This window comes from Misgurnus anguillicaudatus, chromosome 5 (genome assembly GCF_027580225.2).
Source record: "Misgurnus anguillicaudatus chromosome 5, ASM2758022v2, whole genome shotgun sequence".
In the NCBI taxonomy this organism is placed as follows: domain Eukaryota; kingdom Metazoa; phylum Chordata; class Actinopteri; order Cypriniformes; family Cobitidae; genus Misgurnus; species Misgurnus anguillicaudatus.
In genome coordinates, this window is record NC_073341.2 from 25,305,303 (window position 1) to 25,375,255 (window position 69,953).

Genomic DNA, 69,953 nt, shown 5'->3' on the forward strand with positions numbered 1-69,953 from the left:
AAAATTGCATTCTGAACACATTTTGGCTAATTTGTGAGACAGGGCCAGCAGCACAAACTTAAACCAAAAACACCTTAATATTTAATAAAGTCTGAAGGTGTTTAAAGGAAAATGCATTGAATCTGATACTGGGTTTAGTCTTTAGACAGATGTTCTATAAATTAGATCTTCAAGTACCAGTTTAAAACATTATGTAACGTATACTTTTTGAGCATAACAAGTTTAAGATTAACCTGCATAAATATGACATTTTTTTAGTATGCATAGCAATAGCCTTTATGTTTACAGTATAACTGTTTACTGTACGGTATACGCAGCCTCCATGACATTAATTATCTGGGAGCTGATGCCATTTAGATTAAGCTATTTTGTGCAAGCCTGAGATCAGGAACATGTGGCAAACATTACTGTAGGTTTATTTATGTTTACGTCACTTTGATTTGAATCCGTACTCTGAGTGCAGGGACATTTTGTTAAAACTCATTAGGAGTGTTTATTGGACTAAAAAGTCTGCAGTGGTACAAAGGACTTGAACTTTAATGTATGTGGAGAACTGTGGGACGGTTTGAAGAAAAATCTGAGATGTGTAACACTCAAATCTGGGATAGCAACTAAAGCCTATGACTTGGACACAGGAGGGGGGAGGATCAATAAAGAGCAAGACTGCTCAATTCCCAGAGTATGCACTTATTAAATAAAAACTGATGCACAGAGACACTCTCCGGACATATCCAACCTGCCGGCTATATCAAAATTAAAAGACACTTTTGTCATGTAGCCAAAAATATCTAGTGCTGGATAAACAAAATTTTCTGGGAGAGGCAATCAGAAAGAAAATTAAACATTCTTATCTTCCTATACTCTTGCAAAATCCTACAATTTTGTTCTATAGACGTGTAATGACATTCTATGCTATTCTATTCTATTCTAAAGACGTTTCAGCAGTAACAACATAAACAAGCGGCTTCCATGGAAAACACGTAGCTTCTGGTAAACTCTGCTAAGAATAAATAACAACTATATTTTTGAGAGGTTTATTTATATAACAACCAAAATAAACAACACGTAGATTACCTAGGAAACCAGAACATTTGTTATTTTTAACGAGGCATTTGTTTAAGAGTTCAGTCAAGCAACTAGTCAGACCATTAAACAAGTTTTTTACAGTATATTGATTGATTGATTTTTTGATTGATTTTATTTTATTTAAGTGTCATGCACTCATAGGTGCCCAGCCCACATGGGCTTATATGACACTATCCAGTTATTAGGGAAGATGACCGTCAAACAAGAAAAAAAACAGACAATATAAAACAACACAACATCCTGACATACTCACAACTAAATCATCTTATCCCAGGATACAAAGTTTTTTGTCTCAATGTCCATGCCTTCTCAACAAAGGTTGCCACACAAAAAATTTCATTTTCAAATAACCAAAACATAATTTCACCTTCAAGCATCCAAAACAAATCCGGGTTTTTCTGTTGCATCATAGTATACAACTCAATTCTTAAATTATTATACATTGGGCAAAAAAACATAAATGAAATTCATCCTCCACCAAACATAAATCACATACGGAACATAACCGATCCTCCTCTGGGACTCCTTTAAAACGCCCCACTTCCACCTCTAGGGGCAACACTCCCGCTCTGAGCTGAGCACATAAAGACCTCTGTCTTCTTTTCAAATTATATTTTACATAAAGTTCAGTAGAAAATTTTTCTTTAAACTGTACATAACTTCTTAATTTTGGCTTCCGTAGCATCTCTAGTTTCCACTGTTCTTTATAAATCTCAAATAATAATTGTCTGATGTCGGGGATCTTGTATATTAATGCAATCATGACATGGCTGCTCCACACCTCCACGAGCTTCAGAAATTGGCATTATGGTCTTAAGAGTAATTGTGAAACACGCTGCGCCTTTCTTCTCAAATGTGTTTTTATAAATCTTATGCCTGCACGCTGTAGCGCAGTCGTCTAAAGTTACGAAATTTACCAGGATGCGCATTCTTGCCTTCATGCAGCAGCTGATCCAGGCGCGTGATGTGTGTGCGGGCACGCGAGCGGACCAACAAGATGATTTATATAGTTCTGATACTGTTGGCATTTTCTAGTTTGTTTCACTAAACCGCATCTCCCCTATTTTAAGGAGTACTCCACATGTACTCAAGGATTTTTTTTAAACTCCTAAAAATTAGAGTAATGGTGACAGCCCTAAATTTAATGTAGAGTTATATGCAGAATAGTCCTAACACGCATTTAAAGTTTTATGAAAAAAATGTAACTGTGTATTTTAGCAGGTAGATCTTGACAGCTTTAACATTTTAAAAATAGATCACCACACAAAAAAGTCTGGACACCCCTAATTTATATATTAGTGCAGGTTTCTATACACTCTCCAAAAATGGTACAAAAGCTGTCACTGTGGCAGTAGGACGTGGTACCCTTTCAAAAAAGTACACATTTCAATTAAATTCATTATATTCTATTCTATATTCTTTATTATATTCATGCTATTCTATTCTATTCATTCTGCAAGTCATTTTAACTTACTATTATTTATGAAGTCAACTTTATTTTATGAGTTGTAGCAACTCGACAAGATACATACGAGTAAGTTGAAATGACTTGCAAATCTGAATTTTTACAGTGTATTAATGCAATAATGACAACACAAAAAAACATTACTATTTATATATTAGTGCAGGTTATACACTCTCCGAACATGGTACAAAAACTGTCACTGTGGCAGTAGTACGTGGTACTCTTTCAAAAAGTACACCTTTGTATTAGTACCTCAAAGGTGCATACCTGCATATAAATGGTCCATAGGACCTTTTCAAAGATTACCATACCAGTGATAGCTTTTGTACCTTTTGTTCTGATAGTGTAGACCGGGATAAAACGCATGGAGGAACAGAAGTTAATGTATTATTAGGAGAGTCATCAAGGAACTGTGTGTGCAAGTATACAGTACAGTACAATAGTATTACACAGATTCAAACAATTAAAGGGACACTCCACTTTTTTTGAAAATATGTTCATTTTCCAGCTCAAAAATAACTAGAGAGTTTCAATATTTGTCCTATTTAAAGGAGCAGTATGTAAGAAATGTATATCAATTAATCATAAAATGGCCCTGATATAAGAAATCATTTTCATTTCAAATACTTATATCACTAACAACAGTGGTCCGGCCAGGATATTGTCATTTAAAAAGTGGAGTTGCAGCCCTCAACTGATGTTTATGTTGTCATGTTGTGTATTGACCACCAGTTGTGTGATTGCAGTACCAGCTTTAGCCACAAGTTTTGTGATTGCAATACCAGTTTTGGCCACAATCCTACATACTGTTCCTTTAAAACTTGACTTGTCTGTAGTTACATTGTGTACTAAGACCGATGGAAAATTAAAAGTATCGATTTTCTAGGCAGATATGGCTAGGACTATACTCTCATTCTGGCGTAACAATCAAGGACTTTGCTGCCGTAACATGGCTGCAGCAGGCATAGTGATATTACGCACTGCCTAAAAAAAGTCCCCTTGGTTACTTTCACTGCAACTATGCATTTGCACATTTGATGCTTATTTGCAAAAACTATGTATTGCACTCACAACAAAACAGAGATTTGTGAATTTGCTTATTTAGTTCTGCATAGGATTTCATATAAAGTTCTGCCTTTGTTTCTTTTTGTTCACTGGTGACTGACAAATTGGCAAATTTCTGTATTTGTTATTTCTTACACAAGACACTGCTTCAGCACCCCGCCTCACTGTAAGACCCAGCCATAATACTTAAATGCTGACAGGAAATGTCAGTTCTTTATAAGTGACCACATATTCTGGCTCATTCACTCCCAAGAAACGACAGAATTACATGGCAAAACAGCAGGAGGGGATGAGAAAATCTGAGCGTTTGAGGGATGGAAAAGAAGAGAGACCCTAGGAGGGTGTTAAGCATGTTTCATTAAGTAAAGTGGTGGTGCCATTACCTTAAGTTGTTTGGTGACAGTTTTGCACTTTTACCCGCGGTTTAACTCTCTGACCGATTACCTCCCCTGCCCCGGGCATCTAATGGACTCATCTATTACAGTGACAACTAAGCAAAGTGCTGCGGACCAGTCCATGAACGCAAGCTTGGGGGAGGAGACGTGAGATGAATTAATGGATTTCAGCAGCATGCTAATTACTTCAAATTCAATTACACTTCAGCCCCCTAAACACACAAACACGCAGCCATCCATCCTATGAGAAGATAACTGATGCACAAATGACCCAAAGCACTGCATGGCCCTCCCAATACCAAAATCTAAATCACACACAGGTGGAAATGTTCGTAATGTTTATTCTCTCATATGCTTTAATCTCATCCAGAACATTCTTTCCAACAAACTGATTACCACACACAAGCACCCATGGACTTGTATTTTTTAATGACTGGTCAGATCTGTGGCTTCTCATTTACTTGAATCACAATCTTTAAAACAATCTCTCCACTGATCACTGTCGCATTTTTTTACTTTTGCTTTTCACCCCTTTCCTAGTATTTCACACTGAGGGTCTCAACCGCAGGAAATTCACTCACTGTGACCTTAAGCCTACTTGAAGTTTCATTTTCTCTCTAATTTCATCATCCCTTTAATCTGCATTTCACCCCCTGGCAGTGATTTTCTGCCTTTTTGGTGTTCGCTTATTTTCTCAAATAGCATCTAGGCTGAGGATAAGGGGGTGAGGGGTGGGATTGTATTTCGCATGTAAATGTATCCCTGTTGTATCCACATTTTTTGTCTCTTTTTTTTAGTTAGCTCTGCATTATGCTTCGTTATTTGTGCAATGTGCAAGCTTTGGCGATAAATTCTGAATATTAAGCGAATAAAGCATTATGTTATTTGCTTAATGCTATACCTTGATGCTATTTTTTGATGCCAGCATACAAAAACTAAACCTGATCTACAGATGAACGCACACCATGGCAGTGGTTTCAGGTGACCTGATGTGTTTTACTCTTTCTGTGAGTCATTAACATTGCAATCATAGCTCTAACAGGGTATAGCGCAATCTGTCCCACGGGACTGTCAGTATATTGAAAATCCATATGTTACAAATGGCCATAAAACACTCTTACGTTAAAGTTGGCTCATGATCAACAGGCTGCGAACTAGACAAATCAAGACATTTAGTAATATAACAAGCATTTATAATTCTTGACAGAGTTCATGACATAACCAGAAGACTTAAATAAACCTGTCAAAGGTAATTTTGAGTTTAGGTCTTCGTAGGACCAAAATGTTACGAAACTATGAAAAATAAAGACATCTATGACAGAAGGGACTTTCCTTAGAGATTTTACAAAGATCTAAACTTACAGGTTCCAGCATGCTATTGTTTGTATTAAATCGTGTTTGTGTTTATAAACAATTTGGTCTGAAACTCATTTTGGTCTGAAACTTTGGAATGTTAAATATCTCTACAGATAAATTTTAGCAACTCTTAATTTTATTTACTTTTAATTTTAAATGTTTAAGTATTATTTGATCTATAAACAATATTTATTTTTTATTTTAAAGCCTGAAATAGAATTGATCTAAAAACACTGTCCATTAAAAATAGTAAGCACTAAGAAAAGTTTAAAATGACTCTTAACAATACGCCAACTTAGATTTCTAAATATAATGATTCCAGCCTTTGGCATCTGATCCCTAATTTTGTGGAGTATTTAACATTGACTGGTCTGCCACCTAGTGGTCAGTAACTATTAAATATTGTGTCACTTGACATTAACATTTACAGACATTTTAGTTTGGCAACACAGTGGGTGCAGACAGAAACATTTGTTTTCACTATTTTGATATGAGCGTCCAAGAAATGCTGTTGTGTAGTCAGTTTAAATGTTCTCTGAACCATAAAATGATGTTGAAGAAGCAGTCAGACTGAGTGTTGACTTTTGACAGCGAGTGACCCTCATCACTGTACCACAATAACCTGAGAGACAGACAGACAAAGAAAGAGACATGAACAAAAAGGCTGTTTTAGAGAACAGATGGAAAAGTCCAGAATATTGACTAGTGGTCAACCGATACGAGACAACTGATGTTTCCTGATGTTTAGAGATCACTGTAACCAATGATTGATTCTTTCTTTCTTTATGCCATTCCAACATCTATGGCTATATTCATGGCGAGAACTGTACCCGGAGTAAACCCAATGGTTGATTTATACACTAATTACAGCTTTAAAATGCATAACAAAAGGTGTCTGTAGAAGTCATAAAAATGCTGTTTTTATTTTATTTCATTTCATTATTACTGTTCGTTCATATCACTAAACATAAGCCTGTCATTGGCCTAGGCATGGGCTTTTATAAGATTTTGACTGTATGATAACCTTAAGCAAAAACACCACGGTTTCACGGTGTTGCGGTATCTCCATTCCATACTAAAATGTGTTATTTTTAAATGCCAGATAAAAAAATCAAGCCTGTAAAATTATAATATGCTTTCAAAAAAAAATATATTATTTATTATTAAATATATATTATTTAATATATTATTTATTAAAAATATATATTAATTACATGACTTAATGATTTAATCAATTTTGTATAAACCCAGTTCATACCTTGGAAATGATATCACAGAACATTTTTGTGGTTTTGAAACCTTGACTGTTTAAAACCTCGGTATACCTTAAAACCAGTAACCGGCACATGCCTACATTGGCCTACAGTCCACAGCGATCCACTACAATTTCAAGTTAGTCAAACTTATGTCCTTTTTAAAAGCACCAAGAAGTGAACCAAATAAAAAGACTTCTTTTTAAGTTTACACGGTCCGTGTCCTTAAATGAGGATTCATTTTGTCCATTTAAACTGGGGTCTGACCTTTTTATGCTTATACTGTTCAAATAAGCTGTTCATAATCACACAAATAATACAATTTTCATGTATTTTTGGCCTATTTCAAAAACATTACATTGGTAAGACAACAGAAGACTTTTGGTTGAGCTTAATTTGTATTGAACATAGATTACTGTATTCCTATACTATTACTGTATCCCAATTCTTGCCCTATGACACCGTTTAACACTGTATACAGTAGTTTATCTATAGTATAAAACTACTTTCATTTCTTTTCAAATATTGTGAAGCAACTTTACATTAATAATCAGGAAAAAGAATGACTAATGATGCAAACATCTTCAAATATGAGACAAAATGTACATTCTGCTGTAAAGACAACAGTGTCATTATTCAGTTGAAGTCAGTTTGATGTTGAAAATTATGAAAGTAAAAGGCGATTCTGCTATGTTTCCTTATCTGTAAATACACATCTCTTCCAGCAGCATTCATGCTATATAGTTTTGATTTGTATGAGGCATGTTATGACCAAAAATAAAAAAAAATCACAAACATAAAAAACAAGTAAGCCTGGAAGGGTGTGAGATTGTTTGGAGTGTTTGCATATGGGCCAAGAATCCATCACACTGCTAAAAAGTGTAAACCACCCTTTAGCTTGCATTTTTTTCTAAAATCTTATTGTTGGACTATTTACACATAGATGTTTTAATCATGCTTTGTGTCTTTCTGTTTTTAACAAATCTTAAAGGGATAGTTCACCCAAAAATATAAATGATGTCATCATTTACTCACTCTTATGTTGTTACAAACCCCCATAGATGTCTTTGTTCTGACGAACACAGGAAGATATTTTAAGAAATGTCTTCAACCAAACAGTTTGTGGACCCCATTCGCTTCCATAGTAGGAAAAAAGTTTGGTTACAAACATTTCTCAAAACATCCTCCCTTGTGTTCATCAGAACAAAGACAATCATACATGTAAATAACGACAGAATTTTCATCCTAGGGTAAACTATCCCTTCAAGACCCTTGCACTGTTGTGTTCCAATTTTTATATTCAGTGCTGGTGTGTGTGTGTGTACCTGACAGGTATATTCCTGCTCTTTAGTGCTCGGTAGAGCTCCAGACCCTGGTGAGGCGATACTCTCCTGTCTCTGCCACCCAACATTAACAACACAGGAGCACGAATCTAAATGCACACACATAGAGGAAGCCAAATAAAGGTTATAGGTACAGCCCACAACATCGGCAATCATTAATTAGTATGACATTAAAACATGCTACCCAAGAAATACTAATCACTTTCTTTGTGTGTATGTATACCTGTGCAGCATGTATTATAGGGGATTTTTCAAGCATAGTAGTGAGGGACTGTGGTGTGGGCAGCCGGTCAAATGTATACTTAATCCCGACAGAGGAATATCTCCTGGAGTGGGGGGTACAATACAATTAGGCTTAACATACGCCACTGCAAACTCTCAGTAATATACAGAATAGTCAGACGTATGCTATAGATGATCATTTGCTACAGCAATATTAGAGTATATTATGTAAATGGTTCATCTGACCCTCAGTTAAACCCAAAAAGAGCGTGCTAAACTAAATCGCACTCTTTACCTCTCAAAATATTGATTAGTTAGAGAATCACCTACAATACTAAACCCAAAGCAACTGGACGTATGCTATAAATAGCATGGTTAGTATGAAATATATAGTAAGCTACATAAGGTGTTTTAACAATGCACAATGATTTAAAGCAGCTTTACAGATATGCAAGTTACCAGTCTACAATGTCACTGGTTCCGAGAAGTGTGGCAGCATTGATGACAGGGTTCCTTGCCGCACACGCTCGATAGAAATCTGGATATTGACCAATCATGTGGCAGGCCAAAAAGCCTCCATGAGAGCCGCCCATCACAACCACCCTATCAGGATCAAGGGTGGCCTCGTTCTGCAAAGCGCACAGCACGGCTCTCTAGACAGGACATAAATATTTAATATGAACATTAGCAATATTTGAACAAGTGCTCTTTATGGTTTGTGTGTACAAACCTGAACATCTTTGACATCCTGACTGCCGACATTTCCAAGAAGAGACTCTATACTGTCCTGGCCAAATCCAGTGGAACCTCTGTAGTTAACTGTAATGCAGACACACAAACACACTAAATCACAGGGCCTCTGGCTCTTTAAAGGGATAGTTCACCCAAAAATTAAAATCCTCTGAATCCAATGAATAACCCGCCTCTCATCTAAAATTGGTACAGAACTTCAGTCCTACTCTGAATGGCTCATTCCGTGCCTGGGATTTTTTTGTGGGGGGTGAACTATTCCTTTTTGGTAGGACTTTCTCTCCAACAGCCAACATATTCAGTGCTGGTCTTTTAACTCTATGGCAGGACTATAACCACCATATTTCACTTTGTCTTTGCACTCACCCATTAGAACGGCAAAGCCCAGTTTGGTTAAAGCAGCTGCTGTGGCGTTCCACTCCGCAGCGAAATGACTGTGAGGACCACCTGCATAGACAAACACACACTGATCACTGATTTGGGAAAAACAATTAAAGTTGCACAAATAAAATTTCTTGGTCTTACCATGTATATTCACCACCAGAGGAGATTTCCTTCTCTCAGGGGTGCTATAGGGCTTCAATAAAATTGCTCCAAAATTCAAACCAGCTATAAAGGGAAAAGGATAGAGAGAAGGGTCAAGATGGTCCTCACTGCAGAACACAACATCCAGGGGGCGAGGCTGGATCTAGATCCAACTCCTCCCACTTTATATACCCTACTTTGTTCCGCCAAATGAACCAGTATATTTGCATTGTTGCAGCCCGCAATAGGTTGCAACCTGTGGTCGCCAACGTTTGCTGTTATCATTTTAAGTCTACGTTTGATTAATAATATAGTCCAGAAAGATTCATAATTTAGAAATTGTCACAGTTAGGTGTAAGGGGAGGTAAGGGACACATTCCCGACAGCGTGATATCACTGAAGGGATTTATTTGCGACCCACTTGGCTGTACATTATCCCACTTATTACACGGCTATTCCTATACAAGTAAATATAAAAACACAAATTTATTTGATATCTTTCATTAGCACATTTTTTTAAAAAGCAAATAATCTACGAGGAAAACCTGTTTCCTAATGGCTGTAAGCAAAGATGCGTTAAAACAAGTTCAAAGTCCGTACAAGATAAACATTCAATTTATTAATTTCTAAATAACATGCCATATATGTTAAAGGATTAATCAATTTTCTTAAAAAATCCAGAACATTTACTCACCACTATGTCATCCAAAATGTTGATGTCTGTCTTTGATCAGTCAAGAAGAAATTTAATTTTTTTGAGGAAAACATTCCAGGATTTTTCTCATTTTAATGGACTTTAATGGACCCCAACACTTAACAGTTTTTTTTTCAACAGAGTTTCATAAGACTCTAAACGATCCCAAACGAGGCATAAGGGTCTTATCTAGCAAAACGGTTGTCATTTTTGACAAGAAAAATAAAAAATATGCACTTTTAAACCACAACTTCTCGTCTATCTCTGGTCCTGTGATGCGCCAGCGCAATTGTGATGACGTATTGCGTGAGGTCGCACTGGCGCATTACAGGACCGGAGATAGATGAGAAGTTGAGGTTTAAAAGTGCATATTTTTTATTTTTCTTGTCAAAAATGACAATCGTTTCGCTAGATAAGACCCTTATGCCTTGTTTGGGATCGTTTAGAGTCTTTAAAACTTAAGTTTAGTGTTGAGTTAAGTGTTAAGTGTTGGGGTCCATTAAAGTCCATTAAAATGAAAAAAATCCTGGAATGTTTTCCTCAAAAAACATAATTTCTTCTTGACTGTACAAAGACATCAACATTTTGGATGACATGGTGGTGAGTAAATTATCTGGATTTTTTTTTTAAAGAAAATTGACTAATCCTTTAATAATTATGCATATTTATACTGTATCCATTCATATGTATTAAACTGCATGTGGTAAGATTACTCATAGTACCAGAAATGTTTTACTCCAAAACATTATAGCAAAAAAACTTACATTTCACCTTAAAGGCACTGTTTTTATTGTAGTCATAAGTAAAGTTCGTTTTTTTGCAAAAAAAAAAAATCAGTTTTTATAATAAATCTGTGAAAATCTAATTATGGATTTGAATTTTTTATGTTATTATAAACTAAAGATGCTATGTGAAAGTTTGTAACAGAAAACAGTGGTTTTCATCTTGTCACTTTCTTGGTATAGAAAACAAAGTTTTACCGAAATTAGTCAAAATGGATTTATTGCGTTTTGTAACAAAACTCTTTATATCTACATACTAAATAAATGTAAACCAACTTGTGAATTGATCAGTTCATAATGACTAACAACGCAGCTATTTAGTGACCCCAGCAATAAAATGCTATAGTTGTGAATAATATATCTGTGAATAGTGCATTTGTGTTACTCAGAAAACTGATGATTCTCCTCCTGGGAAGGGGGTGTGATCAACATAGGCTGCCAATCAAATCCTTCATACACATCTGCTCCACCCAAATTGGAAAAGTGCATGTCCTGATCTACCGGTGAAAGAAAGCCGACTTTCTGCAGAAGACAACACACATACACGTTATGTACTCATTTCTACAATTCCCATCATATAAATGTGTATAGGTGTTTATATGTACCAGGCAAGGAGGCTGATTCGGAGACGAACATCTCATAACCATCACATCTTTCTGTATGGTCAACAGCTCCACACTTCCAAAATCATCTAACAAATGTACAACTGTTATTACTGTCTGTCATCACGGGTAAAAAAATAACAATGTGTAAAAATGACTAGGGCTGCAACTAACGACTATTTTCATAATCAATTAATAGGACGATTATTTTTCCGGATAAAATATTAATATTTATCAATTAAATGTTTTCACATATTATAGCTAAATAAAGAACTAAATTAAGGTATTCACGTATAGAAGTGTACTTTTAAAATAGCAAAAGCCACACACTACTACTGAGTTTTACTTATATAATATTTTTGATAGGGCTGAAACGATTCATCGAGTTCTTGATTAACTCGATTCAAAAAATTCCTCGAGGCAAAAATTCTGCCTCGAAGCCTTGTTAAATTCCTATGACGTGCACTACACGCACAGAGATCTGATCCACACAGACCGTTGTTTAATGTTGAGAAAGCACATCATAGCACGTGATACATTTTGAATTTTGTTGGCGCGATGGCGGAGAGTAAAGATGTCCATTAAGGGCAGAGAGAGAATGTCTAAAGTTTGGGATCATTACATTCTTATCATTACATTACATTCAGCATCTGAACCGAAAACATCCACTGCTGTTTCACCAAGTGTCGATGAAACAAGGTAACATAGCTTTCGCTGATTTTAATCCCATACTGTATTTGTAGCGATGTCGTTATGCGGTTTGACTAGATATGATGTTTAGCTTTGATGTTTCTAAGTAAATGTATTCATGTTCAATTGCAAGAGAGTACAGCTTAAAAAATAACCCCTTCACACACGCATGCATCCTCATCTCTCTCACGCGAGTCAGACCGATCGTGCAATGTATCACATATGCTTAAACTTATTAGTTGTTGCAGCTCTAAAAATGACACACTCATGTATACACACACACACACACACACACACACTACCCAGTCTAAGAGAATCCAGTCCGCACACTTGCGCGATTCTTCCTGTGCTTCTGTCCACTGAAAACACAGCCTAGAAAAACAGACACATAATAAAACCAAGAGACAGCATACACTATAGAAACAATCAGTGGCGGCTTGTGAGGGGCCCAAATTTAAAATAAGTGTACGGAGTGTCATGTGTGTTGCTTATGTTTTCAACATGTGTGTTTGTTGCGTCATGTGTTTTGTCAAAATAAGTGCCTGCTGCACACGCGTCAAAACCGTTTATGATAAAAGAGACGCTAACATTCACAACATACAAGACACTCCCTTAAAAGTAAACTCTGATTACGCATGAGATTATGCAAGTATGTTGCAGTGAGTATTTGTTTCTTTACCTTATTGTTTTCACAGGCACTGTTGAAGTAGATCCTCTCACTGTCTGCAGACCAGCACTGAGGCGGCAACGATTCATATATACCAGCAAACTGACCTGTGAGATGATATGACATCACTCACTTCATTCAATAATGTGTGTAGGTGTGTTTGTATGTCGGTGTTCATCTAGGTACCTTTTTCGGCTCTCCTGACCACATCAACCAAAACTGATGTGGTTCTGTTCTTCACATCATACTAAAAGAGAAAATTGGTCTTCAAATAAATACAGACACTGCATAGCTTTCCATTACAGTTAGACAAACTTTTGTAACAATGTTTCTGTAGCACAAATGGTAGAGCAATTGTTTTGGCAGTGGTCAAATTCCTAAAATACACAGATACCAATACAAATGTACCTTGCAAGTCACTTTGGATATTAGTGTCTGTAACATTCAGACATGTAATGCAAAGCGGATGTCATTTTGTTTGTGGCAATTATTCATTATGTTCTCACCAGCATCATGCTCAGGCACTGACGATGTGGTCCAAATATTTGGCCCTGTAAGTAGACGATCCAGTGCAAGTCTGGACTCATTCGAGGCCTTGACACAGAAACGCCTTCAGATGACAAACACTCTATCAAGGTTGTAAAGGACAGAGAGGTTAAAGGACACAGATTTGTTGCTACACAAAACAAAAAATAGCTGAGAAAAAAGCCATTCTCTAATGACTAAGCGGTAAAAAAGTACAAATAAAAGAAGATGCACACAGTATCGGTTATTGAAAATCTTACCACAGTTCCCCTTCATATCCATGTAGTAAAGAGCAGATCTAGAACAAAAGAAAAAACAATAAAAATGTGTTAAGATTTTTGGGTGAATTATTGTTTTAAATGGAGGAATCAACGCAGACAAAATGAAGATTTTACTTAAAGGGATACTTCACCGATTTAGCATTCAGCTTTGTATCTGTAGAAACCCGGCAGTATTACTGAATGACCATGTTTCCCTCCCTCATTTCCCCCTGAGAGGAGAGATATCTGCATTTTGGTTCTGCAAAAAAGTCCTCCGATGATGTAATATGACGATTTTTGCATCATCGGAGGACTTTTTTGCAGAACCAAAATGCAGATATCTCTCCTCTCAGGGGGAAATGATGGAGGGAAACATGGTCATTCAGTAATACTGCCGGGTTTCTACAGATACAAAGCTGAATGCTAAATCGGTGAAGTATCCCTTTAATATGAGCACTTTAAAGTTGACCATTATTACTATTGAATCAAAAGATGGCTAAATAATGTGACAGCACTTCTCAAAATGAAGAGGTGAGGGTGGCTGTTAGCATCTTTGCTTTTGTAATCAGTGTGTTCTATAAAGTGTTTTTAAAGGGACACTCCACTTATTTTGAAAATAGGCTCATTTTTAGCATACCTTAGCATAATCCATTGAATCTGATTAGACCATTAGCATCAAGTACGAGTACTTGCATTTCAGTACTTGCCGATACAGAGTACTTAATTTAAAAAAAACATGATTTAAATTTACAGGTAACAGCTTTAGTCATATAATTTAACAAAAAAAAAAACAAAGGACTAGTTTTCCAGTTTGTTGTAAACTCTGCCTCTTTGGACAACACAAGAGGCATTAACCCCTTACACGCCGCTCAAACATAGACATTTCTCAGACCGGGGTATCGATCCCCGGTATCGGGGGACTTTTAACGAGTACTTTAGAAAATGTGGTACTGAGGCCGATACCCGCATCCCTAATAATACTAGCCCATTGTGGGAATCAAAATTTTCTTTAACCCCGCCTCTCACCTACGATTGGAACAGAACTTCAGTCCCAGTCTGAACGGCTCATTCCATTGGCCCACAAAAACAATGCCCCTTCCATTAGGTGCCCACAGAGCCTGGGATCAAGAACAATTATGATAAAATTTTTATTACATAGTTATTATTATCTACCAAACCTACATTTTTAATTGCTGCTATAACGTCAATGTACAGCACAAAATGATAAATTAAGATAATAAGTAGTATAGATAGATATAAAGACATCTGACTCACCTGTCCTGGAGATATATGAGGAGGGACACCAGCATATACAATGACAGCCCCTTTATTGAGATCAGCTACACACAACACTGGACAGCTTTTACCCACAAGTCCCTCTCCCCAGTCTTCAACATAAACGTTTTTATCCTAAAACACACAGACACGACATCACTGGCTACATCATTGGTGACATTTTCTGAATTAAACACAAGATTTGACAGACATCTCACCTGTTCCTCAAGCAACACTACTCCTCCATCTTCATTGGCCGATGCAAACGATGATTGCGCTGATGGCTCCACCCTCTTCTTCTCAGCCACATAGAGCAACTTTTTTTCACAAGGTGACCAGGCTAGACATGCAAACTGTTCTAAATACACACAAAGCACAAACACAATCAGACAAAGCCTTTCATAATACATCAATAGTTTAATAAGTATATAACATAAACATCATAAAGTGTCTTACCATCTTCATAAACTTTTCCATGTTTATTCTGAGCCGTGAGGTCCAAGATTTTCTCCAGACCATTTTGGCCCCATACCTACCAGCAGAAAACAGTATTATTTTCCTGTGTAATATTGTGTTAGAAGTGCAAAATATAGTGAATTTGATTCCCAGGAAATACACATACTGATAAAATGTATGGCTTGAATGCACTGCAAGCCGCTTTGGATAATGTAAACATCAAAAGTATCAACCATCACCTCCAAGTGCTGATGCCCCGCCTCCTCCCTGATGACAGCTCTAGACGTTCCCAAAGGTGATTGACAGCTAAGCAACCTAAAAGTGAAAAGTGAACTATGAGGCTTCTCGTACTCATTCACATGTGTATGTTTGTATGTGAATGTGAGTCTCTTACTCTCCATGTATGTGTGTGCTGGTCCCAGATGGTAACACATGCTCTATTCTGTCACGTTTACACAGTAGGGTCCATCTCTGGGCGAAACCCAGCTTCCGACCCCTCTCCAAATCACACTGACTCCAGCCTATAAGAGAGAGTTTGATATAAGCATTGTGGCATATTTGCATACAGTGTTCATAAAACTCTTGACTAAAATTTCAGTATTGTTGAAAGCAGTGGCAGTAGACCCACGGGTTAATATGGTAATACATCGCTTTTCGCTGGCACTGTCTAGCAGGTCATCAGTGACCAGAGAGGCAGAAATAGGTACAGGAAACTTGATACAGTCTCCGAACACATCTCTGATCTCACTCTCCATTGCAATCTGCAATCACAAACACATCAAATACGAGTCAACACAAAATAAAAACATTCAGCAAACAAAAGTAACATTGTATGTTTCTGTAAGTTACTGTGATAGACTGGTACGCAGGAAAACACTGATCTAAGTTAGTATGCGCTCAGTGGTAGAGCATTGCGTTAATAGCGCGAAAGGTTATGGGTTCAAACCCAGGAAACACAAGTGCTGATAAAAATGGTAGATGCTACCTGCTTTGGATAAATGTTTAAATAAAATGAAAACACGCATAACGTTACTGATAAAAAATGTAAATACTGAATGCACTGTTGGATAAAAGCGTGTCAAATGCATAAATGTGAATGTTCATATAAGTAAATCTGTTAAATCACGTGATCACGTGAGTTATAAAACAGCAACATTTCATTGCTATAAAACTCTCTCTATATACATATATATATATATATATATATCTTACATGTAACAGTTTGAGTATTTGAAAACAGAATTGTCACTTTAAAACAATTTCCAGTAAATTTATGACGTCATTTGCGATAAATAAAATATCCCACTTTGCAGAACAACTATATGTATTTAGGTTCAAGCAACACGTACGTTGACTATTACCGTTAATGAAGAGCAAATATTCACACCCTAACATAGATATGGATCAGATTGGAGCTAATTAAATGTATCTAATGCAAAAACATCGGCGACGAAGCCGAAGTCCATGTCACCGAAAGTAATCCACGATTCTCGTTTCTTGTGAAGTGCCGTAACTCATGGAAGAAAGGAGAAGAAACTGTCTGTTTTCAAGAAGCGACTCGGTGGGATTCAATCCGCGGTCAAAACGCTTTCTGTGAGGAAGCGTCCATTTTACAAGCTGTGCGGGGGGATACGAGTTATGAAGAACACTTTCGACATTACAAAACAACATTCAAGTAAACAGTATTAACATTTGCTCGCTTTACAAAACAAATTTAAAATAATAGTGGCATATGCACGGTATTTTAGTTGTTTCGTGTAAAATAAAGAAATTAAGTAGTTTCTTTTCCCTGTAATGATTTGGATTTGTCCTTTGCATTATTTGCAGTTTGAGTATATACGGCGCTGCGCAGAGAAACCTATAATATGACATCACAGTACTGCGAGAGCGGACCATTCTCGCGGTAATGTTATGTCATAGGCAGAGCAGTCTGCGCAGCGCCCCGTGATATCGAAAACGTCTAATGTTTTCAACACTGTTTTCTCCATTAAACTGGTTTGAATACAAATTTAATATTAACCCTGCACCAGATACAATATTTTATTTGATATCATAATTTGAAATTTACATTTATTATTTTAATGTCGTTAAATATTTACATTAAGTTCCTGCAGTGGGTTCCAGGACTAAAATCTGTACAGTGCAAAATGACAATACAGGTTACCTAACTATGTTAAGGATTAACTCTAAAGAGTAAAAACAGCTGCAAACAACCCGTCCCAAAACCTGACTTTTTCTCTTACCTTCTGTTGTTGCCGGAGGGGGAGTCTCTGTTGTTTCGTAGTTTTAAACTGAGCAAGGGCATGGTTTTCTTGACTTGACACTTCTTCTGGATGTTTCCGTCTTAAATGTACCTGCAAATTTTTCCTATTCAGCATTAAACCACAGAAAGGACACAGATCTTGCGCGTCGGACCTGGACCTTTGTAGGGTGTTGCATTCAACAGGTGTGTGTCCAGAGAAGATCTCATTTACTAAAGTCTGTATAGCAACATCGGTCTCCGTTGAGTGAGGGTTCACAGAAGAGTTTGATACACTGTGATCTCCAACAGAAACACTGAGATCTACCACTGAGTGGACTAAAGGATTTTCTTCTTCCACAAGGACCTTGCCTGTGCTCACCTGCTCATTCACAATACCTCCTTCACCTATGATAAAGAGTAAATCCAGGTCTCTGATCAGAACACTTTGATACGCACATACACAAAAACATTGGATCGAAAATGGTTAAAGGTGACATTTCACAGGACTTTCTTAAGATGTAAAATAAATCTTTAGTGTCCCCAGACTACATATGTAAAGTTTTAGCTCAAAATACCATATAGATAATTTATATAGCATGTTAAAATTGCCACTTTGTAGGTGTATGCAAAAATGTGCCATTTTTGGGTGTGTCATTTTAAATGCAAATGAGCTGATCTCTGCACTAAATGGCAGTGCCGTGGTTGGATAGTGCAGATATTATCCCCTTCTGACTTCACAAGGGGAGCACATTTCAATAAGCATTTTCTTCACATGCTTGTAGAGAATAGTTTACAAAACTAAATTACTGTGTTGATCTTTTTCACATTTTCTAGGTTGATAGAAGCACTGGATATCCAATTATAGCACTAAAACCTGAAATAAAAATCTGGTCATTGTATTTATGTATTCAACATAACAAAACAGAATATAAGTACACAAGATAATTTCCAAGCACCTGTAGTCCTGCTAAAGCCCAAGAATTTATCCCGCTGACCTTTTTAACAACATCATAGCTTTATGGATCAGTATGCAGGCTTATAGAAGTAAGTATTTTAATTGTATTTTAATGACAAAGAACCTCTATCAGATTTTGTTTAAGGACACAATCTCACCTGTGGGCCCCATGTTTGCTGACTCCTCATCTGTGGGTCTCAGGCCTGCTGTGTCTTCATCTGTAAACTACACGACAATTAACAGAATCATCAAGAACTGTGTTTATTTTGATGCAATTTAAGGAGAACTGCTGCTACCTTTTTGTTAAGATTAATTTATGAATTATGTATTAATATCAGTTCTCAGTGCTTGCATAGAAAAAAGAAAAATGATGTTTGTTACATTTTTAGGGTACAAGTGTTCCCCAAGATTTGCTTTTCTTTCCGCGATGTCCTGAGTGTCACGAGTAATAAGGCTCTTGCATCCCTCGTCGACAGGCATCTCTTCAGCAATGCTAGCTGTAGCTGCAGGGGAAACTGTTGTGACAGGCTCTGATGTAGGATAACTCTCCTCAGATTTGACCTCTATGACCATTATTTTAGGAGTTTTGTTCTCACACATTGCCAAATGTTTTAAAAACCCATCTTTCCTCATAAAGGTGGACGTGCAGCTGACACAGTGAAAGTGTGGAGCACCTCTGCAGTTTAAGTGACATTTGAAAATAAAGAACTCTACGATAGAAAAATGAAAATGATAAGACTCAACAAACGTTTATAGTTTTTTTCAACATAATATTCATGCATACTTTATTATTATAATCACCACCACAGTTCAGTTAATTTAATATAGATGTGTTTAATGGAATAGAAGAATTAACTTTGTTTGTCCAATACTTGCCTTTGTGTCGTATTGCTCTTCGTCGATGTCATTGTAAATGTTTCAGACACTTGCTTTTGATGGTGGGTTTGAACATCTCTGGCCCACAGTAAGGGCAGTGATACAGCGAACAACATTCCTGACATTTCTGAACAACTGGCTGCTCTCCTCCTCGCAAAATAGTTTTGTGTAGCTATCAAATGTAAAATAACCATCACTTCAAAATAGGCATAATATTGATTTTTTGAGTTTTGTTTTTTCAATTAAAAACAAAATTCTGATCCATTTGAAACTACAGCAATTAACACTACAAGTATAACCTAGCTGATGACTAATGACAATATGTGGTCAGGCACAAATAATAATGAGTTTAATTGTGGCCATATATCTGCATTAAGGAACGGTTCCTCCAGTCAGAGGCCGATCAGCAAGTCTGCAGCTGCTCGCGTCCTGCCGCTGCACTCACTCACCTGTAGCGTTATAAACTTCATTTTTTCTTCAGTTAATATATCTGTTTTCTAGTAATATATGGTTGATATATCTTGACAAAGGGAACTTAATTGTTTACCTCTGTATGTTGGCTTGTATGGCTGAACATTTTAACTAAATTTGTGTCATCCGCCAGTGCCATGATCTTTGTTTTGAGTGTAATCACGCGAGATTACAAGTCTTTTCATAATAAGAGTTACAAAATAAGAGTCCCCAAAAGGACCACAGTAATGTATAAAGATTTAAATGTAACAAATAAGTGTCAAAAACAACTAAATAATATCACCACAATGTAGTTATTTATATATTAAAACAGACTAAAAGAAAGGACCAACAAATAGATTTTAATGGTAAAATGTGGAAGTAATCAACATGCAGTTCAATTGTAAGGATCACACTTTTTTGTTTAACTTGTATTTTATTGAAAGCTAAGTTAGGCAACTCCATTTTTATTTCATGTGGACTTTAAAAAAGCTTCCAATGTGGCTGATAACTATTACCATCAATTAATTATGGTGCGTCTACCAAAAATGCTCCTGTTGCATTCAGTCCGTCCCTCCCTCCAGACTGTAATGATGTAGCTTTTTAAGAATTTTTTTTATTTTAATGGTCAAAATATGTCTGAAGTAATAAACTGACATGTGTAGACAGGGTGCGAGTGTCTTAGTTGACTGGTTCAGAATGGGAGCCAGTTGAGCTAGTACAAACACACTTTATTAGCAGCAGAGTTACAATGCAAATGATGGCTGGATTTAATGGCAGTGACAGAAATGTAACAAAATTGTTCGCACACACTCTGGCATTCTGCAATAAAATATGTCTTTTCATTAGTTTGCTTGTTTGTTGATATCATGGGTGCATCATAGTTCATTTATAAAATGCATATAAGAAAACTATAAAGGACTCCTCTTTCTTTGCTGAGTTGTAAAAAGTTGTAGTATTTGTGTAATAAAATCTTTTATCACCAAAAACACTTCATAATTAAGGAGGTAAAATGTTTTAACAGAAACGCTGAATACAGCCGTACAAGACTGTTATAAAGACACAATATTTTACGTTTCTTTAATTGTTGGATTCCTAGGTTTCAGACGCTGTGATGTTAAATAAAACACATACATGTACACACTCCCAGTCTTTTACACTCTCTCTCTCACACACACAGTCAATCACACACTTTCATTGTCAAGTCTCTGGCTTGGCAGTTTGTCAATCAGTAATTTCAAGTGAACTGAGAAGGTTTTAAGGATGTAGTGTTCCTCTCTTCATCATCACATCACATCGGCACGTTTGTCCCTCACTTTGTTCCTTAGTTTAGTCCGGGCTTTGAATGCAGCGGAGTTAAATAAATGCTGTAAAGAGACAAACCAGAGCTATATTAATAAACACACAAACTGGTGATACTCTTTTTAAGCAACCTTACATAGAAAAATAGAGCGGCTTACGATTACATAAGCTGTGTTGTTTGACAATAAAAAAAATCAGTTTTAAGCTGATTTAGTCTTCAAACTAAGAGTAATTGAGATATTATTGTCATTTTTCAAGATGATTAATAAAGTTGTGTAGGATATTACCCTCTCTGTGCGGGAGATCTTGGTAGCTTTGACAGTGGCATCCAGGATGAGAGGAGGTCCAAGCCCAAAAATATCCCTCAGCAGTGGATTAAACTACAAATATATTTTACAAATAAATAATTTATACTTCATATAACAAGAGTACCATGCATTAAAACCAAGTTGCAGTCTGTTCTCCTAACCTGTAGTTGGTGTCTGACTCCAGACTCTAGCACCTCCTTAAAGGCATAATAAATCCTGCGGCGCATCCAGCCATCAATGTAAATGGTCTCAATCCCAAACTGGATCTTTTCCTCTGTAAAATCATCAGTCTAAAAGCATGAAAGAAAACGATGAATGTAGTACATAGAAATCATTATTTTAAACTACGAGTCAGGTTTTTTCTTCATGTACCTCAATGTACTGCAGCACCTCTCTGAAGATGGACCGCTGTTTCCTGCGGTCATTTTTAGCACGATGTTTATTTCCATCAGTCGCTAGACTCTTCAGACTGTCACACAACGCCTCAGATTTCTCATACTCAAACTCCTAAAACACAACCTACATTAAATACACCGCTGATGATATACAGATACACAGTCCTAACACACAATCCTTTTCACCATTATACATCACACACCTGATCAATATCACGTCCAAGTTCATACAGTAGAGCGATGGTCTCCCCCAAAGCAATCCTAAAGTTCACATCGCTGCTCTCCAAACACGCATGCAGACGTGGCAAGTGACTGAAGAAGAAAAATCACATTACAGTATCTGAAATGCATCTGGGTGTTGTCCCATTGCTCTCTAATAATGAAAGCATTAACCAAAACACATTAATGCCATTCTTATATCGCCTTTAAAATTCATCGTCTTGAATTTCAGACTTGCGTCAGATTACATTTTCTTGCAAAGTCATGCCACAACAAAAGCTAGGTTACTGATTGTTGACTGTGGGCACATGAGTGTACGTGTGGCAGACTTACTGGCTGAGAATGCTGTCGATGCGTGATGCAGGGCAGAGGGTGCAGAGCAGTGCCCAGGACTGCAGGGCGGCGCTGTGGAGAGCAGGGGTTCCAGCTTTGACAGAGGGCAGCATGCCATCACCCATAGGATATGCTCCCACAAACACACTCTCTAAATGTCCAATAGATTTCAACAGATCCTACAAAAGTTTCATATTGAGAGAGAATGAACATATACACCAATAAATATGCATATGTACTGCACGTGGTGTTTAGGATCGGTCTAATGACCAGAAGTGATCATGCGTACCTCAGCATCATCTGAGGCGGACACATAGCAGCACATACCCAGAGCTCGAGCACACTGAAATAAAAAGAAATTTATTTTTAAAAGTCTTAAAGGAATAGTCTACCCTTTTGCTATATTAAACTATGTTATTACCTCAACTTAGAAGAATTAATACATATCTATCTTTTTCAATGCGTGCACTGTACAGCGCATCGTGAATATGTTAGCATTTAGCCTACACCCATTCATTCCTATGGTATCAAACAGGGAAGCGACCAAACACTTCCCTGTTTTCCCTATTTAAAGACTGTTACATAAGGAGTTATGCTGAGTTTACACCAAACGGGTTTTGGGCGTCAAAATCGCGTCTACCGCGCCTAGTTTACCGCTTGAACACTTTGAATGCATTCGTGCGTGTAGAGCGGAGTAGACGCGCGGAAAAAGCAAGCATTTGACGCGCGTCCGAGGCAAAATCCGCTTCTTGTGGGAGGGGCAACTGCTGTGCGAGTGTCTGTTTGCAAGATGACTGACGTTGATTGTGCATTTATCAAGAGAGTTACCAGTTTGTATTTGGTAACCTTACTATAGGGGGAAAATAAATGGCGCGGGACGATAAACGTCACGTGACTCAAAAGTGAAGTGTGTATTACAACTTACCAGGTTGCCCAAAGTCCTTACTGACACTCTTCCAAGAGAGGTCCTTTTTATTCCTGTCTCCTCTTTAGAAATAAGAACTTGTGACGTATAGCTCCGGGTGACTGCGCACGGACAATATCAAGCCTTGGTTGAGTGAGTGACTCTGGGCGGGGCTGCCACCACAGCAGCAGGCAGGCTCCTGATTGGTTAACGCGTCGCGAAATTCCGCCAAAGTTAAAATTTTTCAACTCGGGAGTCAGCTGCAAATTCGCGTGAACCGCAAAATGCACAAAAGCACCATTCGCGCGTACCGCACACAACGCTTAATTCGCGCGTGAGGCGGAAACGCGTCTTCCGCTCCGCGCCGAACGCCTCTTCCGCGCCGCGGGACTTCCTGACGCGCGTCAACGCGTCTGCACATTGACTTAACATTGAAATCACTCGCGCTTCACGCCTCTACTGTGGTTGGTGTAAACGCAGCATTATACCAGTAAGTATGGTGCCACAAAATAAAACTTTTTTTTGGTACCATATGAATGAATGTGGCTAGGCTAAATGCTAACACATTCACAACGCGCTGTACAGTGCACGCACCGAAAAAAGACAGGCATGCATCAATTCATCCAGGTTGAGGTAATAACATTTAATATGGCAAAAGGGTAGACTATTCCTTTAATAGATCAGATCAATCATTATTTACATTTATGCGTTTAACAGATACTTTACCCAAATTGACTTACAATACATTAAGGGGTGGTTTCCCCAGACAGGGCTTATCCTAGTCCCAGACAAAAATGCATGTTTGAGCTACCTTAATTTAAAAACACCTTGACATGTATTAACATATATCAGTGCTGCCGTTTTGTCTCAAGATACACACCAGTATTGTTTTGTAAGGTATGTTTGTAAAAACTACTTGCATGCCTACTCCTAAATTAAGTTAAACCCTGTCTGGGAAACTGCCCTAAAGGTATACATTCAATCAGCATATGTGTTCTCTGGGTTCGAAACCATGACCGAAAAGCAATTCTCTACCAACTGAGCTACATAAAAACAAGCATGTGGAGACCACAGGAATCACTCACACTCTGTCGTGCTGACAGGCTGGCACAACTGTCAATCAGGATGGAGCTGAGGATGGGGCGAAGAATCTTGAAACCCTCCTCACCTTCGACTCCACCCCCAAGTTGAATACAAAGGAGAGCACAAACTGTAGCAGCAGCGGCCTGCTCCTCCCCTCCACCTAGAGTGAGAATAAAACTGCTTCAAAAATGTTTGCGTACCCTAAATATATACGTTACAAAAAAAGCTTGCCTTTTTTAGAAATGTAATTTTAGTCATTACATCTCACAATACAAGTGAATGGAAAAACATGTATATATAGTATATGAGTTGGTAAGTAAAACACAGGAGATCTTTAAGTCCCAATTCACACCTTTTCTCAGACTTCTTTCCAGACAGTCACTGATGGTCAAACGTCTCTCCAACAGAAAGTCGTATAGGACTTTGGATGAAAACGCCAAGCGCAGACTTTCTAAACCAGCCATACGGGTTTTAGCACTGAAACACAGCAAAAGATGCATAAACAAACAAAAAAAGAGAGATAATCGTGGTTTATAACGGTTTTGTTTCTCTTTTTTAACTTTTGCACAACAAGTGTGTATTTAATAATCACATGCCCTGTGCATGTATGCATTGTAAAGGTGTTTGCATTGACACCTTTTGTCCATCAGATTGTCGATGCATTGCTTGAGTTTGTCCTCGGTTTCCTCCTGAGCAGTTTGTTCATCCACCACTTCCCCTGCACAGTACAAAGCGTGCGTGAACGTGCATTCATTTACATTAATGCATTTCACAGATGCTTTTTATTCAAAGCAACTTATTTTTTATCATTGTGTGTTCTCCCTGGGAATTAAACCCATGACCTGGGTTGCCGAAATAAGGCTCCACCAACTACGCTGCAAAAACACTGTATTAATACAAGTGTGTTTGCTGCATCAAGTCTTGCTACATTTTTAGTGTCTTGTGTTGACATGTTTATGACAAGACAATTTGATTGCCGTGAACGTTTTGAAATTGGAAAAAATACTTTAACTGAATGACTCCTATGTACACTCCTTAGTACTTGTGTACTATGGAAGTGTTTGCCACACAGTGTGTATTTGTAAATGTGTCTGTATGTTTACCTGTGCCCTCCTCCTGGATTGATGCGTTTTCACTGGCACTGCTGTAGCAACTGAGCACATCAGATGCTAAATCATCATCGCTCACACCAGACTCGCCTTTCACCCCATTTTTCCCTGAGACAGCCAGAGAAAGAGAAACACAGGTTGAAAAGATGCATAGACTGAACAATTGATTCAAGGGTACCTAGACTATAAAAAATTGTATGCTTTAACACTTTATATCTGCCTTCTACTTCTGAAATCTGCTGACAAAAACCAATTAAATATTTTTTAACTACTTAAAAAAATCCCAACATTATGTGCGGCCGCTACAGCTTAAACTGTGTAGTGCATTCTGGGTCGATCAGTTAGGTGTTCATCATTTGTTACTCTCTTAATAATGGGTTTTGATTGCAACTTTTGACTCATGTATTGTGATGTAAGCAAAATTGCGACCACCGAGAGTTTTTTTTAATTTATCGAACCTATGATGTTTTTAATTTCACATTCATATTAACAAATGCCAGCGTTACTCTATTCCTCCTTGCGTGTTAATGGTCGAGGGACCCTTTAGAGATATGAATGAAAGTATTTGTTGCTAATCAGTGAGTTTTAATGTAAATGCAATGGATGTGCATGGTAGAGAAAAATGACGTGTATTTCAGCTGTTCACAAGATCATGTCCCTCAACCTTCTGCTGATACAAAGTCGAACGATTGACCTCAGTGACCAGGAAAAACAAACACCCGTGTGGGATTGCAAAACAGTAACTTAAGTTTAGATCCCCTACAGCACGGACAATGTGTCTTAATAGTCTTTGCCGTAAACCAAAGACTAGTTTGTACAAATCAGCTTCTTTTTACTCTCACAAATAAAATTATCCTCTTCCACAAACCCAGAGTCCCCTACCATAGGAGCAAAGCTCTTATTTAAGGCAAAGTTTAACTTGTTCTTCCCCTCACACACAGAAACACAATGGCCCACCCTTTCCTTCACAATCCTGGTAATTTCACTATTTGAATTATTATCTAAAGACAGACGAAGTAAAACTGTATAGACATCCACTCAGATACACAGAATCAATCTGCTTTGAATAAATCATGGTCTCAATGACTGTACTGATCTATTTTACTCAACCAGATCTCTTTATACAATCAATAAGTTTGATCTTCTGAATAGTAGGTCATCCAGTTCACAATCTGGAAAAGATTCAATCAAATCACTAGAAATTCAAAGCTCAAGTTTTAATCTGGATTTTAAACTAAATTTTGCCAATGTATCAAACTCATTTGCTATAATCAAAGCTGCTTTACTGACTACTGAATAAAAAAATAAGAGAGATAAATCTTAACATTTTGGGACAAAAATTTAGGCCTGTCTGCTACATAAATCATGTGGCTTAAAGGGATAGTTCGGCCAAAAATGACACCAAACCCATGATTTACTCACCCCGAAGCTGTCCGAGATGCATATGTCCATCATTTTTCAGACAAACACATTTTCCGTTATTTTAGAAAATGCCTTATATCTTCCAGCTGCTAAACAGTAAAGTTACGGGGTCCACGTGCTTCAAGTCCAAAAAAATTAGCATATATCCTTCCCAAAAAAAAATCCAAATGGCTGTTTGGATTTATTTTGTGAAGGATGGATGCACATTTTCTGGACTTTACGTTTGATTAACTGAAACCTAAAACATTTTCTAAAATAACTGAAAACGTGCCTGTCTGAAAAATGATGGACACACGCAACTCGGACCGCCTCAGGGTGAGCAAAGCATTGGTTTAATATAATTTTTGGCCAAACTATCCCTCCAAATCCTTCTGAATACAATAAAAATCAGTTTTGGCTGCATAACTGCTGAACCAATACATGCATCAGCCTGCCAAAACATTGTATTAGCTGGGATAAGATGGGAAGCAGGAGTGCATATTGTATAAGAGATGTATTAAGTGTGCAGAACAGAATGGTGGGGAATTGATGACAATGAATCAAAAACACCTGACAACAGCCTCAGGCATTGTGAAGTCAAAACATGGTTAGATATAGTTAGTCCAGAAATTTTGCCGCAAGTTCCAAAACTCTCCAGAAACTATGCCACCCAATGAAGACTGGAGACGATGTCCGACATAATATCTGCATTGAGGACTACGAGATCTGCTTTCATGGGGAAGTGGAAGTGACAGATGCGTCTGGGGAATTTTGGTTCTCTCAAGTCATCAATGACATCCAGACAAACAAGTGAATTATGAACGTGAGCAAGCAGATATGAATGAATATACGCATGCAGCTCAATACAACATTTTAATGGGATGGGTGGTATGAGGTCATATTCAAGACAGTCAGAGGCAATGCTACCTGGACGTGACAGGGCAGTCTTTGACAACTGCAGCTGAAGCACTTCTTGTCGAAGTGAACCTGCTCACAGTGAACAGTAGAAAAAGACAAATTTAATGACTATTGGGCCTGATAGAAGTTCGTCAAAGGATTAGTTTTACGCAGAACACAAAAATAATGTAAAGTTATATACAGTTCATAAACTCTTCAATCCATGCAAATGACAATGAATGAGTTCTAGAGGTTCAAGCTTCAATGATGCCAAAGCACAATTCAACTAAATCTAAAGTAACCTTGGCCATAGGAAAATACAAAAATATAACGTAGGTACAGAGATCATATTGACTTGAATGATAATTTCATAGTGCTTTTCAAAGCTATAATCTCAGCTGAGCTTTGTATTGAAACTCTCATTTTGTGTTCCAAAACTACAGATGAACTATTATAATACTACCAGTAGGACAAAGGCAGCAGACGTTTTTATACTCTTTGTTTTCAGCTACATCACTAAAACTACTACAGCAGTTTTAAGTTCTTAAATCTATCAAAACAAGCACATTCATCATAGTACATGCAGAGAGTTGTGAGGGCAAGGGTGCAGCACTCGCAGTGTGCTGAGTGCTGACTAATGTCATGCTTACATTTAACCCTTGACGTCACGCCACGCGCTTTTATCTAGTACAGAATCCGGTCAGACTGGCTCTACGCATGCACCGGGAAAGCGTGCTCTAGCTGCACGTGACCTGTACCTTTAACTTAACGGGAGCTTTTTAACCGGAAATCCTATCTTGGCAAAAGTAGAAATAGCTTCGTTTTAAACGATATAACAAAAACATATTCATCTGATAGCACTGCCCAGGATGAGCTCAAGAAGGCCTGATTTTTGTATCTTCCTGACGCGTAGGCTAATTATACATACGCGGCTGACATGAGCTTCTGCTTTCACGCTGTATCTGTGACAGTCAATCACTATTCTTCTATTTATACTGTTTACGTTAAGGGCATATCTACATCTGTTCTACATCGAACTTAGTTCATAACCTATTTAGCGTTATAAACTCTTAAGTAATCATACTTTTTACATACAACGTAATGAGTCCTTTAAGACGACTGACCCTTGAAATAAAGTGAAACGTGGTGGGTCTGCAACCAAGCCAAAACAGCAGGACCAATCCAAAACAATCCAAGTTTACATGCCGTAATCTAAATCGGTTTGATAAAAAAGTTGTTTTATTCCTTCATATAATATATATATTATAAAATAACGAAAAAAATAGGACACAGATGGTTTCATTCAGTCCAACTAAACACAACTTAAGACTGATTATATTAAGATACAATATGTCGGTGTAATCGAATAATCTAAGAAATATAATAATCAGTAGATGTTTTTGTTGATCACTGGTCATCAGACGTGTGTGTGAAATGACACACAAACTTACCCTTACTCGAACCAGTACCGCCGCGCTTCCCTTTCTTGCTTCGTGGCATGTTGAAAGTCTACACACCTTCAACAACAGGACCAAAACACTAATGCCCAAAAAAGGCTGATTATAAAGATCAACAGTCTGTAGTCGGTATTACGTTTGTCAACAATCTCCGCCGAGAAATCCTTCCCAGCTCACCAAAACACTGGACAGCTTGGCCCCACGTTTCAAGCACAGCAAACGTAAGGTGCACCTCGCTCCGAAATCAATGAACTTCGGTTCCTCTCTGAGTTTTTGAGATGTATTATCTATGATTGTCCCCGGGTAACCGATATCTAATGCCAGGTTGTGATGGTAAATGTTTTAAGAAATGTTTGGGACGGAGTATCGTGCACGTTGCTGCTCCAAATTCCACCATCTTCCCTCGGTAACGGCTCGCACACCCGGCACGCTCCACCTCTCCGTTTAGCCAGTCAATGATTGTTATGGGTAATGTAGTTCCCTGGCGGGCTTCCGGTTAGCAGTGCAACAGGAGCACGAATTTTAAGAACTACAACTCCCAAGGTTACAGAGCAGTAATCAGCTGTTTAGAAATGTTTGGATAGCAAATTATGCACAAAGTAAAAACTTTGTATAACTTTCCGCATAGGAAAGAATAAAATTATTTGAGACGATAATCAGATATGTACACGGAGTTTTTTGATGGTCTATTATTATTAAATAGGAATTTGTGGAATACAGGCCTAATATCTATCCATCAGGTTTTAATTTGATTTATTTTCTATGTCTTTATTTATTCTTCACGCCATTCCAGCATCTATGGCTAAATATTTATGTCTTACAGATTAATACACCTTTTATTACACGCTTTGTTATAGCAGCTTAAAGTCAATGACTGCAAAGATTATTCATAATTCTTCTAAATTTATTACGCAATATTTTCCAAAATACTCTGGGTAATTATTACAAATACAAGCCATGCCAAATTGATTTGACAAAAACACTGTTAGGTATAAATTGCTATGAAATATTTTTACCTAAAAAAAATACCATTCATGTAAAGATTTACAAAAGGATAGAAAAGAAAATGATTTAACACTGTATCAAAAAGAAACAGAAGTGGAAATGTTCTTTCAGACAGAAAGACTTCACAGTGATAAATTAAAAAATATTTTTTTTATCAATAAACTATTCCTATTATATAATATACGACTAAATTAGTTTCTTTTTCAAATTGTTCATCTCATTTAGATTAGTTCGGTTCATTTTCTTATTGTCACACAGGCAGCACTAACAATAAAGCAGGATAATGTCAAACAATGAATTAGAAAAGGGGTTAACGCCTAGAGTTATAAAACAGATGTCACCTTCCCACATTCACACAAACAAGTGCTCCATGTTAATGTGCAAAGATTATAAAAAGCACACACAAACAGCAATTGGTCAAATCCCATGTACATTTTTTCTGACTGAATTTGATTTGACAACAATGTTCTGGAAGTTTTACAGGAAGTAAAACTTTTCTGGAATATATTTTACTCTCAATTACACGGTGTGTAACCGTTTAAAGTGTGCAATTGTATGGAATGTTGCATCACTGTATTCACATGAGTTTTGGTCTGATAATCCAGAGGCACTGCCATTCACTGTTAAATACTATAAGCAGGCAGGTCTATGACTGACTGTCCCACAAACACTGAAGGATTATTCAGTCTATTGTCTATAGGTCTACTGCCCCATGTAGTACTTGGTTGGCACAAATGGCATCTTGCTGACCACAGCTGGTATTGCTTTTTTCCTTACTTCCACCTGGATTGGTGTACCCACTTTACTGCAGCCAGCTTCCACATATCCCATGGCAATGTTTTGTTTCAAGCAGGGGGAGGGGCATCCACTGGTGACCTCACCTGAAATAAAGTGGGTGAGATTTAAAAGGAGAAATGCGGTCGTGCTCGAGAACTAATACTAATTAAACTGACTGAATTAAAGACAAAATTCACCAAAAACTAAATATTCTGTCATTATTTACTCATACTCCAAGCTCCATTCCAAAATATAATTTTCATAAAAGTTGAATTAGTTATAATAAATGAATGTGTCTGTACCTATAACCTTGCCATCAGAGGAGAGTATGGGTGTGTGTTGTCTAACAGGTGGTCCTGTGGAAATCAGTCCCACTCTTTTTCTATGAGTCTTTGCCTTTATTTGTGGTACAATGATGTCAGCACCAGGAAAATCTTGTGCCTGACGACGACGCTTACCTTAACACACAATCAAAAATAGATTGACATTCAATATAGGATCTGACAGTGAATTAGATAATATACATATAGATATAAATTTTTTGCACCTATTGTCCAGATAAGACCTGCTTCCACAGGTGTGGTGGTCTCGTCAATGTCATTGCCATAGAGACAAAGCCCCGCCTCCAGCCTCAGACTGTCCCTGGCACCAAGACCCGCAAGTTTTACTTCGCTGTCAGCTAACAGCTTTTCAGTCAGCGAAACAACATCTGAACTTGGTACTGATATCTGTATACATCACATATATACACACACAGAGCATGTCATAAATATGACAAGACTGGCTTTAATATAATGTTAGGCTGGATATAATTATATATCATCATCATCACTCACACACCTCAACTCCGTCCTCCCCTGTATATCCACAGCGTGTGACCCTGCAGCCCTTAATGCCAAACACTGGGGTCAAAACACTGGTCATGAAGGTCAGCCTACTAAGGTCATCAGACACACCTTTTTGCAAAACCTGAGCCATTGATGGACCCTGCATTCACATACATTAATACATGCAATCAATATCAGGAAAAATGCATAGATTATTTTTAAATAACATAAAAACATGATGTGCATAATGCAAGCTGACTTACCCTGCAAAGCAATCAGACTTTCTTCCATAAACTCCAAGTCTACATCATGACCCGCTGATTTAAATTCAAGCAGTTTGGCCTACAAACAAACAAACACACAAAATGATACATTTAGCATAAGATTCTTTAAACAGTTTTTAAGTAACCTAGATACAGACAACAGTATGTATAAAAATGTAAGATTGAATTTGTACGCCCCCTAGTGGCCTCTAAGCTCCTATTTTGCCTTTATAATTGACTTGTATTAGCCTCAAAGGGTTTTTCTAACTCATTACAATCATTACATTAGATTTAGCTTACATTACAGTTGTTATACAGATACATTTGACCGTAAAATGCTAATCAGCCAACCAAAATCAAAAATTCCAGATCTGTGTAAAAAAACTATTTAAAACCTAAGAATATTTAATTTTAAGAGCTGTTATTGACCTGCATATGAGCAGAGTCTTTGTCTGCGCAGCCAGCATTGGACACGACATACAGGTACCCTTGATCTGTCTTGGTCACAATTAGATCGTCCATGATTCCTCCTTTAGTGTTAGTGAAGAGGGAGAGAGTGCCCTAGAAAAAGAGAGAGAATTTTACAAGAAAATATTTAGGATGGCTGCGCAATGGCTCCCTCTTCAGACACATACATACATACATACATACATACATACATACATACATACATACATACATACATACATACATACATACATACATACATACATACATAACATATTTTCTGTGTGTGTGTGTGTTTTACCTGGTTGTCTTTTAATTCAGCAATGTCTCCAACAATCAGAGACTCTATAAACTTCACTCTGTCTCTCCCATAGACTTTAGTCTGAGGAGAAAACAAATATTTAAAACTCACAAATTAACAAGCTCATGACATCCCAGTATGGGTTGAAATTAGACTCAAAATAACTCACAAATACACACACATTTATCTGTGAACTTGATGCACGTTACAAATGTATTTTAATATCCACGAGCAAATGTCTTGAGATTTGAATGGGAAATTCAGAATTTAAAGGTGCAGTGTGTAATTTTTAGAAGGATCTCTTGACAGAAATGCAAAATAATATACAAAACTAAATTATCAGGGGTGTATAGAGACCTTTCATAATGCACCGTTATGTTTTTATTACCTTCGAATGAGACGTTTTATCTACATACACAGAGAGTCCCTTTACATGGAAGCCGCCATTTTGTTCAGCAATGTTTCTACAGAAGCCCTTAACGGACAAACCTTTTAACTAAGTTGTCTCCAACGATGACATGTTTGACCTGTGGTGGCTACCGTAGCTTCTCTTCTGTGTTAAAAAAGCAAGAGGTGAGCAGTGGACTGAGCCATTGGTTGCAATTCGCAACCTCACCACTAGATGCCACTAAAATGTACACACGGCACCTTTAAATGAATGTGTATTGATTTTTTGGAGATTTTGTATTCAAATTGGATAAATGCTTGTCTTAGGCACAGCTGTGGGTAAGGATCATCCAATGCAAACTATGCAACTAAAGTCTCAAAATCCGTATGAACGGAACAGGATGAATTCCCGCGCGTTGCCTGATGCACAAATGCACATCCTTTTTTGCGTGCACAAATTGTGAAATAGTGATACAAAATATAACCACTGAATTCACAAATATGTCTCCGTTTGTACAAATTGATGCATATTCACATAAATATTACATTTCACAGACACAAAATGAAAGACATTTGTTTGGTTCATTCATTGATAGTTGTTTGTATTTGGCTCATAAAATGCTTTTAACACCGAAATGAAAGTCTTGAAATCCAAATGAACAGAACGGGATAAACTCAGGCGTGTCAACTGATCCACAAATTCATATCTCCTTTTTGCATGTGCAAATTATGATATTTGAATACAAAATAAAAAAGTTATTTAAATATGTCTCAATTTGTACAAATCGATACACATTCATTTAAATTTTGAATTTTACATATTCAAATCTCAAGACATTTTCTCGTGGATAATAAAATACATTTGTAACATGCACCAAGTTCACAGATAAAAGCGTATGTATTTAATTATTTTAAGTCTAATTTCAACCCATACTACTATAGCCTGATAATATTGAATAACCAACATCACCAAGTGTGATGTCATCTGTATGCTGTCATAAATAGATGAAAATAAAACTTATCAGTAAATATATGCCTTATTCATCACTAAATTATCAAGATCTGTACTGGTCTAAAAGCCTCACATGGGCTTACAGTAGTTTGAAGTACTATGTAGGCTAGGAGAAGAATTGCAATTTGTTGCAATGCCCATGCTTGCGGCAAATGCCTGTCAAATGAAGCATGCAAGTATACTTTGCAAGGCTGTGCGTGAATAAAAATGTATACTTGGGCTGCTAGGCAGTACAATTAAAATTGCTCATACTGACCTGCAGCATGTGACTGACATCAAAGATGGAGCAGTGCTGGCGTGTGTGCATGTGAGAGGTAATGTGGCTGTCTTTGTACTGCACTGGCATACTCCACCCGGCAAACTCCACCATCTTACCACCCTGAGCCCTGTGGAAGTCATGCAACCCGGTCTTCTTCAACACCACCTACATACAAAGTAATGAAGTTCCCAATGTAAATAAAATCATTGTATTAGGAAGCTAATAAGATTTAAAACATGTAATTTATTAAAAGTAGGGCTGCACGATTTGGGTAATTTTTCCCATTGCGGTTATTGATGCTAATATTGCGATGCGCGATTGCGATTATACTAAATGGTATCATGAGTCAACTTGATGGGTTTTAGGGAAAATCCACACACAGTTTAGTGATAATGCTAAAATGTGTATTTGTAAAACTAGAAATGTTTTTGTATTGCCACGTGATGTAGCAACTGCTCAGTGTCAGTAATCCTAAATCCAAAATACCGCCATACAACAGATAGCTACCAGATCACTGTCAACCTCCTCTGCATCCATCTTTGCTCTGGTATAAGTGACGACGCACACCACACAAGTGCATACCACACGTGCACTGCCTTTTTTGTTTGTTTTTCTTTCTTTTTTTAAACAGCAAGGAAAATCATCAAACTGTTATTAGAAAGTTTGTGTTAACAAGTCCACACATTTATTTATTTAATATAATGGCAACATTTTGCTGTCATATAATCGCACAGGCTGACATTGCGATTGCGATGCGATTAATTGTGCAGCACTAATTAAAAGCTTTAATTTCATGGTAGGCCTATCATATTTTTTACATTGTAGGGGGTGAAAAGTAGGGCTGTGCAAAAATATTGATACAGCTAACTATCGTGATACATTTTTCCACGATAGTGTATCGATATTTCAATCTTTTCTATCCATATTTTTTAAAATGTTATCAAATCCCTCTGTGTGCGTCAAACAACCTCCTCCGCCACTGCTGTAGTTGTCGCTGTCCAGTTGTCTGTATATGGCCATTCGTCCAATGTCTCAGAAGTTAGCAGGATGGCCGCAAATTTTAAAACACCTGCAGCTTTCAAAGCCGAGGTGTGGAAGCACTTTGGCTTTAAAAACAAGTTTTAAAAATTTCAGCTTTCTTTTTTACATTTTTGATAAAAAAAGAAAAAGTAATGCAATGTATCGGAACATGCAACATAAGGCATCTTATCGTGATGCATTGTATTGGACACACGTATCGTGATATGTATCGTATCGTGAGGCCATTGCCAATACCCAGCCCTAGTGAAAAACTGATTATTATGTAATTTTACAATAAGTGAACTTACTGTACTCTGACCTTTGACCTCCATAGTTGCATTTCTAAAAGCCTGCCCACCTCATTTAAATAGACCACATTAGCTAAAGTATTTACAGTTTACGAAACCAGTCCAAAGTCAACCAAGTAGTCTAAGTGAGAGATCACTGATCTGATTAACCACAAGTGCACACTTGTGAAATGTATCTTTATTACCCACGTCTTTAGGATAGAGACTCTGTGAGGGAAATTAATGAGATTGTCCCGATCAGAAAGGCTGGTCAGCCCAACTATTGCAAAAAGATATTTTAGCATAATGTTTGTGTGTATGTTTAAAAGGGGGCAGTCAGTGTATGTATCATTGATTCAGCCCTGTCATAATCAAGAGTTGCTGTGCTGCTACAATTTACGCCTGGACGCTCTCGTGCTGTTAATGAATGTTCTCATGTGGAGAAGCTCAAGCGAACAGATGTCGAGTTCCTCGTGCATGAACGACATCCCAACAGATCCCAAAAATGTAATGCTCTTATAAAGAGTGCACGTGAAAACATTCCTGTAACAATAAGTACTTAACACGAAACATTTAATCTGTAAAGTTTTTTTTGGTGTTTACTTTTCTGATCCCAGTATACCTCTGTGGAAGCGTGTCTGTCCTGGCGCCCCGTTACACCCAGCCCGACAGTCCGCGTGCTTTCCTTGAATACTCGATGTCCGAGCCCGTTTGCAAAAACTCGCGCAAGCATCTTCGCCTCTCGTGCAGTTTCAAGTCCAGCTCTCCGTTAAATCCGTCCGTTGTGTCCGTAAACTGTCAACTCGTTTGGATTCGGTTTGACTTCCCTGCAAAACAAGGAGCGTAGACTCACAGAATTCTGGGATATGTAGTTGAAATTCCCGACGCTTTTGGCATTTGGGAAATTGTGTCAACTAAGAAACATTTATTATAAAGCAACGGTTACATGTTCATCGTTTTAGATTGTAATTCAAAACACTACAATTTTATATCGTTATAAATATTTGCTACATCGTCAAAAATAGCACATTAACAATCATTTAGCCAGTTTAATCTCTGACGCAAATATAAAAGTTTTGACTTTTATATCACGTTGTACGCAGTGTGCTTGTAACTGAATGACTGTTTGGCCAAAAGTCTATAAATATCACTGCTACTCGTCCAAGCCTGGAGCTATTTTGAGTCTGGGGATTTTTGTGCTGTGTTTGGGGGCAGAGGTGCCAGTCGCACCCTGTTAAGGCTATATGAAACAACCACCGTCAACTAAATAGGCTACAGCCCAAAACTCATTGTGGTGTAGGAATTATTTGTAAACAACACGGAGACAAACAGACGTCGTCTAGCGTTTGATGAAGACACCACCTGAGGGTAAGTCCCAAACAAACTTACAACGCATTGCCTACTTAAAGAAATGTAGGAGATACACGATCTTAACATAAATTCACATGCAGTGGGCCTAAATTCATACCTTTTGCAAATAAGTGTTATTAAAAGGAAGAGGTGATTCTGAAGAAAAGTATAAGTAGCATTTGAAACAAACAATCAATTGCAGATTCCCCTTAGGAAAATGAACCATGGTTACTACAGTAAAAAGAACATGGTTACTGTAATAAAACCATGGTTACCACAAAATAGAATGGTTTTTAAAAAACATATTAAAACCATGGTTACTACACTTTTACCACAAAAAACATGGTTAATTGTCATAAGGTGCATGCATGTGGCAGACACTTTTATCCAAAGCAACGTACCAAAGTTATACGTTTTATCAGTATGTCCCACTCCCTGCTGAAAAAAAAAACAATAAAACCATTACAGAAAATTCTAATGGTTTCCATTAAAAAACCAATAGGAACCATTAGCTTTTACCATTAAAACCCCTACACTGTAGTGTGTTTTTTGGGCCATATTCTATTACAACCAATACATACCATTAGAGACCAACAAAGACCAATACACTGTAGTGTGTTTTGGGCCATATTCCATTAGAACCAATAAAATTCTTAATAAAACCAATAGAATTTCTGTGATGGTGTCTATTGTTTTTTTAGCAGGGGTGTGTTCCCTTGGATTAAAGGGATAGTTCGGGCAAAAACGATATTAAACCCATGATTTACTCACCCCCAAGCTGTCCGAGTTGCATATGTCCATCGTTTTTCAGACAAACACATTTTCGGATATTTTAGAAAATATTTTAGATCTTTCTGTTGATTAAATGTAAAGTTACGGGGTCCAGCAATAGTCCACGACCTTCAAGTCCAAAAAAAGTGCGTCCATCCTTCACAAATTAAATCCAAACGGATCCAGGATGATAAACAAAGGTCTTCTGTGGGTAATCCGTGCGGTGTTGTTGTAGAAATATCCATATTTAAAATGTTATTAACGTAACTAACTTCCTTCCGGTAGCGCCGCCATCATGGAGTCATCCGCATTCAGGATGAGAGCTTACGCAGCGTACATAGTTTCTCTGCTGCTGCACTGTCCCCCCGCCCTCCGAATTTGTCATACGTCACTAAGAAAAGTGCGTACACTACGCTAATACTCTCTCCTGAGTCTAAGATGGCGGCGCTACCGGAAGGTATTTAATTACGTTAATAACATTTTAAATATGGATATTTCTACAACAACACCGCACGGATTACCCACAGAAGACCTTTGTTTATCATCCTGGATTCGTTTGGATTTAATTTGTGAAGGATGGACGCACTTTTTTTGGACTTGAAGGTCGTGGACTATTGCTGGACCCCGTAACATTACATTTATTCAACAGAAAAATCTAAAATATTTTCTAAAATATCCGAAAATGTGTTTGTCTGAAAAACGATGCACATATGCAACTCGGACAGCTTGGGGGTGAGTAAATCATGGGTTTAATATCGTTTTTGGCCGAACTATCCCTTTAAAAACACATGATATCAGCGTTGTAATTTTACTCTCTCCTGTAATTTTAAGTGGTGGGAGTGATAATGAAGTCAACTCCTTCTCCTCCTCCGGCATTTGTCCGTGTCAGTGAGCGAGACCTGACCGAGATTGAGCTCCATTCAGTGGAGTCTATCAGTGACCTGCACCGTGCACACCCCGAGCACCACTCTAAAGGTATATCAACGTCTCAAACCACTGTACAATTTGATACAAACAGACCTGGCACAAACAGACATTGAAGGGTACTAAGTAAAGTCATCAGAGGGATCTTCTCATTCACAGGTGTTGTGCCACCCCGTCCACCACCTCCATCCACCAATGGGACCCTTCAGATGCAAGACAGGGGAGCTGTTTGTCAAACAAGGCAACCGGTGCAAAGGCCCTGTTTCAGCAGGCTGAATGACACTTGCACTTCCACTAGGTGTCGGTATATTTGGGCATGTGCTGCCGTCATTGTATTCCTCATTATGCTCATTCTTATCTTCGTTATGTTAGGTGAGAAGATCTCTTTTGTTATACATCTCTCCATTTTTTTGTTTCATTATGAAATAGTGTTTTATAGACTAAACATAGGGGAATCAATGAAACATATGTTGTTACTGGGTGAAATAACGAGTGTTTTCGACTACTAACCTCCAGTTCAGCAGAGCAGTACTCTTCAAACACTTCTGGAGATGGTGAAACAGAAACCGGAACCATCTGAGGAAATCTCCCAACTTACAACAGCTGAACCTCAACCTAACCACAGTGGGCAATGAGCAGCGAGCATGATAACATGCAGTACTAAACAAACCCACATCAGATATATAACAACACTGAGAGAAGAACACTGATCAAAAGTCTGGTAATGATCGAGGACCTCATCAACACGTGTGGTTTTATGCCTTGTTTTTGATTCTCAACAATCATTAGTCCATTACTTTACTTAAAAACATTTACTTGGCCTGTTTGTTTTTATGCAATGTAGCGATAAATAGATTTTTCACCAGTATTGTGGTTAATAGCGTGATGCATCTAATGTCAATTTGCTACATTATTCTATATCAGATAGAAATAACATGGAAAGAAAAGACATCTGTAAATTTGTTAAGAACTTTTTTCATAGCTACAAACTGCATTTAATATAAAACCCACTTGATCAAGTATTTTTTTAAAATACAAGATGTGAGAGGTTACTGGGTCTTCTTATTATACTGTGTTGCACTTTAAGCAACGAAGAAATGATGCCCAACAGAGTAAATCTGAATCAACTGCAAATGAATAGTTATCAATATTAGTAGTTCTGTGTTCTTATCATTCCACTTCTGTTCAATGGAGATACTGCCCTTATACACTGCAATGACTAAAATGACATAAGTTCTCATATTTTGAAGTTTGAGACGTCAATGTCCTTTGCAAGGTACAAGATAAATATTTCACATGCGTGGACAATTTAATGAATATGTATATATGTGTATATTATTATAAGGAGCATGATAATGTCATAAAAAATTTAAACAAATAAAGAGAACAAAGTAATTATTGAATTATAAAATTGAAAAAATCTAAATGACAACATGCTAACATCCTAATTCTGCGGTTTTTAATGCACTTCTATTAAATCATTTAATTTTTAATGCATTAGTCTTACTGTGAACAATTCATTGGTACACATTATTTTAAATAAAAACATTTTGTGTCTTTATTTTTTATCAGAATTTTTTATTTTCCAATGACATCACACAGGCTGTGCAGGCTACTTGCTATTGTCAAATAACACCCAATGGCTATTTAAAGGGATAGTTCACCCAAAACTGAAAATCCTGTCACTATATACCCCCCTCCCTTAAGTTTTTACAAACCTGTATACATTTCTTTGTTCTGCTGAACACAAAGGAAGATATTTGTAATCAAGCCGGAAGCACCATTCACTTCTATAGGAAGGAACTGATGAAGTCAGTGTTGCTAAAACATTGCACAAAAATCTTTTTTGTGTGTGTGTGTGTGTTCAGCAGAACAAAGAAGTTTGTAAAGGTTTGAAACAACTTGAGGGTGAGTAAAAGATGACAGGATTTTCATTTTTAGGTGAACTGCCCCCCAAAAAATCATCATTTATGCACTCTCATGTTGTTACAAACATGTTTACATTTCTTTATTTTGATGAACACAAGAGAAGATATTTTGAGGAATGTTTCAAACCAAACCGATCATGAGCCCCATTTACGGCGCATTCACACGGGGCGAAAGCGTTCACGCTTGACGGAAGGCTTGTCTGAAGGGTGGCCAACAGCTAATCACAGGGGCCGCAGCACATGCTCCGGCTTACATAAACGTAATTGGCTGGCTCTGCCTGTTATTTGCATAAGGTGATATGATTGGCTGACACTCACGTTGCCGCTTGAAAAGTAGAGAAATGTTTAACTTCTGCCGGGAGCAACGGCACTGACGCGGCGTCGACAGATCCACAGTTCAGTTTTGGCAATGCATGATGTCACCAATTGAAAGTAAATGAAAAGCGTTAAGGCTTACGCCCCGTGTGAATGCACCGTTACAGTATTCAGTCCTTCCAGAAAAACGCAGAGTTTTTTTGTGATTGTTGCGGGTAAAAATCCTCGATTTTGCGGCACGTTTTCTTAAAAAATGCTATGGAATATGCAGGATATTTATGCAATTTATGCGATGGAATTGCGGGAATTTGCGAAAATTGCGGAACTTGCAAAAGCTGCAATGATGTTCACGTCACATAATCACGTCACTTCATAACGTTCCCATGGCAATGGAGGACACGGCTGTGCTTTTGGGAAGTAAATGCAACATTTTTCAACTTTCTGCTAATATATATGTGAGTTTTTGCTACGAAAATGCAGAGATTATGAAATCATGCAAGCCCCGCATATTTTGTGCGCGGAAATATGTAATTAATGCGGCGAAAGTGCGTCGTATTTGGAAAAAATGCAGGACTTTGGCTGATTATGCAATATATCGCGCGATCGCACAATCGCATTTTTCTGGAGGGACTGGTCGACAGATCCACAATTCAGTTTCGGCAACGCATGACGTCACCCATTGAAAGTAAATGAAAAGCGTTAACGCTTACGCCCCGTGTGAATGCGCCGTTACAGTATTCCTTTTTCATACTATGGAAGTGAATAGGGCTCACGATTGGTCCGGTTACATACATTCCTCCAAATATCCTCTTGTTCATCAAAAATAAATAAATGTATACAGGTTTGTGACAACATGAGAGTGAAAAAATTATGACACAATTTTCCTTTTTGTGTGAACTATCCCTTTAAGCATTGTTTTAGCAAGCTCTCACTTAGCTCAGGCTAAATTCCAGTAGTCAAAATTCTAAAATTGTCACAATAGTTTTTGCTCTAAAATATGTCTCATTACAGTCACTAAAAGTAGGCTTTCACACTAACGCATTTGCTCGCTCTTGTTTTTCACATTGCCCTCCACTCCATCCGTCATAACACACGCACTTGAACTTTCTTCTCATGTCGCTGAGAAGATCAGCTTTGTAATTGTCATGGAGAGGTAACATGTAACCCGAGTGAGGGTCGCGCCGAGTACATCGTCCATTGGCATTACACAGTCTATTGCTGCAGTTCCTCACAGCAGCCTGAAGGGCAGCAACATAATCCCCTAATACTGACTCTAGGTAGTTGCGCAGGAGGGTACATTGCCGCTGGAGAGAAAGAAGCATACTGCATTAGTTAGTCTGATTTTAGTTTAGTGTACTGTAGACATTTAAACTCAGAATTGCTAATAAAGCAATGGGTCAAAACATAGAAGGGAAGATGAGCCCACGAATCAACACACACTGACCTTTGACTTGGCAAAACTCAGCTCACCCCATAAGACAATGCCAGATGCACCTAAAGCAGCGCTCTCACCTAGTGTATGCTCCAGATCTGTCTGCAAAGACATACGCACACAAACTACTCAAAGTATTTCTGCATGGCTATAGTAACATTGATTGCTTTATGGTGCATCACTAATGTATGCTAGTATGTGTGTGTATGTGTGTGTATGTACCTTATTCAGGAACGCCAGTGTGCGTATGAACGCCACTCTGGCATAAGGAAACACAGGTAGTGCTTTACTGCCAGGTGAATGATGGGATGCCACACGAAGGGCCTCTAACACACGGTGTCTCACCATGAGTTGAGCATCTCTGTGCCCAGCTAGCTTACCCAACAAATAAATGCTTGGATACAGGGCAGTGGACTCTTGCCATAGTTTCGCCAGTCTGTCATTCAACTTCTCAGTGCCATTGTGGCACTGCCCCGTGTAGCCGCTCTCTCCTTGGCCACGGTTGTTGTAGCAACTAGGAAATGCGTAAAACCCCCATAATCCCTCAGGGCAGAGGTGAACACCAAGATGCAGAGTCTTTGCCATAAATGCAGTTGCAGCTGTTTCAAACTCTTTCTTTGCCTCTGATGCTACTTCCTCCTCTAACATCTCTGGATGGCTCCATCTGACAAGCTGCTTGGAAAGTCTCCGATATGCCATTCTGTTTCCGAAGTTCCACATCCATATGGGTTGCCACGCTTCCCAATCTAGAACAGCTAACCCGCTGAATGTCCGTTTGAAGACTTCTTTAATCTGCGCCTCAGCCAAAGTAAGATGAGACTTTAGGTTTCCTCGCTGAGGTACCCCACCGTTAACCTTTGAGCCTTTACGGTTTATGTAGGGGTAGAGGCCCAGACGTCGCTGGTAAAATATGCTCATGTTCATACCCAGAAATCTCTGCTCGGAGTTATGTATGATGTTGTACTGGTGCAGTGGCAGAGAGACGCCGTATCGACGCTGGCACCGAGCTGTAGGCATATTCCAGATGACTGAAAAGTCATTGCTACGGATTACAGATTCAGCTCCCTTCACCGTGTTTTCAGAAGCGTTGCTGGGGGATAAAAGGAGTGAGAGGGCTAAGGCTAGGATGCCACGGGGTATACAGAATCCAAAAAGCATGCCTAAAAAATACACACAGACTTGTTTGTTAATCATATATCCTGCAGCAATAATCTTAAAAACAGATGAATGTAGTTACTGAACAATTTACTGACCTATCTTGACATATATCAATGCCATTGTTTTGTCTCAAGATGCACACCTGCATTCTTTTATTTTTTGTAAGGTTTGTTTTTAAAAACTACTTAAAGGGGACATATCATGAAAATTTGACTTTTTTTCATGTTTAAGTGCTATAATTGGGTCCACAGTGCTTGTATCAACCTAAAAATGTGTTAAAGAACAACCCAGTAGGCTGCGTCCAAATACCAACACTTGCGGTCTTGGCCACTCGAGAGCGAGTGCACATGACAGGAAGTAAGTGCGCAAGACTGTCCCATGTCTTAAAACTGGCAAAGTGCAGGGCCCTTAACCCACACTATCTCGAAACCCCTTCGCAGTGGTATTCAAGGCTAAGCATATCCAAGCAAGCATCATAATCTGGATGTAAATCGTGAGACTTTTGCCCAAATCTTGCGAGATGTCGCAGAAACTTTTATTGTTTAATAAATGGATATTACTACTTATATTGCAGTGGCGGCTCTTGACTGCTCATCCGAGGATGCGCTAATTTAAAATAAGTGTTCGGATTGTCACGTGTGTGGTTCCCCTTTCCAAAACATGTGTCCCGCGCGTCGAGAGATCCTGTGTGCACCACGTGCTCTGCCAAATCAGTGCCCGCTGCACACGCGTCAAAACCGGTTATTATAAAAGAGACGCTCACGTTCCCAAAATACACGCTAGACACTTCCTTAACAGTAAACTCTGATTACGCATGAGATTATGCGAGTATCTGGCAAACGCGAGCGTCTCTTATCATAAACCCTTTAGACGCGTATGCAGCAGGCACTTATTTTGGCATGACACGTGATGCACACACGATCTCTCCAAGCGCAGAACACATATTTTGAAATTACAAACCTCACACATGACAAGCTACATACATGTTGTGACGAACTTCGCATCGTGCGCCCTCAAAATAAGTGTAGATAATAATATTTAAGTTCAGCAAATGTTCATTTCAAAGTGATTATGTGTTCATAATATGTTTTGGTGCAAATTGCTGCCACTGCCTGGATTGACATTTTTACACTTAAGTGTGCCCCATCGTGTGAATAATTCTAGATGCACGCTTGGGACCTTCACACCCACTAGAACACTTGGGCCAAACACAGGAAATATGTCATGTAAGTGGTCAAGTGCAAAGACTGCAAGTGTGGGTATTTGGACGCAGCCCAAGTTTTGGTAAACCATTCTCTGCAAGCATGTATAAAATAGGTCAGTGAAATTTGGCTCCCCTTGTGATGTCAGATGGGGATAAGACCGCCCCTTAATCTGCACTATCCAACCATGACACTGCCATTTAGTGCAGAGATCAGCTCATTTGCATTTAAAGGGACACATTTTTGCTCACACCTATACAAAGCGGCAATTTTAACATGCTATAATAAATTATCTATGGGGTATTTTGAGCTAGAACTTCACATATGTACTCTGGGGACACCAAAGATGAATTTGACATCTTAAAAAAAGCCTTGTGAAATGTCCCCTTTAAATGTCCTAGGGGCAGTTTCCCGGACAGTGATTAGACTACCTTTAAGAGCTGTCTAAACTGATAACAACTTGCACTGACATATCTTAATATACACCAGTGCCCTTGGTTTTGCCTCAAAATGCACACAAGTAATGTTTTTAGTAAGGCATGTTTGTTAAAACTTGTTATATTTTTCTTATAAGACTAAGGCCTAGTCCTGTTTTAAGATAATCCCTGTCTGGGCAACCACCCCCTAATACAATAAAGGCCTAGTCCTGAATTAATCTAAACCCTGTCCGGGAAGCCGCCCCTAAAAGTGTTTAAGATCAGCACAATGTAAATCACCATGGATATATACACTCTAAAAATGCTGGGTTATTTTCAATGAATTTCTTTTCAATTTGAAATTAAACCAGAAAATGTTTATTTGACCCAACAAACCAGCATGGGTTTAATTCCAACCAGTGGGCTGGGCTCGTCCCTTTTTAACCCACTGCTGGTGGATGTGGTTGACATGTCCTAAAATGATTTTAAACAGCATTTTGCTTATTTAAAATATTTATGTAGCTTTTATGATATGAACTCTACTGAAAGACTACATTAAGTATTGGTAATAATATAAATAATCTGCCAAATAAATTTTTATTGAACTACAGAAGGAAAGCAGGGAGATGAAATGAATTAGTGACCATGACGGGACACAATATATTTGTACAATATATTGCCCAGGTAAAGTAAAAGTGCACTAAAATGCAATTTATTTACTAAAATGTGCTTAGTAAATATACTTTTTTCATGCACTAATTTTACACTTAATATACAAACAAATTTATTTAGCACATTTTGGGGCGGTTTCCTGGACAGGACTAATCCTAGACTAAAATAAATGTAAGAGCTGTCCAAACTAAAAACAACTTGCACTTTATCTTAAAATACATCAGTGCCCTTTGTTTTGCCTCAAAATGCACATAAGTAATTTTTTTAGTAAGGCATGTTTGTTAAAACTAGTTATATTTCATAATTAAACTAAGCCCTAGTCCTGGTTTAAGGTAATCCCTGTCCGGGATTCCTGGACAGGGACTAGGCCTTAGTTAAAGGCGGAGTCCACGATGTTTGAAAAACGCTTTGGAAAATTAGACGGGCCGTCTACCAAAACACACTTACAGCCAATCAAATCAAATCAAATGCCGGGTTGCGTATGTGTGGGGCGGGTCTATCAACAGAAGGTCCAGATTCTATTGGGGTAGGGGCGTGTTTGTTTAGGTGATTTCAAATATCAACATTGGCTTTCAAACATCATGGACTCCGCCTTTAAATTAGGATATTTAAGTAATTTTTAAAAGCATAATTTATAAACAAATATTACTGGTGTGCATATTGAGACAACACTCTCACATTTTAAGATGTCAGAGCAAGTTGTTTTCGATCAAGACAATACTAACATTTAAGGTAGTCTGGGACTAGGCCTAAGCCACATCTGGGAAACCGACCCAAGAACATCTAAGTGTACTCAAATGTGTTATTTTCAGATACCATTCATATCTATTACTTGCTTTTAGTATACGTTATTCAAATGCACTAAGGTACAAATGACGTAGAACTAAACATTTAATTAGTTCTTGCTGGTATTCAAGTATATTTTTAGTGCACAGATTTATACTCCATTTTTACCATACATTGTGGTACTAAAGTGCAAGAAAACATTAAACGTCTGATATAGTGCAAATTCAAATATGATCCTAAATGGTGAGAAGAACACTATTGAACAAGTTTTTATTTTATGAAAATTTTATTTGATGACATTAAAATAAAAACTAAATAAATAAAAGTAAAACTTTAAAATAAGGCACATTGGTATTAAGATTGTCACAGTACAGTATGTGGAGTCTTGATGAGCAGGTTTACGGGATTTTCCTTGTCCATTAAACACTGTTTGTGTATCCCTGAATAATTCTGTTTTGAAGGAACGTGTATCAGCCTCAAATGTCCTTGTGCATCCAGAAGATGGCCAGACCTCTGTTGTCCGTGTATGGCGTTTGTTCCAGAGTCTGGTTAACTGGAGTCCAAGACATGGGAGGAAGAGACGGAGGTGGTGGTGGTGGTGGAGGAGAAGTGGAGTTAGGAGGAAGTGGGGGTGGAGGAGGACAAGAGATTGTAGGAAGAGGAGGTGGTGGAGGTGGAGATGGTGTACAATTGCTTAATGACTTCGAGGACACTTTAGCACTCTTCCTCTCTCGCTCATTCTCTTCTTTCTCCTCATTCTCTGCTGTCCTACAGAACTTGTGTAGCACCTCCTCAGGCATGAAGGAGGCCAGCGTTCCAACACTTTGGACCGGTTTGGACAGCACAAACCCCAGATGAGCGTAGAAGTGTTGCTTATCATGGGTAGTTAGGCACAATCGGGTGCAGCCCCGCCCCCTGGCATATCGTTCTACACCTTCCATCAGGACACGCCCATATCCCATCCCCCGTAGAGTGGTACACACCACAACAGACTCCACGAACAGGCTACGGCTTCCCAGTACGCGTGACAAACGGGCGTGGCCGATTAGCTTCTCATCTTGACTCTGCCTCTTCCCATTTAGTAGGAGGAGACACACAGGATAGTTGTGACTCGATTGGCGGAGGGAGTGAATTCGCGCACCCATGCTGCGTTGCCACTGGGCATTTAGTAGCTCTGAGCACACTTCCACCAAGTCCCAGCGCTCATGAAGGGGTTCAATTCGAACAACTGCGCTGCTGGCATCACCATCACACCTGTACACACGCCAAGGGGCAGGAGTCAACAGAGATCACTCAGTTTTGCTTTAAAAAGCACATGACTGGACAGCTAAGGTGTTGTGTAGTCACTTGAAAACATGGAAAAAATGCAAAAAGTACAGTGATTTTGCATTTAAACATGCACAAAGTCTGCCCATCCAACTTCAGAAGTCAGCAGTGCAGGATGCAGAACTCAAAAGCAGTATTCTCAAAACACTTGTGACACAATATGACACAATAGCTGTCTGTTATTTCCAACACACAGCAGGTCAGTGATCATCAAGACATCCATGTCATTTTCAGAGGCAAATGTTAGATTCATAAAAAGGCAAATTAATCTCAAACATATATTTAAATACAGTATGAGTGAAAAAAGCAGCAGGGTTCCCACACCTTAGTTAACTTCAAATTCAAGGACCTTTCAAGGACCTTCCAGGTCCAATACCCTCAAATTCAAGAACTAAATGTGGGGACACATTTCAAGTGAGATTGTGTTACCTTTTAAGATACATTGATACAGTTCCCTTTCATGGGAACTTGCGCTGCATCACTGCGTTGACACTTTGGGGACGCCTCCAGGGGTAAGTGCGTCTGAATGTGTATATCAAATTCAACCAATGGTGAGGCTTAACGACAAAGACAGGGTGATGCAGGAGCCAGGAAGTATATCGCTATCTGAAATATTGCCAAAGACGGCGTTACAGGGATGCAGAAAGTATGGCAAGGGAGATGCAGCGTCTCATTCCCTTCTCAGGGAACAACAGTTACATACAACCTGAGACGTTTTCATGTGTCAAATACAACTATGCAAAAAAGCATTATGGTATGAATCAACATTCGCATACAGATGATATAAGCATTTAAAGCAAACAGTTTAGCACGTGTGCTTAAAAAAACTAGAATTTTTATGATATTATCCTACACTACACAGGGAATTAGATGGATTTTTTTCTTCCGAAAACTTCTTGCATAAAATAGATTCACAAACTTTCAAGGACCCGTGGGAACCCTGAAGCAGGCACAAGCAAGATCAGTAGCAACAGTTCCTTTAATAGGTAGACTTTTTCAAACACCATTGGGTGGAGACAAAGTTTATATTAATCCAGGACTATACATTAGTTATAGTAGGACATTTAAGTAGTTTTTCAAACATACTTTACAAAAAAACAATACTGGTGTGCATATTGAGACAAAACAATGACACTGATATATGTTAAGATATGTCAGTACAAGATTAAATTAAGGCAATTTAGGGGCGGTTTCCCGGACAGGGATTAGACTAGTCCTAGACTTAAACACTTTTAAGAGCTCTCCAAACTGAAAACAACTTTCACTTACAGATCTTAAAATACATCAGGGCCCTTTGTTTTACTTCAAGATGCACACAGGTAATGTTTTTAGTAAGGCATGTTGTTTAAAACTAGTTATATTTCCTAATTAAACTAAGGCCTAGTCCTGGATTAAGCTAATCCTGTTCCGGGAAACCGCCCCTTAAACATGCATTTTAGTCTCGGACTATATGAACCCATATAAAATAAATTAACACATTTAACACACACGCATTTCTCATGACGTGTATCAGAGGAAACTGTGGTGTGTATGTGTGGCTGTTGGGTTCTTTAAATGTGTGATACCTCTGCTTCTATTAATATAAAATTTAATAAACAACTGATGACATCTCGAAATTAAAATGAACTGATAACTTTTAAAAGCGATAGGTCACACAAAAATCTGTCATTACTTTCTCATCCTCGTGTTGTTCTAAACCTTTATGAATAGCTTTATACTGAACAACACAAAAGCTGATATTTTGCTAAGTTATGGTAAACACACAGCTTATTGTAACCAATTGACTTCCATAGAAGGAAAAACAAATACGATGGAATTCAATGGGTATCGTCAACTGTGTGCTTACATTCATTTATCACAATACTTCCATAATATTTGTTTTCCTACATGGAAGTCAATGGTTACAATTAGCTTTCTGCTTACCATTATTCTTTTGTGTTCATCAAAATAAAAAAAACTCCTACAGGTCTAAAACAACACGAGAATGAGAAAATGATGACAGAATTTTAATTTCTTGGTGAACTATCCCTTTAAAGCAGGTAGATGCACACAAAAATAGGTGTCACACCACATTACTTCAAACCATCTTACATGTATAAACATAAGTAGGACATAAATAGGAGTTCTGTAGCTCTGTTTAAGCATGATGCTTTTTGTAGGGCTAACAAATGTGTTATTTGCAGCTTAATTGATTAAAACGGCGATAGAGATGGTATTGGATCAGTATCGACAGATACTCAAGGTTGTGGTATCGACATCGGTATTAGACATTTAAAAGTACCATCGACCCAGCCCTAAACATAAATACGATTAAGCCTGATTAAGACCATGAAAGACATTTCAAAGTTCTGTTTCAAATGCACAATGTTAAATAAACATCCACGATTAAAATAAAAACACAAATCTTCTCAAGTAACAGTGTGTAAACACAAGCAATTGTGTGATAAATGAAATAAATAACCAGCCTCACCTGCTGAGTTCAGAGACAGAAATGCCAGTTAACCGTTTCAAAACTGACCCTCATGCAACTGAGGGTTAAAATCAGGAAACAGCTGCTAAAGCGCAAGAATAATTATTGTAAAAGGTCACACGAACACTGACCTGGAATCAGTTAAAAGAGCTTTCTTCTATTAGTGACTGTTGCATTTGAATGAAAAGAGGGTGGTTTTAAGTCACCAATGAAAGGAAACTGCTTTTAACAGGTTTTTTTGTATTTGACAAGTGTGAATGCTGACGAGAAGTTTGTGGGTTTTACTTAAGTTTAAGGCCCAGTACAAGATTGCTGCTTATATGCTTTCTGATCAATGAATATATGATTCAGGTTATAATGCTGATAGATGCACAGCCAAACACAGAGAAAAAATAAAAATATAATCATCTCGAGTGCTGGAGCAATACTTACATGATGTGTTCGACTTTGTACAGTGCTGCGCAGGCCAATCGGCGAATGACATCAAAGTACCGCGATAACGATTCGAAAACTGTGTTCTCGCGGTATTTTGCCGCAGGGTCTGCGCAGCGCCTCATGCAGTCGAACACACCGATTCATTCGCAACAGAAAGGGTGTTGAATTGATTTAACATTTCTAAACATGGCAGAAACGCATGTGTTATTATGTGCTATACGATTTTCGTTGGCTTGTATCTGCGAAATACATTTACAGCATGCAGCAACACAAACACAACACACAAATAATCCGGAAACCAAATTCAGAAAAGTATGCAGATAAACAAACAACCACAGCAATGAGGCGTTAAACCGATTTGAATGCTTGTGAGAGACACATGCATATCTATTTGTGAGTTTATAATTTGAGTTATAATCATTGATACCTACATGGTGTTAAACTTCACGCAGACACAGCAGATAGCTGCCTCTTCTTCTAATAGGATTTTGAACCGCATTTATCACTGTAAGGCGCTTTACTGCCCCCTATTGCACGCGTTCGGTTCAAAAGCTAAATATCTTCTTCTTCTTTGAAATTTTACGGTAGCCGGCTTCCAAAAAAGTTGTATTGCTGCCATCTATGGGACTAATCCCTTACTGCACAATATATTCGGTAGGCTAATATAAACTAGGGTCTATTAAAAATTTAAAAAAATAACGTTTCCCTCCCGTTGACCCTACTTCTAAAATACTTTTCAGCAATATTTCTTGCAAACCAACTTCATACAACTCTCTGATAAGATCTTGTCTTTGGAGGTCATAATTTCTACAATACATTAAAACATGTTGCACCGTCTCAGGTTCCCGACATGAACACAAGCCAATCTGATGTTTCCTAAAATAAATAAAGTGCTGTTCAGAAAAGTGTGACCAATCCTCATTCTAGAACTATGAATTTTTACTGCTCCCAGAGCTGTTGCCTTTTTAAAATGGTTTCTTGCCACACAATACTTTTACCCTCCTCCTTGGATAGATTTATGATGACATCTATGTTTTCCTTTTGAACAGCTTCCTTAGCCAACTTATCAACCTTTTTATTTGTTACAATACCTACATGAGCTGGCGCCCATCCCATGATATTTCTACCCCTCTCATTTTCACATCTCTAATTGCCAAAAGAATCTCATATACAAGGTCTTGTCGACTCCTTGATGACCTTTTCTCAATACTATTAATAGCTGACACAGAGTCACTGCATATCAACACTTTATGGTTTTGAATTTTTTCCGTCCATTGCACTGCCATTAAAATTGCATATAATTCAACTGTGAACACACTTAGAAAATTTGAGGTTCTCTTAGACGCTTGGGCACTCCACCTCCGAACCACAAAAGCTGCTCCTGTAGCACCTGTTTCTTGATCCTTTGACCCATCAGTGAAAATGAATACGTGTTCCTGATATCTTTCTCTTATATGATATGACACTAATGCACCAAATTTGACTCTAGGTTTTCTAACTTAATCCCAAGTAGGGCCTATCTCTAGATCAGTCTTTGGTACCTCCAACTCCCATAAAGGAACTGATGGCCACATTACACCTGGACAAAAGTTCTTATCATATAAAGCCATTTCCTGTGCCAATGTCTCACATGTCCATCCAAAACTTGGAAGTTTTGCCACCTCTCTCTCCCAGCTTGACTGAATTGCTATTTTAACTGGATGATCATCCCTTTGACCAAGTAAGTTGACCCAATAGTTAGCCTTCAGCTGCTTTCTTCGTAAATAGAGTGGCATCCCTACTGAAAAATCCAGCTAAGACCAGCATAAGCTGGTGAGCTGGTTTTAGCTGGTCTCCAGCTTAGTTTTAGCTGGTTTTGCTGGTGTAGGAAGCTGGTTTTGCTGGTATAGCAAGCTGGTCTAGCTGTGTTTTGGTCACTTTTTAGCTGGTCTAGCTGGACCTAGCTGGTCAGGCTGGAAGACCAGCTGGCCCACCAGCATGACCAGCTTTTTCATGCTGGGAAGAGCAGCTTAGACCAGCTACTGCCACCAGCTAAAACCAGCCACCAGCTTATGCTGGTCTTAGCTGGATCCCTCAGCAGGGATTTCTCCTATTTCTACCTGGAAGGAACATACTGGAGAAGATCTCACAGCAAGGAAAGAAAGGAGATATGAAATGAAATAGTGACCATGACAAGACACAATATATACAATATTTGCCCTGGTAATGTAAAAGTGCACTAAAATACACTTTTTATTATTAAAATATGGTGGGTACATATATTATTTTCTTACATTAATTTTATACTTAAGAAGTACTAAATACAATTTTTTGGGATATTAAGATAAACTTAAGGGGATGGTTTCCCAGACAGGGACTAGGCCTTGGTTAAATTAGGATATTTAAGGCATTTTTAAAAGCATAATTTATAAATAAACCTTACTGGTGTGCATCTTGAGACACAACACTTGCACGGATATTTTTTAAGATGTCAGAGCAAGTTGTTTTCGATCAAGACAATACTAACATTGACAGTAGTCTAGGACTAGGCCTAAGCTCTGTCTGGGAAACCGCCCCAAGAACATCTAAGTGTACTCAACTGTGTTATTTTCAGATACCATTAAAATCTATTACTTGCTTTTAGTATACGTTATTCAAATGCACTAAGGTACAAATGACGTAGAACTAAACATTTAATTAGTACTTGCTGGTATTCAAGTATATTTTTGTTGCATTTATACTTTATTTTTACCTGTGTATAACCATACATTGTGGTACTGAAGTTCATGAAAACATTAAACATTTGATATAGTGAAAATCCAAATATGATCCTATGAAATGATGAGAAGAACACTACTGAACGAAAGTTTTTATTTTCTGAAAACAATTTTCAATGAAAAACTAAATATAGCCTACAAGTAAAACTTTAATATTAAGGCACGTTGGTATTAAGATTGTTACAGTACAGCAGGGCTATTCAAATCTTACCCTGGAGGGCCAGAGCACTGCAGAGTTTAGCTCCAACCCTGATCCAGGGCAAGATTTGAACAGACCGGCAGCACAGTATGTGGAGTCTTGACGAGCAGGTTTACGGGATCTTCCTTGTCCATTAAACACTGTTTGTGTATCCCCCAGTAATAATTCTGTTTTGAAGGAACGTGTATCAGCCTCAAATGTCCTTGTGCATCCAGAAGATGGGCAGACCTTTGTTGTCTGTGTATGGTGTTTGTTCCAGAGTCTGGTTAACTGGAGTCCAAGACATGGGAGGAAGAGACGGAGGTGGTGGTGGTGTAGGAGAAGTGGAGTTAGAAAGAAGTGGGGGTGGAGGAGGACCAAAGATTGTAGCAAGATGAGGTGGTGGTGGTGGAGGTGCAGATGGTGTACAATTGCTTAATGACTTCGAGGACACTTTAGCACTCTTCCTCTCTTGCTCCTTCTCTTCTTTATCCTCATTCTCTGCTGTCCTACAAAACTTGTGTAGCATCTCCTTAGACATGAAGGAGGCCAGCGTTCCAACGCTTAGGACTGGCTTGGACAGCACAAACCCAAGATGAGTGTAGAAGTGTTGCTTATAATGGGTACTTAGGCACAATCGGGTGCAGCCCCGACCCCTGGCATATCGTTCTACACCTTCCAACAAGACACGCCCGTATCCCATCCCACGTAGGGTGATACACACCACAACAGCCTCCACCAACATGCTACGGCTTTCCGGTACGCGGGACAAACGGGCGTGGCCGATTAGCTTCTCATCTTGACTATGCCTCTTCCCATTTAGTAGGAGGAGACACACAGGATAGTTGTGACTCGATTGGCGGAGGGCGTGATTTCGCTCTTCCATGCTGCGTTGCCACTGGGCATTTAGTAGCTTTGCGCACACTTCCACCAAGTCCCAGCGCTCATGAAGGGGTTCAAATCGAACAACTGCGCTGCTGGCATCACCATCACACCTGTACACACACAAAGGGCAGGAGTCAACAGAGAACACTCAGTTTTGCTTAAATACCACATGATTGGACAGCTAAGGTGTTGTGTAGTCACTTGAAAACATGGAAAATGTGCTTAAAAACAGTGATATTGCATTTAAACATGTAGTCTGCCCGCCCAACTCCAGAAGTCAGTGCAGGGTGCAGAAATGGATTTCAAAAACAATCTGTAAGCAGTATTCTCAAAAGCACTTGGGACACAATATGACACAATAGCTGTCTGTTATGTCCAACACTCAGCAGATCAGCGATCATCAAGACATTCACATCATTTTCAATGTTAGATTGAAAAAAGGCAAATTAATCTTAAACATATAGTTAAATACGGTGACATCAGTTAGATTGAAAAAAGGCAAATTAATCTTAAACATATAGTTAAATACGGTGACATGTTAGATTGAAAAAAGGCAAATTAATCTTAAACATATAGTTAAATACGGTGACATCAGTTAGATTGAAAAAAGGCAAATTAATCTTAAACATATAGTTAAATACGGTGACATCATTTTCAAAGGCAAATGTTAGATTCAAAAAAATGCAAATTAATCTTAAACATATAGCTAAATACGGTGTGAGTGAAAAAGATAATTTTTTCACAACATTGAAGCACAAGCAGGCACAAACAAGATCAATTGCAACAGTTCCTTTCATAGGTAGAAACCCCATTGGGAGAGACAGTGTAGACCATTCCATAAACACTATTGGCCCAGAAACACTTCCTGTTTTAATTTGTGACTGTTTTTTTTATTTCACATACATCATTATCTTTAAGATGTTTGTTTAATTTTTTGATTCAGTTTTATATGTTTTGTTGGTTCTATCTTGTCCCAACGTTTATCTAGTGTTAAAAAACTGAAACATTAAGTGCTTCTAGACCAGTGTTGTTTACATCTTTTAAAATGGTCTATACTTTTGCATGTTCTCCCTGTGTCAGCGTGGGTTTATTCCGGTTACTCCGGTTTCCTCCCACAGGCCAAAAACATGCAAGTTAGGCAGATTGGAGATGCCAAATTGTCCCTCCCCCAACCTGTGTATGGATCAGTCTGAATATAACTTGTGTATGGATTAACTTGATCTCGCCATGTATATAGCCGTAGATGCTGGAATGGCGTAAAGAAATATTCTATATTAATTCAGGACTGGACCTTAGGCAAATACCATGTTTCTCCTTTTTTGTCGCAGTCACTTAATTCCTCTGCATCCCCTCTTTAAATGATCTCACTCATAAGTTCCTTATACAGTACCGTTCTTTGTACATTTCATCCTTAGACATCTTCCTCTTAAGATGGAAGCCATAGCTAGATCAAGCCATAGCTGTTTATTACTAGGTAAAATAGGTCTTTCCTTAAAGGGTAACGGCATCTCATAATGTCCATACATGTTTTGACAAATAATTTCCTTCAATATTTTGAGAAAAAGAATGTCATCTTGTGATACCTTCATGTGATGACGCATCCTCATGATAACGCCATCGCCAGAGCGCAATCTACCGTGTCCCTTTATTTACATTGCATTGCCTCTTGTTTTTCAATGTTAAACTACTTTGTTATCATTTAACATCACTTGGATTTTAATATCATGAGTAATCTACGCTACATTCATCAGTTCATTCAAGATATACACTGTTATGTGATCATAATGTGATTGAAATATTCATGTTGAAACGTGTGTGTGTGTGTGTGTGTGTGTGTGTTTGGTGTCATGGATGTGGCCAGCCAAGGCATAAAAGAACAGATTGTTTTTTACAGAAAGTCAATAACACTCGTCTTTATGTACCAAGACCAATGAGGGAGCTTAATGAACTAGACCTAAATACCGATACTATCATTGATATAAAGATAGGAGACAAGGTTGTTAAAGCTCTTTTGGATTCTGGTTCTAGCCAAACTCTAGTGAGAAATGAATGCTTGGATGTTTTAACCACAGTTCCGCAGGGTAATCTTAAAGTTCGGTGTATCCATGGGGATGAGAGAGAATATCCCAGAACTTATGTGGCTATTGAGATAGCTGAGCAGGCTTACCATTTGTCATTCGGTATTGTAGAGCAGTCTCCTTACCCAGTTATCTTGGGCAGGGATGTTCCTGTGCTTGTTGATTTACTGCAGGGTGACAAACGGACAGCAAAGGTAAATGTGTTAACAAGAGCTCAGGCTAAACAGGTTGAAATTAATAACAATTCTTGCAAGACTTACCTTTTGATCAAAACCCAGTCAGGAAGTCTAGACATGAGAGACGTCAACAGAAAGTTGAGGGAACAAAAGTGAAGGAAAACTTACCTATTCCGCACACTGATGAAATTGAGTATATTCCCCACGATATTGTTGAACTTCAAAGGCAGAATGAGTCACTTAAACCTTTATTTGATAAGGCAAGTAATGAAGTTGCTATATTATTGAAAGATCACTTTGTGATTAGAGAAGGCCCACTCTACCTACAGGGTGCTGAAGGAGAAAGGTTAGTAGTGCCTGAATCCATGAGATCTAACTATGAGATTGCATTGCCTGATCATCGGAAGAAACTTCAAATATTCCACATTAATCTTCTAAGACCCTGGTATGACCGAAAACAAGCATGGTCAGAGCAGCTGTGGGTAAGGAAAGTGGAAGAGGAGGAAGAAGTGAGTGAACCGTATTTTCCTGTGAGTCAAAATTCACTTACATTACCGTAGAACATCTAGTGAACAACAAACAGAATTCTACAACTTAATTCCTGAAGGTATGTTTAGTGACAGCCCTGGAAAATCTGATTTAATTAAATCACAATATTCATTTTCTTGCTCACGAGCCAATCAGACAAACACATTGTAGAGTTCCCGCTCGCCTGATACCAGTCTTGAAAGAGGAGGTGAAAACAATGCTTGGGTTGGATATTATTGAGCCTTCAAAAAGTGAATATTGATATTGTGTGGTCATTGTAGTGAGAGATTTTTATTGAATACCGCTCTACCATTGACATGGAATGTACCATTTAAGTGATGGGGGTTGATAATTCTGTGTATGACCCTGTTGTGTCAACTTATATTTTGAGTAATGTGTATATTTATGAGATGCTGACTAAGTAATTTTGGGATGGAATGATATGGTGTTTTAATGTGTATTAGTTAAGATAATGCCATGTGCTTTTGTAATGATACTCTGAATGAAAATTGTTTGGTCCCTGTAATTGTGAGCCGTTCCATAGTGCTGGCGCGAAAATGTGTTAATTAGTCTGGGAGTGTTTGCACCTGGAGAGCCTGTGAACGGAGATGTTTCAGTGCCCTGATACTGCGGTTTCGTGTGGACGAACGGCTGAACCGCGTGAAAAAACTCACGGTTATAAAAATACCCGTGTCCGTGTGGACTAGGCCTAAGTCTGCTGAGAGACATATGTTTGGAAAGTTAGGCTCCTTGAGTGAAAAGTGTTTGACAACACTAGTGTTTTGCTGCTTAAAGCAATTTTCTTTATTTTTTTCTTTATTGTTTTGATTTGTAACTCACCAATAAATTACCTTTCTAAACATCAAACTATCATTTTGGGCCTTCCTTACTCCTTCCTTACCACTTGGCCTACTACAATCCGACACTTAATTTTTTCTTCATTAATGTCCTTGAAGTCAGACTCAAGAACACGAATCAGATCTGTTGGAGTGACAGAAGGAAGTTCCTTAACTGAAAGACTGTGACATAGACTATTCTCTTTGGGCAATTCAAAACGTGGAGATGAACACCCCACAATACTCCATTCCAGATCAGTTTGCACTGCAAAGGGTTCATCGTCTCTTCCAACAATCACCTCTCGAAGAGGCATAGTTCTGGGACAATTGTAACCTATCAACAGACCGATTTCACAATCCTTTAATGGTGGTACCTTGTCTGCAATACTTGACGGATGATTCAATTTCTTTGCAATTTCACAGGTGGGGATATGATCCCAATTTACAGGTATTTAATCTCTGTAGGAGGCAGGTCAATGAAAATATCTGACTCATATGCTTGTACTTGCAACCCTGATACTCTTTCACTTTGTGAAATTGAATCTATACCAAGCATGGTAATTGGTTCCCATTTTACTGGACTTGATTGTGCTTGAAGAGCATTACTTACTCTTTGATCGACAAATGTAGTATCACTTTGAGAATCCAGCAATGCATACACAAGTCTTTCGCAGTTAGGATTCTGCTTTGTTGATATTCATACAGGCAAAATCATTGAGTTATTTGTAGTCTGCCCTTCTCCAGCTACACTCAAAGTTATTGCATTCGTGCTGCCACTAAAAACACCTTGAGAAGAATCTGTTGAGGGATCTGACTTCACTCTTCTTATAAAGTGGTTGTTGTCATGCAAACAGGTAGGATGTTTTCTTTTACAGTTATCACATACAAGGCGATATTGACACTCACTTGCAATATGTCCTCAGTTAAAGGCATCCATAACAAAGTTTCTGCTCTTGGACATATTTCCGCCGTTCTTCCAGTGATTTGCTACGGAATTCATTAAGCAGATGATTACTTTGTTCACATAACCGACAAGGATCTTTGATTACTGGCTTTACTGATTTCATTTGAGTGTTGAAAACTTTAACCTTGTTTCTTTTGATGTCCTTCAGAGTGAATTTGTCAATAACGGATCCTAAAGCATGAAGAGCCTGAAAAGAGGTTACTGGATTGCAAGCAATATCTGCTACTGCTCACACGAATGCAGAGAATTCCTTAAAAATTGGAAACTCTTGATTTTGACTGAGGGCTTGTGTGACTTGTCGGTTCCATCGACTGGCTGCCCAGTCAGGCAATTTCTGAACAAGTTTTTGATTCTCTTGGTAACCATTTAAAATCTGAAGGCCATTAACATGAGGCATAGCATTTTCACGTGCACTGGGGAAGTTGGAGAAGTTTCGAAGACCTATCCATCCTTTACATGAATTTTTGGCCAATTTCTCTCTGAAAGCATTTTGAATGGTAAATGGTTGACCATAACAACAATTCAATTTATCCCAGGCATCAGAATAAGCATCATCAGTTCTAAAAAATATACCCTCCAAAACCTTACCAACAGAGTCGCTCATGTACTTTTTGAGAGAGAACTACTTCTCAGCAGACAAGATGCATTTTCTTTCAATAAGAACAGTGAATGATGATTTCCATTCAATAAATTGAATAGGATCTCCTGTGAAAACTGAAGGTTCAGGCACTGGCAATCGGCTCATAGCTAGACTGTCTTGAAAGACCGAAGCGGAGACATGCATTTGTGACACTGATTGAGACGTCATAACATTTAAATCTGCTTGAGTCACATTCTGAGACATACCTTGCTTCCTCTTACTTGAGGGGTATCACAATTTTCTCTGATCTGGCCACAATCTGAAGATGATTTCAAAGTTTCCTCAATCTCATTATCATAGACTTCCACTTTGGCTTTTGCTGCTTTTATATCTTTTTGTGCTTATTCGCTAACCCTTTTATGTTGTTCTTCCAGCAGTTGTATCCTTTCTTCTTCCAATAAAGACTCATAAGCAAGTTGTTTAGCCGCCAAATCAGCAGAAGGCTACTTGTTTTGCTGCTAAACTTTCAACAACAGAGCATTGAATCGAATGTTACTTGACTAATACGTGAAACAGCTGAACCAAAAATTGAGCGTGCATATTGATGACTTAGCAATGTTTGAAGATGCTCCCTTTCCCTTCCAGCATCTCCATCTATCCCTGAAATCCTTTTATGGATGATTTTATTAACATCAGCTGTGACTGCCTGTTTGTAAACATTGAATGACTGTCGGGTGCGCACTCAGCATGGGGTCAAACTGTTCAAACCATCCAGGCTTTCTAGTTTAATCTAACAGGGCTGAAAAATTATGACTTACCTGAAATGAAGTGAGCACTACAAACACAAGACTCTTTGATCTATGCATTGTCCCAGTCTTTAATTGCTTGCAGCCAAAGATGTTTTTTGTTTTTAATGGATGAGATTCTGCAGGAATTCTGAAAAATTTAACGGCAGACCTGGTGCGATTTTTACAGCCACAACGCTAGTAGGCATTTTTGACGATACCGAATAATATGCAACTCAACCTGCTGTAATTACTTTTCTGACCCCGGCATGCGCAGTGGGAACCACCTGTGACTTGAACTGTGAAGGGGTCTATAGGATTGCATTTTGAATGACGTAAACCTTCACTTTGAGTTTCAAGATGATCATCATTTTGCTCATTTAAATCACCTGTGTCTGACTTAGACATTTACCCTTTGCATAAACCTCTCAGGAAAATAAACAATATAACAATATTCACATCTAATATGCAGCAAGTCAATGTGATAAATAAGACGGATTGTAAATTAAACACCTCTCTCATTCATTGAAATATCAACCCTTAGAAATTGATCAATACTCAGTCCATTGGTAAAGAAAGTGTCCATCACAAGCACAAATCCTTTCAGAATGAATCTGGTTAACACAGTTCAATCGTACACAATGCGATCCACTCAAATAAAATTGACATTTTCCTTTTTCCTTAATCCAATCCATCCGAGCCATCTGGTTTACTCACATTGAGCTAAACCATTTCAAACACTGATCAGTCCTCAGTCCGAGATAGGCATGCGGTTTCAACGCGAAAAAAATATCAAAGTCAGAGAAATTATACACCTTAATGACCCACAAACGAAGAATCCCTTAAACTTTACTACTGTAAAGTTGGGCATTTTTAACATGGGGGTCTATGGGAATGGATTCCCTTTTGGAGCCAGCTGATGAATTACAGTTTAAGTCACTTCCGTATTGGCTTCATCAGAGAGATCGGAAGGTTGGCCCTCGGCTTTTACAGCCCACGTGATCAAATAGCCTGTGTGCTCCAAGCGTGCCGCACAAGCCCTGAAAAGTGAAGCCAAAACATCTCGATCGCTTTCGATTGATTTTGCGGCTTCACTTCCTGCTCAATCCTGCGCATGACTGGTCCCGAAAACGCTACTGCGCAGACTCAAGACCCAGATGTCAGTGCCATATCGGGACACTGGCGGCTTCACTTTTCACCAATGGAAGAGAGCGAAGAGGCGTCATCCATTTTTTTACAGTCTATGGCGTGCTCATTTCAGAAGTGGTTTTGTTCCCCAGTGGTTCTAACGTGTTAGCAACTCAAGTTCACAGCATCAAAATGTCTGGTTGTTGCGTTTGGTATATATACATATACGTATGTATGTGGACACTTTTTATTTGGTCATCTGCTAATATCTTCTATCCACTACACTATAGTACACTGATCTGGTAGCTGTGTTGAAAAAGTTGATGAAGTTAACTTTCTCTGTCTGTGTTGCTTCACTGCTGATTAATAATAAATAATAATAATTAGTTACATTTATATAGCGCTTTTCTGCAGCACTCAAAGCACTTTACATATGAATGGGGGAATCTCCTCAACCACCACCAATGTGCAGCATCCACTTGGATAATGCGACGGCAGCCATATTGTGTCAGAACGCCCACAACACACAAGCTTATTAGTGGAGAGGAGACCAAGTGATATAGCCGATGATTTGTATATATGGGGGTATGATTAGTAGGCCAATGGGCAAGTTTGGCCAAGATGCCGGGGCACACCCCTAGATGATGTGTTCGACTTTATACAGTGCTACGCACATACCGTAGATTTTTACCTCTTCATCTGATACAGTTTAGGTGATAGCCCCTTTTTGTCCTCTTCTTTATTTTTTATTTTTCTCATATTGTCTCTTGTGTTATGTGGATATTGCATGTCTATATTTTTGTATGTATGTTCTGTGCGTTCTTGCAAATAAAAAAAAAGTGCTACGCACATTATGTATAAAGGCTACATGTCTCGCCCGCGCTGCTGGCCAATTGAGTGGAATGTACGCATTTGGAGGCCATCTTACCACAGGCAGCTCGCTCACTCGTAACATTGAGTTTTAATGATGCAAGTACTTTTAAATGACCATAACTTGCTTAATTATCTACCGATTTCAAACGGTTTGGTTTGTTATAAACGTCAAAGATGTACCTATGACAGTGCATACTTGTACTAAAAAAAAATTCATGAAACATGAAACAAAGCATCTAGAATTATAGCCACGTTAATAACGTTTGTAAGAAACCAAACCGTTTGAAAATTAGTAGAAAATTGAGCAAGTTATGGTCATTTAAGAGTAACTGCCCCATTAAACTCAATGCTACGAGAGAGCGAGCTGCCCGTGGTAAGATGGCCGCCAGGTGTTGACGTTAGAGACTTCGCCGTAACACATCTAGTGCATATCTATGGCTGCGCAAGCCAATCGGCGTATGACATCAAAGTACCGCGATAACAATTCGAAAACTCTGTTCTCGCGGTACTTTGATGAAGGGTCTGCGCAAGTTTATGAATAAGTTTAGGTAACTTGTAAGTTTAGATAACATAATTACAAAACCACCAAATTATTGCATGCACATACGGTACAAAGCATGATTATTTATTTAGATTTCAGAATGAGCACGTTTGTCATTAATACTAAATATGCTGCGGTCTGTCGGCTGATTTGATACTGTAATAAATATGAATGTATAATAACTGATTTAAAAGCAAAATGTACAACTTTCGGTAAATAACTTTGTACATGAGGACGTTTGCGTTGTAATAATGTACAGGGTAACTTCAGATATAAGATTAGATTAGATTAGATTAGTTTATTTAGCCACACGACAATGCCGGTGGAATTTGTTAACAACGAAGACTAGTAAAATGTGTTTTATTATTAAAATCTGATAACGTTCATATATTTAATAAAATGTTGAAAAGTGGTGCTAAACATGGCTGCGCGATGGCTTCAAAATTGCGACGTCAAGCGCAATCCAGTCATTTATATAGATCAGTGCGCCCTACTTACGAAAGGGTTTATTTAACATTTCTGAATAAGGCAGAAACGAATGTGTTGCTATACGGTTTTCGTTGCCTTGTATTTGCGAAATACATTAACAGCATGCGGCAACACAAACACAAACAATCCGGAACCCAAATTCAGAAAAGTATGCAGATAATAAATTGAGTTGTAATCATTGATACCTACATGATGTTAAATTTCACGCAGTCACAACAGATAGCTGCCTCTTCTTCTAGTCGGATTGTGAACAGCATTTGTCATTATGAGGCGCTTTACGGCCCCCTTTTGCACACGTTCAAAAAAAATTGGCATAAAAACTCCTGTAACACTTCTATCTAAAAAGATCAAGATGTTGTAGCTGTCTGGAGATTTACCATAAATTGACTTTATATAGTTTTAAGAAATTATTCAAAACATTAATTTTTAATGTCCGACAAATTAATTCAGTGCATCTACACACATATGGAGGACCACAAGAGTCATGCAAAATGTAATAAAGAACTTCAATATTTAATAACTACCTGGACAATAAAATAGGAATTAATACATTTGTTTAAAAATGCATTAATTAATCTTTAAATAGAAAAAGTTACAAAAAAGCTAAATAGAGAGGCTAAAACGAAAAGCAAATTGAATAGCAAAAAGAATAAGGAGAACCATCGGGGAATGAAAACAGAAATGTTAAACGGAAATGCCCTTTTAAATGCCTAATTTAAACCAGTATTTGTAGTACAGTTTATAAATCCAGTTATTTATTTCTCTTTTTAAATTTGCTTTTCGAAACACATTTTGAAACTCCATTATTCAACCAAGAATTTGTAAATGCAATTTCAAATGATGAACTTATTGAGGGTTTTATGTTGTTTTTGTAAATTGTTATATTAATTTTAACTATTTATTAATGGATTAATATTTCATTTCTACATTATTTTATAATCTCACTTTTTATTGCTTAATAAAATGTTACATAATGATTTTTTTTGTAACTTTGTCTATTTATTTATAGATTAATTAATGAATTTTTAAACAAATGTATTAATTGATATTTTATTGTCCAGGTAGTTATTAAATATTGAAGTTCTTTATTACATTTTGCATGACTCTTGTAGTCCTCCATACACACATGGTGGTTTTTATGTGACAAAAAATCTTTAGTTTACTATTGCAGGGTTTTTGTTCAAATTAATTTAGGTTGTGAAAAGAAATAGTAATAAATACCTTCCATTATTAACCCTTTGATAGATGACCAAACAATAAATCACAGCATTTTTATCCCCTTACACTTCAAATAGTATAAATACATCCTTGGTGCATCACCACTATTGTCAGCAGTTTTGTTTAAAAAAAAACTGTTTTTTAATGTACTACCCCTTACGATCACAATCATCCAATCAGATAAATATATCAAATTAGCCCTTCCCTAAAAAAAAAAAATACCCATTCCAAATAAATGCAGACACCCTGATTTATCCAAAGTTTATTAAAAGAACAATCAGTAAATGCTGTAACTAGCCAACTCTCAGTGGTGATAACCAACAAACAATAACCAACTACAATCCTAAATGAAAATAAAAGAACACTCCATTCCAAAACACTTTCGTGGTGCCTCCATTTCAAGGTTTACAAACACCAAGTTGATTCCTGACATTTAAATGGCACTGTTCATGTAAATACAGACCAAACCTTTCATTGCACGCACACACACACAGGTTACCAAAATGTCTGCTTTATTTATTTTTCAGGATGACTCGTTCAGAAAGAATAAAGGGAAAATCTGCAATATATTCTGCCTTGCATCCTCCAATTTGGGGGGCGGTGTAACAGAAAGTCAACCTTCAAGAAAATAATATAGAATAATAATGATGATGATAATAATAGTAATACATTAATCAATACAACGTGGAATTTAAATGAGAAAAATCTGTCACTGTGGATACCACCTGCAAATACTTTAATGCACCAACAGCAGGGAAGGAAATAGGTCATATTTAAACAAGAGTTTATCAAAGCTTTGCATTATCATAAAATGCTCTAAAACTTTAAAATTTTTGCACTTTTTTGCATTTTTTTATTGAAAGATATCAACTTTTCTTGTTTAAACATAGATTTTTGTTTCTTTATCGCATCACTTTTCTTTGTTTTGACTGCAGGTGACCATGATGAAGGCTGAGTCCTTGGCTGGGGATTTTTGGTGTAAGTGAATGTGTGTGGGTGTGTGTATGCATACATGTCCTCTCCAGGCTGTGTTTGGTTCAGGGTCACAGCAGTTAGGTTGGTAATGCTTGTTTCGTACTGAGCAGCTGACACAATGACAGTAGATGTGTGTGTGTCGCGTGTGTGAGGTATGATTTAAGTGTGTGTTGGTTGGAGTATGAGTGCACATAAAAAGGAATGTGTACCTACAAAATGTTTTGAGTGTGTATAAATTTGTGTATTTTTTGTGTGTGTGTGTGTGTGTAAGGCACGGCCAAGTCTGTCTCAGTCCCGCAGGTCAACGCTGGATCCAAACAGAGCCACCAGCTGCTCCTCATAGTGGGCGATGTTCCTCTTCATGATCTCTTTACAGGGCCCAAACAAACGCTCGAAGGCTTGTACATCGATCACTGGAACACACAACCACGCATATTAAACTACACACGTAACAAAACGTGGCACATATTGTATATAGACTAAATATAGTCAAGCACAGACTCACCCAAGCATTTGACATCCCCTATAGCGTAGGCTGAGGCAGCTCGCGGTTTATTGGTGACGAGAGCAAGTTCTCCAAAATACTGCCCTCTACTGCAACGAGCGATCTCAACCTCAGCGTTATCCTGTCTGTCTGCTTTTGTCTGAGAGAGACAGAATATAGATAAGAGTTTAAAATGAATGAACACACTATATATAGTAAATAAAAATCTGAACAATTTTCACTTAACCATTAACAAACAAAGTAGATAAAGAAGTGAGCTTTAACAAAGGTGATAGGAAAAAGGAGCAATAAAAATCACTTACTTTGCTCTTCATCATAATTTTCACTTCTCCAGACTCCACAATGTAAAAGCAATCAGCCTTATCGCCCTGGCAAAGCAGCAGCCCATAATAATAATGATTAATGATACAATAGCATCAGTCAGAGCTCTTATCTTTAGGCATGCTCTATTATTAAAGTGCTATAATTACACCTGTGTGAGTGTGTGTGCCCGTTCATTTAGTTCTGAACAGAGGATATTAAGACTCTTACCTGTACCTCCCACAGATTCGCTCAATAAATCTCTTTAACAATTTTATGAGTATATGTGAACAAAGTGTTGGGATACTAAAAAGACACTTAACTCTTTCCCCCGCCATTGAAGAGTTATTTTTACGCTGGCGGGGAAAGAGTTAATGTTAAACTTTCCATTGAGTATATATATATATATTAATAGAGGTCACCTGCATAATGATCCTCTCGCCATCATGACACGATTTTACACCCAAAACATCAACGATCTTCATCCTCTCTGACACCTACAATAGAAAAGTTAATATTTGTTCATTTAATTGCCAGTCAAAATATGCAACAATGACCATTTTCTTCCAATGACGTCCTTAAAGGAATAGTTTAGGGAAAAATGCCATTTTTATGATTTTGTTATGAATTGTTCACCCTAAAGAAGTTGTTCCAAACCTGTATTAATTTCTTTATACAGGTTTGGAAAAAGGAAAGATATTTGAAAAAAAAACACACAAAGTTTCTGGGGCACCATTGACTTCTACAGCAGGACAAAATAATACCATGGAAATGAATGGTGCGCCCCTGGTTTATTTGGTTACAAACATTATACAAAACATCTTCCTTTGTGTTTAACAGAACAAATAAATTATTACAACTTGAGGGTGAGCAAATGACAGAATTTTCATTTTCAGTGAACCATCCCTTTAAAGGGACAAAAATATACTCATTTTCCAGCTCCTCTAGAGTTAAACATTTGATTCTTACCGTTTTTGAATCCATTCAGCTGATCTCCAGGGCTGGCGGTACCACTTTTAGCATAGCTTAGCATAATCCATTGAATCTGATTAAACCATTAGCATTGCGCTCAAAAATAACCAAAGAGTTTCAACATTTTTTCTATTTAAAACTTGACTCTTCTGTAGTTACATTATGTACCAAGACCGACGGAAAAGCAAAAGCCGTGGTTTTCTAGGCAGATATGGCTAGGAACTATACTCTCATTCTGGCGCAATAATCAAAGACTTTGTTGCCTTGAAATAGTCCCCTGCCATCGAAAGTCACCAAGGGGACTATTTTCAGGCACTGTGTAATATCATTGCTCATCCTGCAGCCATGTTACGGCAGCAAAGTCCTTGATTATTACACCAGAATGAGAGTATAGAAATCACAATTTTTAATTTTCCGTCAATCCCAGCACACAATTCAACTACAGAACGAAAGATATCAAAACTCTTTGGTTATTTTTAAGCGCGATGCCAAAAGGTCCAATGGGAGCTGGATGGTGTCCCTTTAATGGTTACATGGCTATATAGCTGTGCAGTTCTGATACTCGTTCACACATTGTCTAGCAATCACATGAAAACATAATTTCTGTTTTACCTCTAGTGACTTGAGCAGAGGGATTGATTCGATGAAACATTCATACATCCTTCTCTTCTTTGCATTATTCTTCACTATGAGTCTACGGAAAGTTGCTCGATCCTAAAACACAAATAAACAAACTATTGCATATCTGCAAGATCTGGATGTATGCTTCTCTCAGACTCATATTCAGTTTTAATGTTTGTTCGAAGTAAAATACAAACTGAAGTTTGGCTGTGACAACATAGCTTCCAAATGTAACAATTCAGTGTTTTAACTACATATCCACATGGTGGTGCTGTTGTACAGCAGTAAGTTTGCAGTCCGTTGTCGTGCTCTCACACACACTCACCAGTCCCCACAGCGCTCCCTCCTCTTTAGCAATGATGGTTGCAGCACGTGGAGTGTTGTACATGAGGGCCAATTCTCCAAAACTGCCCTTATTATTATACTGACCCACACAGCAGCCCACACCGTCCTTCTTTACCACAATATCATACACACCCCTGCAAAAACACACAAATGCTTTACATGTAAACAACTAAGGTTTTACCTTTACAAATACCACCTTTTATTAAAACATACACACCCCTCTCAATTACATAAAAGTTATCCCCATCGTCTCCCTGGTCAATGACATGGTCCTGCGGCTGCACAAGAACCTCAAACATGGCGTCCAGCACCTCTGAAAACTGCTCCTGATCCAGAAAGAAAGAAAAAAGACTGATTAGTGAAATGTGTCGGATAAAGTACAATGCAGAAAAGAACTTCGACAGTCTGATCTATTATTTATGAATGAACAATCACCGTCTTTATTAAAATACAAAGATGAAATGTTTAAAACTTTCAATATGAGTATGTTAAATCTAGTCCTGCCCTAAGTTTTGCTGTATCAACTCAAGCGGCTCAAACAAACAACAATATTGTGATGGCACTACAGCGTTTACCTACAAAAAGCTTATTTGTTAAAAAAACCCACAATGAACAACATGTACAACCTGTAGCATAACTGGTAAAGCATTGTGTTAGCAACGGCAAAGGTCATGGGGACACATGTACTGATAAAAGGTATAGCTTAAATGCACTGTAAGTCGCTTTGGATAAAAGCGTCTGCCAAATAAGCTAAATGTGATCAGCCATCAAACTGCACCGAACCTGTTTGACTGATACCTGATGACGACAGTGTGTTTACGACTTTACAGCCCTTCATATCTACGTGCAAGCTTGTACCTGATCGAGGGCCTTGAACAGCAGTATGTCCTTGCAGGCCTCTTGTAATCTACAACGCTGTTCATCTGTTTTTGGATGCACGACTCTCGGCTCAGAGTCTTCCTCATCATCATCTGGATTAAAGGCTTCCGCACATACTGATAAAACATTTTAGAAAAATAACATTTATTGATTTGATTATTAAAAAGTGGTAACACTTTCCAATAAGTTTGTATTTGTTAATAAATAGTTAATGCATGAAACTAGAAGT

At 38.1% G+C, this 69,953-nt stretch overlaps 8 protein-coding genes across 14 annotated transcripts in view; 1 reads left to right on the forward strand and 7 right to left on the reverse strand.

Annotated features, from left to right (window-relative positions):
- Nucleotides 1–2,922: 2,922 nt before the first annotated feature.
- LOC141363953 (acylamino-acid-releasing enzyme) lies at nt 2,923–20,153 on the reverse strand. 5 transcript variants are annotated; one of them, XM_073867792.1, is made up of 26 exons: nt 20,032–20,153; nt 19,485–19,656; nt 18,990–19,318; nt 18,767–18,833; nt 17,655–18,058; nt 16,040–16,172; nt 15,806–15,932; nt 15,651–15,726; nt 15,412–15,487; nt 15,174–15,313; nt 14,956–15,090; nt 14,707–14,798; nt 13,681–13,718; nt 13,402–13,523; nt 13,082–13,142; nt 12,908–13,002; nt 12,531–12,600; nt 11,542–11,627; nt 11,323–11,458; nt 9,461–9,541; nt 9,302–9,382; nt 8,916–9,004; nt 8,645–8,838; nt 8,187–8,289; nt 7,946–8,052; nt 2,923–5,989 (listed from the first exon to the last, which is right to left on the reverse strand). In XM_073867792.1, the coding sequence occupies exons 3-26, from the start codon at nt 19,239–19,241 to the stop codon at nt 5,887–5,889; spliced, it is 2,868 nt and encodes a 955-aa protein (XP_073723893.1). In that variant the 5' UTR covers nt 19,242–19,318; nt 19,485–19,656; nt 20,032–20,153; the 3' UTR covers nt 2,923–5,886. The 5 variants fall into 5 exon arrangements, with proteins under 5 accessions (XP_073723893.1, XP_073723896.1, XP_073723895.1 ...); XM_073867795.1 differs by lacking the exons at nt 17,655–18,058; nt 18,767–18,833; nt 18,990–19,318; nt 19,485–19,656; nt 20,032–20,153 and adding an exon at nt 16,883–17,178; XM_073867794.1 differs by lacking the exons at nt 17,655–18,058; nt 18,767–18,833; nt 18,990–19,318; nt 19,485–19,656; nt 20,032–20,153 and adding an exon at nt 16,761–17,178.
- A 491-nt stretch (nt 20,154–20,644) lies between these two features.
- ifrd2 (interferon-related developmental regulator 2) lies at nt 20,645–29,757 on the reverse strand. Of its 2 annotated transcripts, XM_073867799.1 has the most exons (13): nt 29,337–29,757; nt 27,916–27,975; nt 25,582–25,695; nt 25,115–25,196; nt 24,831–24,955; nt 24,481–24,638; nt 22,781–22,834; nt 22,492–22,670; nt 22,143–22,251; nt 21,917–22,051; nt 21,706–21,834; nt 21,524–21,616; nt 20,645–21,301 (listed from the first exon to the last, which is right to left on the reverse strand). In XM_073867799.1, exons 1-13 carry the CDS (start codon nt 29,383–29,385, stop codon nt 21,221–21,223), a joined length of 1,368 nt encoding a protein of 455 aa, XP_073723900.1. In that variant the 5' UTR covers nt 29,386–29,757; the 3' UTR covers nt 20,645–21,220. The 2 variants fall into 2 exon arrangements, with proteins under 2 accessions (XP_073723900.1, XP_073723901.1); XM_073867800.1 differs by lacking the exon at nt 27,916–27,975 and having other exon boundaries at nt 29,337–29,756.
- Nucleotides 29,758–30,581: 824 nt separating this feature from the next.
- Nucleotides 30,582–36,816, reverse strand: amt (aminomethyltransferase). Its single transcript, XM_073867803.1, has 9 exons — nt 36,550–36,816; nt 34,618–34,785; nt 32,963–33,043; nt 32,644–32,775; nt 32,213–32,293; nt 31,965–32,108; nt 31,672–31,852; nt 31,427–31,582; nt 30,582–31,228 (listed from the first exon to the last, which is right to left on the reverse strand). The coding sequence occupies exons 1-9, from the start codon at nt 36,658–36,660 to the stop codon at nt 31,050–31,052; spliced, it is 1,233 nt and encodes a 410-aa protein (XP_073723904.1). The 5' UTR covers nt 36,661–36,816; the 3' UTR covers nt 30,582–31,049.
- A 306-nt stretch (nt 36,817–37,122) lies between these two features.
- Nucleotides 37,123–40,533, forward strand: LOC141363958 (uncharacterized). Its single transcript, XM_073867805.1, has 4 exons — nt 37,123–37,295; nt 38,880–39,023; nt 39,132–39,344; nt 39,489–40,533. The coding sequence occupies exons 1-4, from the start codon at nt 37,277–37,279 to the stop codon at nt 39,605–39,607; spliced, it is 495 nt and encodes a 164-aa protein (XP_073723906.1). The 5' UTR covers nt 37,123–37,276; the 3' UTR covers nt 39,608–40,533.
- Nucleotides 40,534–40,564: 31 nt separating this feature from the next.
- On the reverse strand, nt 40,565–51,633 carry hyal3 (hyaluronidase 3). 2 transcript variants are annotated; one of them, XM_073867802.1, is made up of 4 exons: nt 51,544–51,633; nt 42,870–43,807; nt 42,660–42,749; nt 40,565–42,519 (listed from the first exon to the last, which is right to left on the reverse strand). In XM_073867802.1, the coding sequence occupies exons 2-4, from the start codon at nt 43,803–43,805 to the stop codon at nt 42,244–42,246; spliced, it is 1,302 nt and encodes a 433-aa protein (XP_073723903.1). In that variant the 5' UTR covers nt 43,806–43,807; nt 51,544–51,633; the 3' UTR covers nt 40,565–42,243. The 2 variants fall into 2 exon arrangements, with proteins under 2 accessions (XP_073723903.1, XP_073723902.1); XM_073867801.1 differs by lacking the exon at nt 51,544–51,633 and adding an exon at nt 50,678–51,100.
- On the reverse strand, nt 47,149–51,509 carry LOC141363957 (N-alpha-acetyltransferase 80-like). The gene is made up of 2 exons (XM_073867804.1): nt 51,110–51,509; nt 47,149–48,135 (listed from the first exon to the last, which is right to left on the reverse strand). Exons 1-2 carry the CDS (start codon nt 51,232–51,234, stop codon nt 47,358–47,360), a joined length of 903 nt encoding a protein of 300 aa, XP_073723905.1. The 5' UTR covers nt 51,235–51,509; the 3' UTR covers nt 47,149–47,357.
- Nucleotides 51,634–53,808: 2,175 nt separating the features above from the next.
- On the reverse strand, nt 53,809–64,252 carry LOC141363959 (N-alpha-acetyltransferase 80-like). The gene is made up of 2 exons (XM_073867806.1): nt 64,099–64,252; nt 53,809–55,041 (listed from the first exon to the last, which is right to left on the reverse strand). The coding sequence occupies exons 1-2, from the start codon at nt 64,164–64,166 to the stop codon at nt 54,261–54,263; spliced, it is 849 nt and encodes a 282-aa protein (XP_073723907.1). The 5' UTR covers nt 64,167–64,252; the 3' UTR covers nt 53,809–54,260.
- A 1,122-nt stretch (nt 64,253–65,374) lies between these two features.
- The window catches only part of prkar2aa (protein kinase, cAMP-dependent, regulatory, type II, alpha A), a 17,765-nt gene continuing 13,186 nt past the window's right edge, over nt 65,375–69,953 (reverse strand). Inside the window, exons 3-10 of the mRNA XM_073867807.1 lie at nt 69,704–69,840; nt 69,054–69,171; nt 68,826–68,968; nt 68,492–68,593; nt 67,330–67,404; nt 66,910–66,975; nt 66,608–66,746; nt 65,375–66,515 (exon numbers count right to left, since the gene is read on the reverse strand). Of these exons, the coding sequence (XP_073723908.1) occupies nt 66,391–66,515; nt 66,608–66,746; nt 66,910–66,975; nt 67,330–67,404; nt 68,492–68,593; nt 68,826–68,968; nt 69,054–69,171; nt 69,704–69,840 (905 nt within the window). The 3' untranslated portion in view covers nt 65,375–66,390. The remainder of the gene's footprint in view (nt 66,516–66,607; nt 66,747–66,909; nt 66,976–67,329; nt 67,405–68,491; nt 68,594–68,825; nt 68,969–69,053; nt 69,172–69,703; nt 69,841–69,953) is intronic.

Bases quoted from the DNA above. Each gene is read 5' to 3' on its own strand.
- LOC141363953 (XM_073867792.1), bottom strand. From the start codon at position 19,241: ATGAGGAAAGATGGGTTTTTAAAACATTTGGCAATGTGTGAGAACAAA. The intron at 13,003-13,081 runs GTACCTAGATGA...ATCATCTCACAG, and splicing joins GGTCAGGAGAGCCGAAAAAG to GTCAGTTTGCTGGTATATAT. The intron at 9,005-9,301 runs GTGAGTGCAAAG...TCTGCATTACAG, and splicing joins GGGCTTTGCCGTTCTAATGG to TTAACTACAGAGGTTCCACT.
- ifrd2 (XM_073867799.1), bottom strand. From the start codon at position 29,385: ATGCCACGAAGCAAGAAAGGGAAGCGCGGCGGTACTGGTTCGAGTAAG. The intron at 25,197-25,581 runs GTAAACATACAG...TGTACTGTGCAG, and splicing joins AATCCAGGAGGAGGGCACAG to GGGAAGTGGTGGATGAACAA. The intron at 24,956-25,114 runs GTGTCAATGCAA...GCTGTGTTTCAG, and splicing joins GACAATCTGATGGACAAAAG to TGCTAAAACCCGTATGGCTG.
- amt (XM_073867803.1), bottom strand. From the start codon at position 36,660: ATGCTTGCGCGAGTTTTTGCAAACGGGCTCGGACATCGAGTATTCAAG. The intron at 32,109-32,212 runs AAGTCAGCTTGC...TGAATGCAGGGT, and splicing joins GTCTGATTGCTTTGCAGGGT to CCATCAATGGCTCAGGTTTT. The intron at 31,853-31,964 runs GTGTGTGAGTGA...TGATGTATACAG, and splicing joins CAGGGGAGGACGGAGTTGAG to ATATCAGTACCAAGTTCAGA.
- LOC141363958 (XM_073867805.1), top strand. The intron at 39,024-39,131 runs GTATATCAACGT...TCTCATTCACAG, and splicing joins CCCCGAGCACCACTCTAAAG to GTGTTGTGCCACCCCGTCCA. The intron at 39,345-39,488 runs GTGAGAAGATCT...ACTAACCTCCAG, and splicing joins TCTTATCTTCGTTATGTTAG to TTCAGCAGAGCAGTACTCTT.
- hyal3 (XM_073867802.1), bottom strand. From the start codon at position 43,805: ATGCTTTTTGGATTCTGTATACCCCGTGGCATCCTAGCCTTAGCCCTC. The intron at 42,750-42,869 runs GTACATACACAC...ATGTCTTTGCAG, and splicing joins CACTGGCGTTCCTGAATAAG to ACAGATCTGGAGCATACACT. The intron at 42,520-42,659 runs GTCAGTGTGTGT...CTTTCTCTCCAG, and splicing joins TGAGTTTTGCCAAGTCAAAG to CGGCAATGTACCCTCCTGCG.
- LOC141363957 (XM_073867804.1), bottom strand. From the start codon at position 51,234: ATGAGGCGCTGCGCAGACCCTGCGGCAAAATACCGCGAGAACACAGTT. The intron at 48,136-51,109 runs GTAAGTATTGCT...GCGTGTGTACAG, and splicing joins TACAAAGTCGAACACATCAT to GTGTGATGGTGATGCCAGCA.
- LOC141363959 (XM_073867806.1), bottom strand. From the start codon at position 64,166: ATGCTGTTCACAATCCGACTAGAAGAAGAGGCAGCTATCTGTTGTGAC. The intron at 55,042-64,098 runs GTAGGTATCAAT...GTGTGTGTACAG, and splicing joins TGCGTGAAATTTAACATCAT to GTGTGATGGTGATGCCAGCA.